Source organism: Haemorhous mexicanus, chromosome 5 (assembly GCF_027477595.1).
Source record: "Haemorhous mexicanus isolate bHaeMex1 chromosome 5, bHaeMex1.pri, whole genome shotgun sequence".
In the NCBI taxonomy this organism is placed as follows: Eukaryota; Metazoa; Chordata; class Aves; order Passeriformes; family Fringillidae; genus Haemorhous; species Haemorhous mexicanus.
Window position 1 is genome coordinate 55,006,604 of NC_082345.1, and position 72,089 is coordinate 55,078,692.

The window sequence follows — 72,089 nt, forward strand, 5'->3', positions numbered from 1 at the left end:
AAGTCCAAAACTAAGGTCAGAGCTTTGGCAAGTGCAGGGGAAAAATCAAGGAAGCAGACTCAACTTGGGGGAGAAAAAATGAGAGACATGGCATGAATAATTAAAAAAAAAAAAAAAATTTTCGCCAGAGCGAAATCCATCAAAAGGCATGGCATGCCATCCAGTGCAGGGACTTGCACCAAAGCTTGCCCAATTTGTCCCCATTGAAATCGCAAGATTCCGTTTCCCTTCCCGAAAGGAAATGAAATTTCCTTTCGGGAAGGGAAACGGAATCTTGCGACCCCTCAAAAGAAGGCCTTCCAAACACTCTGGAAAGGAGACATCATCAAAAGAAATGCAATTGAAAAAAACCCCAAAAAAATGGAAAATTGGGAAAATTAGTGACTACAGGAAAGTGGTCTAGGCAGAAATGATGTGCAGTGCAAAGGACCAAAAAGAGGCCAAAATTAAGCTCAGAGCTGTTGCAAAAGCATGGGAAAATTCAAGGAAGCAGAAACAACTTGGAGAAGAAAAATTGAGAGGCATGGCATGAATAATTAAAAAAAAAAAAAATTCTCAAGTCCAAGCCATCAAAAGGCATGGCATGCCATCCAGTGCAGGGACATGCACCACATACACCAAGGCGTGGAAAAATTGATCCCCACTGAAGGTCAAAAAAGAAAAGAAGGACTCATGAACACTCTGGAATGGAGATACCTTCAAAAGATGAGAAATTGAAGGGAAAAAAAAAAATTCGCGAAATTTAGTGACTACAGGAAAGTGGTCTGGGCTGTAACGATGTGCAGTGCAAAGGACTGACAGGTCCCGAAACTAAGCTCAGAGCTGTTGCAATAGCAGGGGAAAAATCAAGGAAGCAGACACAACTTGGAAAAGAAAAAATGAGAGACATGGCATGAATAATTAAAAAAAAAAAAAATTCTCCAAAGTCAAAGCCATCAAAAAGCATGGCATGCCATCGAGTGCAGGGACATGCACCACATACACCAAGGCTGGAAAATTGATCCCCACTGAAGGTCAAAACAGGAAAGAAGGACTCATGAACACTCTGGAATGGAGATAGCTTCAAAAGAAGAGAAACTGAAAGGAAAAAAAAAAAAAATTGCGAAATTTAGTGACTACAGGAAAGTGGTTTTGGCAGAAAAGAGATGCAGTGCAAAGGACTGACAGGTCCCAAAACTAAGCTCAGAGCTGTTGCAAAAGCAGGGGAAAAATCAAGGAAGCAGACACAACTTGGGGGAGAAAAATGAGAGACATGGCATGAATAATTTAAAAAAAAAAAAAAAATTTCGCCAGAGCGAAATCCATCAAAAGGCATGGCATGCCATCCAGTGCAGGGACTTGCACCAAAGCTTGCCCAATTTGTCCCCATTGAAATCGCAAGATTCCGTTTCCCTTCCCGAAAGGAAATGAAATTTCCTTTCGGGAAGGGAAACGGAATCTTGCGACCCCTCAAAAGAAGGCCTTCCAAACACTCTGGAAAGGAAATATCATCAAAAGAAATGCAATTGAAAAAAACCCCAAAAAAATGGAAAATTGGGAAAATTAGTGACTACAGGAAAGTGGTCTAGGCAGAAATGATGTGCAGTGCAAAGGACCAAAAAGAGGCCAAAATTAAGCTCAGAGCTGTTGCAAAAGCATGGGAAAATTCAAGGAAGCAGAAACAACTTGGAGAAGAAAAATTGAGAGGCATGGCATGAATAATTAAAAAAAAAAAAAATTCTCAAGTCCAAGCCATCAAAAGGCATGGCATGCCATCCAGTGCAGGGACATGCACCACATACACCAAGGCGTGGAAAAATTGATCCCCACTGAAGGTCAAAAAAGAAAAGAAGGACTCATGAACACTCTGGAATGGAGATAGCTTCAAAAGAAGAGAAACTGAAAGGAAAAAAAAAAAAATTGCGAAATTTAGTGACTACAGGAAAGTGGTCTGGGCGGAAATGAGGTGCAGTGCAAAGGACCAAAAAAGTCCAAAACTAAGGTCAGAGCTTTGGCAAGTGCAGGGGAAAAATCAAGGAAGCAGACTCAACTTGGGGGAGAAAAAATGAGAGACATGGCATGAATAATTAAAAAAAAAAAAAAAATTTTCGCCAGAGCGAAATCCATCAAAAGGCATGGCATGCCATCCAGTGCAGGGACTTGCACCAAAGCTTGCCCAATTTGTCGCCATTGAAATCGCAAGATTCCGTTTCCCTTCCCGAAAGGAAATGAAATTTCCTTTCGGGAAGGGAAACGGAATCTTGCGACCCCTCAAAAGAAGGCCTTCCAAACACTCTGGAAAGGAGACATCATCAAAAGAAATGCAATTGGAAAAAACCCCAAAAAAATGGAAAATCGGGAAAATTAGTGACTACAGGAAAGTGGTCTGGGCTGTAACGATGTGCAGTGTAAAGGACCAAAAGAGGCCAAAAGTAAGCTCAGAGCTGTTGCAAAAGCAGGGGAAAAATCAAGGAAGCAGACACAACTTGGAAAAGAAAAAATGAGAGACATGGCATGAATAATTAAAAAAAAAAAAAATTCTCCAAAGTCCAAGCCATCAAAAGGCATGGCATGCCATCCAGTGCAGGGACATGCACCACATACACCAAGGCCTGGAAAAATTGATCCCACTGAAGGTCAAAACAGAAAAGCAGGACTCATGAACACTCTGGAATGGAGATAGCTTCAAAAGAAGAGAAACTGAAAGGAAAAAAAAAAAAATTGCGAAATTTAGTGACTACAGGAAAGTGGTTTTGGCAGAAAAGAGATGCAGTGCAAAGGACTGACAGGTCCCAAAACTAAGCTCAGAGCTGTTGCAAAAGCAGGGGAAAAATCAAGGAAGCAGACACAACTTGGAAAAGAAAAATTGAGAGACAAGGCTTGAATAATTAAAAAAAAAAATAAAATTCTCCAAAGTCCAAGCCATCAAAAGGCATGGCATGCCATCCAGTGCAGGGACATGCACCACATACACCAAGGCGTGCAAAATTGATCCCCACTGAAGGTCAAAACAGAAAAGAAGGACTCATGAACACTCTGGAATGGAGATAGCTTCAAAAGAAGAGAAACTGAAAGGAAAAAAAAAAAAATTGCGAAATTTAGTGACTACAGGAAAGTGGTCTGGGCGGAAATGAGGTGCAGTGCAAAGGACCAAAAAAGTCCAAAACTAAGGTCAGAGCTTTGGCAAGTGCAGGGGAAAAATCAAGGAAGCAGACTCAACTTGGGGGAGAAAAAATGAGAGACATGGCATGAATAATTAAAAAAAAAAAAAAAATTTTCGCCAGAGCGAAATCCATCAAAAGGCATGGCATGCCATCCAGTGCAGGGACTTGCACCAAAGCTTGCCCAATTTGTCCCCATTGAAATCGCAAGATTCCGTTTCCCTTCCCGAAAGGAAATGAAATTTCCTTTCGGGAAGGGAAACGGAATCTTGCGACCCCTCAAAAGAAGGCCTTCCAAACACTCTGGAAAGGAGACATCATCAAAAGAAATGCAATTGAAAAAAACCCCCAAAAAAAGGAAAATCGGGAAAATTAGTGACTACAGGAAAGTGGTCTGGGCTGTAACGATGTGCAGTGTAAAGGACCAAAAGAGGCCAAAAGTAAGCTCAGAGCTGTTGCAAAAGCAGGGGAAAAATCAAGGAAGCAGACACAACTTGGAAAAGAAAAAATGAGAGACATGGCATGAATAATTAAAAAAAAAAAAAATTCTCCAAAGTCAAAGCCATCAAAAAGCATGGCATGCCATCCAGTGCAGGGACATGCACCACATACACCAAGGCGTGCAGAATTGATCCCCACTGAAGGTCAAAACAGAAAAGAAGGACTCATGAACACTCTGGAATGGAGATAGCTTCAAAAGAAGAGAAATTGAAGGGAAAAAAACAAAAATTCGCGAAATTTAGTGACTACAGGAAAGTGGTCTGGGTGGAAAAGAGATGCAGTGCAAAGGACTGACAGGTCCCAAAACTAAGCTCAGAGCTGTTGCAAAAGCAGGGGAAAAATCAAGGAAGCAGACACATATTGGAAAAGAAAAATTGAGAGACATGGCTTGAATAATTAAAAAAAAAAAAAAAAATTTCTCCAAAGTCAAAGCCATCAAAAGGCATGGCATGCCATCCAGTGCAGGGACATGCACCACATACACCAAGGTGTGGCAAAATTGATCCCCACTGAAGGTCAAAACAGGAAAGAAGGACTCATGAACACTCTGGAATGGAGATAGCTTCAAAAGAAGAGAAACTGAAAGGAAAAAAAAAAAAAATTGCGAAATTTAGTGACTACAGGAAAGTGGTTTTGGCAGAAAAGAGATGCAGTGCAAAGGACTGACAGGTCCCAAAACTAAGCTCAGAGCTGTTGCAAAAGCAGGGGAAAAATCAAGGAAGCAGACACAACTTGGGGGAGAAAAATGAGAGACATGGCATGAATAATTTAAAAAAAAAAAAAAAATTTCGCCAGAGCGAAATCCATCAAAAGGCATGGCATGCCATCCAGTGCAGGGACTTGCACCAAAGCTTGCCCAATTTGTCCCCATTGAAATCGCAAGATTCCGTTTCCCTTCCCGAAAGGAAATGAAATTTCCTTTCGGGAAGGGAAACGGAATCTTGCGACCCCTCAAAAGAAGGCCTTCCAAACACTCTGGAAAGGAAATATCATCAAAAGAAATGCAATTGAAAAAAACCCCAAAAAAATGGAAAATTGGGAAAATTAGTGACTACAGGAAAGTGGTCTAGGCAGAAATGATGTGCAGTGCAAAGGACCAAAAAGAGGCCAAAATTAAGCTCAGAGCTGTTGCAAAAGCATGGGAAAATTCAAGGAAGCAGAAACAACTTGGAGAAGAAAAATTGAGAGGCATGGCATGAATAATTAAAAAAAAAAAAAATTCTCAAGTCCAAGCCATCAAAAGGCATGGCATGCCATCCAGTGCAGGGACATGCACCACATACACCAAGGCGTGGAAAAATTGATCCCCACTGAAGGTCAAAAAAGAAAAGAAGGACTCATGAACACTCTGGAATGGAGATACCTTCAAAAGATGAAAAATTGAAGGGAAAAAAAAAAATTCGCGAAATTTAGTGACTACAGGAAAGTGGTTTTGGCAGCAAAGAGATGCAGTGCAAAGGACTGACAGGTCCCGAAACTAAGCTCAGAGCTGTTGCAAAAGCAGGGGAAAAATAGAGGAAGCAGACACAACTTGGAGAAGAAAAATTGAGAGGCATGGCATGAATAATTAAAAAAAAAAAAATTCTCCAAAGTCAAAGCCATCAAAAGGCATGGCATGCCATCCAGTGCAGGGACATGCACCACATACACCAAGGTGTGGAAAAATTGATCCCCACTGAAGGTCAAAAAAGAAAAGAAGGACTCATGAACACTCTGGAATGGAGATACCTTCAAAAGATGAGAAATTGAAGGGAAAAAAAAAAATTCGCGAAATTTAGTGACTACAGGAAAGTGGTTTTTGCAGCAAAGAGATGCAGTGCAAAGGACTGACAGGTCCCAAAACTAAGCTCAGAGCTGTTGCAAAAGCAGGGGAAAAATCAATGAAGCAGACACAACTTGGAAAAGAAAAATTGATAGACAAGGCTTGAATAATTAAAAAAAAAAAAAAAAATTCTCCAAAGTCCAAGCCATCAAAAGGCATGGCATGCCATCCAGTACAGTGACATGCACCACATACACCAAGGCGTGCAAAATTGATCCCCACTGAAGGTCAAAAAAGAAAAGAAGGACTCATGAACACTCTGGAATGGAGATACCTTCAAAAGAAGAGAAAATGAAAGGAAAAAAAAAAAAAAATTGCGAAATTTAGTGACTACAGGAAAGTGGTCTGGGTGGAAAAGAGATGCAGTGCAAAGGACTGACAGGTCTCAAAACTAAGCTCAGAGCTGTTGCAATAGCAGGGGAAAAATCAAGGAAGCAGACACAACTTGGAAAAGAAAAATTGAGAGACAAGGCTTGAATAATTAAAAAAAAAAAAAAAATTCTCCAAAGTCCAAGCCATCAAAAGGCATGGCATGCCATCCAGTGCAGTGACATGCACCACATACACCAAGGCGTGCAAAATTGATCCCCACTGAAGGTCAAAACAGGAAAGAAGGACTCATGAACACTCTGGAATGGAGATAGCTTCAAAAGAAGAGAAACTGAAAGGAAAAAAAAAAAAATTGCGAAATTTAGTGACTACAGGAAAGTGGTCTGGGCGGAAATGAGGTGCAGTGCAAAGGACCAAAAAAGTCCAAAACTAAGGTCAGAGCTTTGGCAAGTGCAGGGGAAAAATCAAGGAAGCAGACTCAACTTGGGGGAGAAAAAATGAGAGACATGGCATGAATAATTAAAAAAAAAAAAAAAATTTTCGCCAGAGCGAAATCCATCAAAAGGCATGGCATGCCATCCAGTGCAGGGACTTGCACCAAAGCTTGCCCAATTTGTCCCCATTGAAATCGCAAGATTCCGTTTCCCTTCCCGAAAGGAAATGAAATTTCCTTTCGGGAAGGGAAACGGAATCTTGCGACCCCTCAAAAGAAGGCCTTCCAAACACTCTGGAAAGGAGACATCATCAAAAGAAATGCAATTGAAAAAAACCCCAAAAAAATGGAAAATCGGGAAAATTAGTGACTACAGGAAAGTGGTCTGGGCTGTAACGATGTGCAGTGTAAAGGACCAAAAGAGGCCAAAAGTAAGCTCAGAGCTGTTGCAAAAGCAGGGGAAAAATCAAGGAAGCAGACACAACTTGGAAAAGAAAAAATGAGAGACATGGCATGAATAATTAAAAAAAAAAAAAATTCTCCAAAGTCCAAGCCATCAAAAGGCATGGCATGCCATCCAGTGCAGGGACATGCACCACATACACCAAGGCCTGGAAAAATTGATCCCACTGAAGGTCAAAACAGAAAAGCAGGACTCATGAACACTCTGGAATGGAGATAGCTTCAAAAGAAGAGAAACTGAAAGGAAAAAAAAAAAAATTGCGAAATTTAGTGACTACAGGAAAGTGGTTTTGGCAGAAAAGAGATGCAGTGCAAAGGACTGACAGGTCCCAAAACTAAGCTCAGAGCTGTTGCAAAAGCAGGGGAAAAATCAAGGAAGCAGACACAACTTGGAAAAGAAAAATTGAGAGACAAGGCTTGAATAATTAAAAAAAAAAATAAAATTCTCCAAAGTCCAAGCCATCAAAAGGCATGGCATGCCATCCAGTGCAGGGACATGCACCACATACACCAAGGCGTGCAAAATTGATCCCCACTGAAGGTCAAAACAGAAAAGAAGGACTCATGAACACTCTGGAATGGAGATAGCTTCAAAAGAAGAGAAACTGAAAGGAAAAAAAAAAAAAATTGCGAAATTTAGTGACTACAGGAAAGTGGTCTGGGCGGAAATGAGGTGCAGTGCAAAGGACCAAAAAAGTCCAAAACTAAGGTCAGAGCTTTGGCAAGTGCAGGGGAAAAATCAAGGAAGCAGACTCAACTTGGGGGAGAAAAAATGAGAGACATGGCATGAATAATTAAAAAAAAAAAAAAAATTTTCGCCAGAGCGAAATCCATCAAAAGGCATGGCATGCCATCCAGTGCAGGGACTTGCACCAAAGCTTGCCCAATTTGTCCCCATTGAAATCGCAAGATTCCGTTTCCCTTCCCGAAAGGAAATGAAATTTCCTTTCGGGAAGGGAAACGGAATCTTGCGACCCCTCAAAAGAAGGCCTTCCAAACACTCTGGAAAGGAGACATCATCAAAAGAAATGCAATTGAAAAAAACCCCAAAAAAATGGAAAATTGGGAAAATTAGTGACTACAGGAAAGTGGTCTAGGCAGAAATGATGTGCAGTGCAAAGGACCAAAAAGAGGCCAAAATTAAGCTCAGAGCTGTTGCAAAAGCATGGGAAAATTCAAGGAAGCAGAAACAACTTGGAGAAGAAAAATTGAGAGGCATGGCATGAATAATTAAAAAAAAAAAAAATTCTCAAGTCCAAGCCATCAAAAGGCATGGCATGCCATCCAGTGCAGGGACATGCACCACATACACCAAGGCGTGGAAAAATTGATCCCCACTGAAGGTCAAAAAAGAAAAGAAGGACTCATGAACACTCTGGAATGGAGATACCTTCAAAAGATGAAAAATTGAAGGGAAAAAAAAAAATTCGCGAAATTTAGTGACTACAGGAAAGTGGTTTTGGCAGAAAAGAGATGCAGTGCAAAGGACTGACAGGTCCCAAAACTAAGCTCAGAGCTGTTGCAAAAGCAGGGGAAAAATCAAGGAAGCAGACACAACTTGGGGGAGAAAAATGAGAGACATGGCATGAATAATTTAAAAAAAAAAAAAAAATTTCGCCAGAGCGAAATCCATCAAAAGGCATGGCATGCCATCCAGTGCAGGGACTTGCACCAAAGCTTGCCCAATTTGTCCCCATTGAAATCGCAAGATTCCGTTTCCCTTCCCGAAAGGAAATGAAATTTCCTTTCGGGAAGGGAAACGGAATCTTGCGACCCCTCAAAAGAAGGCCTTCCAAACACTCTGGAAAGGAAATATCATCAAAAGAAATGCAATTGAAAAAAACCCCAAAAAAATGGAAAATTGGGAAAATTAGTGACTACAGGAAAGTGGTCTAGGCAGAAATGATGTGCAGTGCAAAGGACCAAAAAGAGGCCAAAATTAAGCTCAGAGCTGTTGCAAAAGCATGGGAAAATTCAAGGAAGCAGAAACAACTTGGAGAAGAAAAATTGAGAGGCATGGCATGAATAATTAAAAAAAAAAAAAATTCTCAAGTCCAAGCCATCAAAAGGCATGGCATGCCATCCAGTGCAGGGACATGCACCACATACACCAAGGCGTGGAAAAATTGATCCCCACTGAAGGTCAAAAAAGAAAAGAAGGACTCATGAACACTCTGGAATGGAGATAGCTTCAAAAGAAGAGAAACTGAAAGGAAAAAAAAAAAAATTGCGAAATTTAGTGACTACAGGAAAGTGGTCTGGGCGGAAATGAGGTGCAGTGCAAAGGACCAAAAAAGTCCAAAACTAAGGTCAGAGCTTTGGCAAGTGCAGGGGAAAAATCAAGGAAGCAGACTCAACTTGGGGGAGAAAAAATGAGAGACATGGCATGAATAATTAAAAAAAAAAAAAAAATTTTCGCCAGAGCGAAATCCATCAAAAGGCATGGCATGCCATCCAGTGCAGGGACTTGCACCAAAGCTTGCCCAATTTGTCGCCATTGAAATCGCAAGATTCCGTTTCCCTTCCCGAAAGGAAATGAAATTTCCTTTCGGGAAGGGAAACGGAATCTTGCGACCCCTCAAAAGAAGGCCTTCCAAACACTCTGGAAAGGAGACATCATCAAAAGAAATGCAATTGGAAAAAACCCCAAAAAAATGGAAAATCGGGAAAATTAGTGACTACAGGAAAGTGGTCTGGGCTGTAACGATGTGCAGTGTAAAGGACCAAAAGAGGCCAAAAGTAAGCTCAGAGCTGTTGCAAAAGCAGGGGAAAAATCAAGGAAGCAGACACAACTTGGAAAAGAAAAAATGAGAGACATGGCATGAATAATTAAAAAAAAAAAAAATTCTCCAAAGTCCAAGCCATCAAAAGGCATGGCATGCCATCCAGTGCAGGGACATGCACCACATACACCAAGGCCTGGAAAAATTGATCCCACTGAAGGTCAAAACAGAAAAGCAGGACTCATGAACACTCTGGAATGGAGATAGCTTCAAAAGAAGAGAAACTGAAAGGAAAAAAAAAAAAATTGCGAAATTTAGTGACTACAGGAAAGTGGTTTTGGCAGAAAAGAGATGCAGTGCAAAGGACTGACAGGTCCCAAAACTAAGCTCAGAGCTGTTGCAAAAGCAGGGGAAAAATCAAGGAAGCAGACACAACTTGGAAAAGAAAAATTGAGAGACAAGGCTTGAATAATTAAAAAAAAAAATAAAATTCTCCAAAGTCCAAGCCATCAAAAGGCATGGCATGCCATCCAGTGCAGGGACATGCACCACATACACCAAGGCGTGCAAAATTGATCCCCACTGAAGGTCAAAACAGAAAAGAAGGACTCATGAACACTCTGGAATGGAGATAGCTTCAAAAGAAGAGAAACTGAAAGGAAAAAAAAAAAAATTGCGAAATTTAGTGACTACAGGAAAGTGGTCTGGGCGGAAATGAGGTGCAGTGCAAAGGACCAAAAAAGTCCAAAACTAAGGTCAGAGCTTTGGCAAGTGCAGGGGAAAAATCAAGGAAGCAGACTCAACTTGGGGGAGAAAAAATGAGAGACATGGCATGAATAATTAAAAAAAAAAAAAAAATTTTCGCCAGAGCGAAATCCATCAAAAGGCATGGCATGCCATCCAGTGCAGGGACTTGCACCAAAGCTTGCCCAATTTGTCCCCATTGAAATCGCAAGATTCCGTTTCCCTTCCCGAAAGGAAATGAAATTTCCTTTCGGGAAGGGAAACGGAATCTTGCGACCCCTCAAAAGAAGGCCTTCCAAACACTCTGGAAAGGAGACATCATCAAAAGAAATGCAATTGAAAAAAACCCCCAAAAAAAGGAAAATCGGGAAAATTAGTGACTACAGGAAAGTGGTCTGGGCTGTAACGATGTGCAGTGTAAAGGACCAAAAGAGGCCAAAAGTAAGCTCAGAGCTGTTGCAAAAGCAGGGGAAAAATCAAGGAAGCAGACACAACTTGGAAAAGAAAAAATGAGAGACATGGCATGAATAATTAAAAAAAAAAAAAATTCTCCAAAGTCAAAGCCATCAAAAAGCATGGCATGCCATCCAGTGCAGGGACATGCACCACATACACCAAGGCGTGCAGAATTGATCCCCACTGAAGGTCAAAACAGAAAAGAAGGACTCATGAACACTCTGGAATGGAGATAGCTTCAAAAGAAGAGAAATTGAAGGGAAAAAAACAAAAATTTGCGAAATTTAGTGACTACAGGAAAGTGGTCTGGGTGGAAAAGAGATGCAGTGCAAAGGACTGACAGGTCCCAAAACTAAGCTCAGAGCTGTTGCAAAAGCAGGGGAAAAATCAAGGAAGCAGACACATATTGGAAAAGAAAAATTGAGAGACATGGCTTGAATAATTAAAAAAAAAAAAAAAAATTTCTCCAAAGTCAAAGCCATCAAAAGGCATGGCATGCCATCCAGTGCAGGGACATGCACCACATACACCAAGGCGTGGAAAAATTGATCCCCACTGAAGGTCAAAACAGGAAAGAAGGACTCATGAACACTCTGGAATGGAGATAGCTTCAAAAGAAGAGAAACTGAAAGGAAAAAAAAAAAAAATTGCGAAATTTAGTGACTACAGGAAAGTGGTTTTGGCAGAAAAGAGATGCAGTGCAAAGGACTGACAGGTCCCAAAACTAAGCTCAGAGCTGTTGCAAAAGCAGGGGAAAAATCAAGGAAGCAGACACAACTTGGGGGAGAAAAATGAGAGACATGGCATGAATAATTAAAAAAAAAAAAAAAAATTTCGCCAGAGCGAAATCCATCAAAAGGCATGGCATGCCATCCAGTGCAGGGACTTGCACCAAAGCTTGCCCAATTTGTCCCCATTGAAATCGCAAGATTCCGTTTCCCTTCCCGAAAGGAAATGAAATTTCCTTTCGGGAAGGGAAACGGAATCTTGCGACCCCTCAAAAGAAGGCCTTCCAAACACTCTGGAAAGGAGATATCATCAAAAGAAATGCAATTGAAAAAAACCCCCAAAAAAAGGAAAATTGGGAAAATTAGTGACTACAGGAAAGTGGTCTAGGCAGAAATGATGTGCAGTGCAAAGGACCAAAAAGAGGCCAAAATTAAGCTCAGAGCTGTTGCAAAAGCATGGGAAAATTCAAGGAAGCAGAAACAACTTGGAGAAGAAAAATTGAGAGGCATGGCATGAATAATTAAAAAAAAAAAAAATTCTCCAAAGTCAAAGCCATCAAAAGGCATGGCATGCCATCCAGTGCAGGGACATGCACCACATACACCAAGGCTGGAAAATTGATCCCCATTGAAGGTCAAAACAGAAAAGAAGGACTCATGAACACTCTGGAATGGAGATACCTTCAAAAGATGAGAAATTGAAGGGAAAAAAAAAAAATCGCGAAATTTAGTGACTACAGGAAAGTGGTTTTGGCAGCAAAGAGATGCAGTGCAAAGGACTGACAGGTCCCAAAACTAAGCTCAGAGCTGTTGCAAAAGCAGGGGAAAAATCAAGGAAGCAGACACAACTTGGAGAAGAAAAATTGAGAGGCATGGCATGAATAATTAAAAAAAAAAAAATTCTCCAAAGTCCAAGCCATCAAAAGGCATGGCATGCCATCCAGTGCAGGGACATGCACCACATACACCAAGGCGAGGAAAAATTGATCCCCACTGAAGGTCAAAAAAGAAAAGAAGGACTCATGAACACTCTGGAATGGAGATACCTTCAAAAGATGAGAAATTGAAGGGAAAAAAAAAAATTCGCGAAATTTAGTGACTACAGGAAAGTGGTTTTGGCAGCAAAGAGATGCAGTGCAAAGGACTGACAGGTCCCAAAACTAAGCTCAGAGCTGTTGCAAAAGCAGGGGAAAAATCAAGGAAGCAGACACATCTTGGAAAAGAAAAATTGAGTGACAAGGCTTGAATAAGTAAAAAAAAAAAAAAAATTTCTCCAAAGTCCAAGCCATCAAAAGGCATGGCATGCCATCCAGTGCAGGGACATGCACCACATACACCAAGGTGTGGAAAAATTGATCCCCACTGAAGGTCAAAACAGGAAAGAAGGACTCATGAACACTCTGGAATGGAGATAGCTTCAAAAGAAGAGAAACTGAAAGGAAAAAAAAAAAAATTGCGAAATTTAGTGACTACAGGAAAGTGGTCTGGGCGGAAATGAGGTGCAGTGCAAAGGACCAAAAAAGTCCAAAACTAAGGTCAGAGCTTTGGCAAGTGCAGGGGAAAAATCAAGGAAGCAGACTCAACTTGGGGGAGAAAAAATGAGAGACATGGCATGAATAATTAAAAAAAAAAAAAAAATTTTCGCCAGAGCGAAATCCATCAAAAGGCATGGCATGCCATCCAGTGCAGGGACTTGCACCAAAGCTTGCCCAATTTGTCGCCATTGAAATCGCAAGATTCCGTTTCCCTTCCCGAAAGGAAATGAAATTTCCTTTCGGGAAGGGAAACGGAATCTTGCGACCCCTCAAAAGAAGGCCTTCCAAACACTCTGGAAAGGAGACATCATCAAAAGAAATGCAATTGAAAAAAACCCCAAAAAAATGGAAAATCGGGAAAATTAGTGACTACAGGAAAGTGGTCTGGGCTGTAACGATGTGCAGTGTAAAGGACCAAAAGAGGCCAAAAGTAAGCTCAGAGCTGTTGCAAAAGCAGGGGAAAAATCAAGGAAGCAGAAACAACTTGGAGAAGAAAAATTGAGACGCATCGCATGAATAATTAAAAAAAAAAAAAATTCTCCAAAGTCCAAGCCATCAAAAGGCATGGCATGCCATCCAGTGCAGGGACTTGCACCACATACACCAAGGCGTGGAAAAACTGATCTCTACTGAAGGTCAAAACAGAAAAGCAGGACTCATGAACACTCTGGAATGGAGATACCTTCAAAAGAAGAGAAAATGAAAGGAAAAAAAAAAAAAAATTGCGAAATTTAGTGACTACAGGAAAGTGGTCTGGGTGGAAAAGAGATGCAGTGCAAAGGACTGACAGGTCTCAAAACTAAGCTCAGAGCTGTTGCAAAAGCAGGTGAAAAATCAAGGAAGCAGACACAACTTGGAAAAGAAAAATTGAGAGACATGGCATGAATAATTAAAAAAAAAAAAAAAATTTCTCCAAAGTCAAAGCCATCAAAAGGCATGGCATGCCATCCAGTGCAGTGACATGCACCACATACACCAAGGTGTGGCAAAAATGATCCCCACTGAAGGTCAAAACAGAAAAGAAGGACTCATGAACACTCTGGAATGGAGATACCTGCAAAAGAAGAGAAACTGAAAGGAAAAAAAGAAAAATTGCGAAATTTAGTGACTACAGGAAAGTGCTCTGGGCGGAAATGAGGTGCAGTGCAAAGGACCAAAAAAGTCTAAAAGTTAGGTCAAAGCTGTGGCAATTGCAGGTGAAAAATCAAGGAAGCAGACTCAACTTGGGGGAGAAAAAATGAGAGACATGGCATGAATAATTAAAAAAAAAAAAAAAATTTTCGCCAGAGCGAAATCCATCAAAAGGCATGGCATGCCATCCAGAGCAGGGACTTGCACCAAAGCTTGCCCAATTTGTCCCCATTGAAATCGCAAGATTCCGTTTCCCTTCCCGAAAGTAAATGAAATTTCCTTTCGGGAAGGGAAACGGAATCTTGCGACCCCTCAAAAGAAGGCCTTCCAAACACTCTGGAAAGGAGATATCATCAAAAGAAATGCAATTGAAAAAAACCCCAAAAAAAAGGAAAATTGGGAAAATTAGTGACTACAGGAAAGTGGTCTGGGCTGTAACGATGTGCAGTGTAAAGGACCAAAAGAGGCCAAAAGTAAGCTCAGAGCTGTTGCAAAAGCAGGGGAAAAATCAACGAAGCAGACACAACTTGGAAAAGAAGAAATAAGAGACATGGCATGAATAATTAAAAAAAAAAAAAAAAATTCTCCAAAGTCAAAGCCATCAAAAGGCATGGCATGCCATCCAGTGCAGGGACATGCACCACATACACCAAGGCGTGGAAAAACTGACCCCCACTGAAGGTCAAAAAAGAAAAGAAGGACTCATGTACACTCTGGAATGGAGATAGCTTCAAAAGAAGAGAAACTGAAAGGAAAAAAAAAAAAAATTGCGAAATTAATGACTACAGGAAAGTGCACTGGGCAGAAAAGAGATGCAGTGCAAAGGACTGACAAGTCCCAAAACTAAGCTCAGAGCTGTTGCAAAAGCAGGGGAAAAATCAAGGAAGCAGACACATCTTGGAAAAGAAAAATTGAGAGACATGGCATGAATAATTAAAAAAAAAAAACAAAAAAAATATTCTCCAAAGTCAAAGCCATCAAAAGGCATGGCATGCTATCCAGTGCAGGGACATGCACCACATACACCAAGGTGTGGCAAAATTGATCCCCACTGAAGGTCAAAACAGAAAAGAAGGACTCATGAACACTCTGGAATGGAGATAGCTTCAAAAGAAGAGAAATTGAAGGGAAAAAAAAAAAATTTGCGAACTTTAGTGACTACAGGAAAGTGCTCTGGGTGGAAATGAGGTGCAGTGCAAAGGACCAAAATAGTCCAAAACTAAGGTCAGAGCTGTGGCAAGTGAAGGGGAAAAATCAAGGAAGCAGACCCAACTTGGGGGAGAAAAAATGAGAGACATGGCATGAATAATTAAAAAAAAAAAAAAAATTTTCGCCAGAGCGAAATCCATCAAAAGGCATGGCATGCCATCCAGAGCAGGGACTTGCACCAAAGCTTGCCCAATTTGTCCCCATTGAAATCGCAAGATTCCGTTTCCCTTCCCGAAAGTAAATGAAATTTCCTTTCGGGAAGGGAAACGGAATCTTGCGAACCCTCAAAAGAAGGCCTTCCAAACACTCTGGAAAGGAGATATCATCAAAAGAAATGCAATTGAAAAAAACCCCAAAAAAAAGGAAAATCGGGAAAATTAGTGACTACAGGAAAGTGGTCTGGGCTGTAACGATGTGCAGTGTAAAGGACCAAAAGAGGCCAAAAGTAAGCTCAGAGCTGTTGCAAAAGCAGGGGAAAAATCAACGAAGCAGACACAACTTGGAAAAGAAGAAATAAGAGACATGGCATGAATAATTAAAAAAAAAAAAAAAAATTCTCCAAAGTCAAAGCCATCAAAAGGCATGGCATGCCATCCAGTGCAGGGACATGCACCACATACACCAAGGCGTGGAAAAACTGACCCCCACTGAAGGTCAAAAAAGAAAAGAAGGACTCATGTACACTCTGGAATGGAGATAGCTTCAAAAGAAGAGAAACTGAAAGGAAAAAAAAAAAAAATTGCGAAATTAATGACTACAGGAAAGTGCACTGGGCAGAAAAGAGATGCAGTGCAAAGGACTGACAAGTCCCAAAACTAAGCTCAGAGCTGTTGCAAAAGCAGGGGAAAAATCAAGGAAGCAGACACATCTTGGAAAAGAAAAATTGAGAGACATGGCATGAATAATTAAAAAAAAAAAACAAAAAAAATATTCTCCAAAGTCAAGGCCATCAAAAGGCATGGCATGCTATCCAGTGCAGGGACATGCACCACATACACCAAGGTGTGGCAAAATTGATCCCCACTGAAGGTCAAAACAGAAAAGAAGGACTCATGAACACTCTGGAATGGAGATAGCTTCAAAAGAAGAGAAATTGAAGGGAAAAAAAAAAAATTTGCGAACTTTAGTCACTACAGGAAAGTGCTCTGGGTGGAAATGAGGTGCAGTGCAAAGGACCAAAATAGTCCAAAACTAAGGTCAGAGCTGTGGCAAGTGAAGGGGAAAAATCAAGGAAGCAGACCCAACTTGGGGGAGAAAAAATGAGAGACATGGCATGAATAATTTAAAAAAAAAAAAAAATTTTCACCAGAGCGAAATCCATCAAAAGGCATGGCATGCCATCCAGTGCAGGGACTTGCACCAAAGCTTGCCCAATTTGTCCTCATTGAAATCGCAAGATTCCGTTTCCCTTCCCGAAAGGAAATGAAATTTCCTTTCGGGAAGGGAAACGGAATCTTGCGACCCCTCAAAAGAAGGCCTTCCAAACACTCTGGAAAGGAGATATCATCAAAAGAAATGCAATTGAAAAAAACCCCAAAAAAATGGAAAATCGGGAAAATTAGTGACTACAGGAAAGTGGTCTGGGCAGAAAAGAGATGCATTGTAAAGGACCAAAAAGAGGCCAAAACTAAGCTCAGAGCTGTTGCAAAAGCAGGGGAAAAATCAAGGAAGCAGACACAACTTGGAAAAGAAAAAATGAGAGACATGGCATGAATAATTAAAAAAAAAAAAAAAAATTCTCCAAAGTCAAAGCCATCAAAAGGCATGGCATGCCATCCAGTGCAGGGACATGCACCACATACACCAAGGCGTGGAAAAATTGATCCCCACTGAAGGTCAAAACAGAAAAGGAAGACTCATGAACACTCTGGAATGGAGATGCAATTAAAGCAAATGAAATTGAAAGGAAAAATAAAAAATTGCGACATTTAGTGACTACAGGAAAGTGGTCAGGCGGAAACGAGGTACGGTGCGAAGGACTGAAAGAGGCCAAGACTAAGCTAAGAGCTGTTGCAAAAGCAGGTGAAAAATCAAGGAGGGAGATACAAGTTGGAGCAGAAGACATGCGGAACATTGCATGGATATTTATGGGGGAAAAAAAAAAAAATCTTCTCTACGGTCCAAGCCATCAAAAGGCTTGGCAACCCATCATCTGCAGGGACACTCTCTGCAGCTCTTCTCTGCGGCCACAGGAGGCAATCTGCCCCGACTAGGTGCTCCCGAATGTTCGCTGGAGGAGGCCAGAAATTTTGCCACCTTTGAGTCCCCTTAGTAAATCCCAGGTGTTGGTGCCATCTGTGGCGTGGGTGGCACAGGCGAGAGTGAGGCTACGAGGAATTAAAGGCAAAGTAAACAAAGAGAGGACGCCTTTACGTGTGTCAAGGAGACACCATTCCTCGATGGCTCCAGGGACAAGTGTCAGGGTGGAAGGGGTCGCGGAGGAACTGTTAAAGGGAGCGTGCGTGGAGGGAGGAGACACAAGGCAGCCAATAAGATAAGGACAGGGGAGGGGTGTGCAACATATCTGAACCAATGGGGATCCCACGGAGGAGGGGAGGAGTCCCGGAGGAAAATCATATAACAAGGGAGGGGTGATTGACACTGAAAATTCTCCCAGCAAAGGGGGGTGGTTACAATAACTGACAGGGGGAGTAGGCAGTACCATTGGGAGGGGAGAAGATTTTAAAGGGCAGAGGGGAAGGAGGGGAGGATCACTCAGTTTGATAGGCAGGCTACTGGCGGGAAAGGAAAGTGGTAAACAACTTGGGACAAACCATCGTGAGGGGAGAACATGGGGGGAAACAAGGACGAAACCATTTCTTAATAGAAAACAATTGGCACAACCACCTTTAACAAATCTTTTATAAACACAATGCCACAACGCATGACATACACCAAGGCTTGCCAACATTGATCCCCGCTGAAGGCCAAAACAGAAAAGAAGGACTTACCAACAGTCTGGAATGGAGATACCATCAAAGAAAATGAAATTAAAGGTAAAAAAAAAAGAAAATTGGAAAATTTAGTGACTACAAGAATGTGGTCTGGGCTGAAATGGGGTGCAGTGCAAAGGACCAAAAGAGGCCAAAACTAACTTCACAGCTGTTGCAAAAGCAGGGGAAAAATCAAGGAAGCAGACACAACTTGGAGGGGAAGATATGAGGGAAATAGCATGGATAATTAAAAAAAAAAAAAAGAAAAATCTTCACCAAAATCAAAGCTATCAAAAGGCATGGCATGCCATCCAGTGCAGGGACTTGCACCAAAGCTTGCCCAATTGATCCCCATTGAAATCGCAAGATTTCGTTTCCCGTCCTCAAAGGAAATGAGGAAATTTCCTTTGAGGACGGGAAACGAAATCTTGCGACCCTGAAAAGAAAGGCTTACAAACACTCTTGAAAGGAGATATGATCCAAAGAAATGCAATTGAAAAAAACCTCAAAAAAACGGAAAATCATGAGATTTAGTGACTACAAGAAAGTGGTCTGGGAGGAAATGAGGTACAGTGCAAAGGAAGAAAACATGCCAAAACTAAGCTCCCAGAAGTTGCAAGAGCAGGAGAAAATAATCAAGGAGGAACACACAACTTGGAGGGGAAGATATGAATGCCATGTTGTAGATACTTAAAAAAAAAAGCAAATTCAAAATATTAATATTTGTCAAATTGTAAGGCATCAAAAGGCATGGGATGCCATCACACGCCTGGACATGGAGCAGAGCTTGCCAAAATTGATCCATTGTACTGCAGAGAGAGAAAAGAGTGATTTGCAAACACTCTGAAAAGGTGATATGATCAAATTAAATGCCATTGAAGAAAAAAAAAAAAAATTGGGAGATTTAGTGTCTGCAAGAAAGTGGTCTGGGAGAAAATGAGGTGCAGTGTCAAGGACTAAAACACGTCAAAACTAACCTTTCAGATGTTGCAATCGCAGGGGGAAATAATCAAGGAGGAAGACACAATTTTGAGGGGAAGATATGAGGGACATGGTGTGGAGAGTTAAAAAAACTTAAAAAAAAAAAAAAATCTTTGCCAGAGTGAAAGCCATCCAAAGGCATGGCATGCCATCAATAGCAGGGGCATGGAGCAAATCTTGCCCAATTGATTCCCATTTAAATGGCAAGATTTTTTTTTCCCACCCGAAAGGAAATAACATTTCCACAACTCCTCCTTACTGAGGACTTATTGTCCATGTGCAAAATTTATGGCAGCAGTTGTAGCTTCTGAACTTTTCATTCATACTGTTTTGTATCAAAATTATTTCCTGGAAGATGCCAGGGACATTCTGGCTTTCAAAAGCAGCTGCTGACCAAATTCTTTACTTAGGGAACTTGAGCAGGAAGAACATATACCAAAATGAGACTTGCAAACTTGCAGTGTTTTTAATAAGCAACTTTCTTCCAGAAGAAAAGGATTAGGGAATACAAGAGCTGAAGACAAACAATTATATATGAGGAGCCAAACAGTAATCAGTATTAGGTGGTGGAATAAGATCAAGTATATACTTATGCAAACTAAAGGTGTTCTTAGGCTTACCTCTCTACCTGCTAATTGTTCTCCTATGATATAGTGTTGGCTAGATATGAACATCAAGCTGAAGTTCACACACAAGATAATTTGATCAGAAGAAATCCTGCTTAGGATGTCACAGAACTGCCACTATTAAGCCTATTACTGCTTCCTGCACCTCAGTGCCAGCCCAACTGACTTTAGCTGGGTTTGGATTGGAGATATTGCTCCTTCTGGTACATTTAGGGGGGGTTTAATTATGTAATATTTGTAGTGTTGAGATAGTTCAGACTTCCTTGCTAATGTCATTAAAAAATGTCTTTCTGGATTCATTACTGGAATGCTACAAAATTTGTCTCTTTTTGGACCTCTGTGTTCCTATTTTTCTGCAGGTTTTTCCCTTGTTGCAGATGATATATCATCTTCAGAGTTTTAAACAATCCCGTGTCTTGCATGTTATCCTGTAATACACTGCAGATTGCCACCTGAAAAGCACCAGTGGGATCATTTCAATGGACTTTTTTTTGTTGTCTACCTATTGTAGATATTTTTCTGCTGGTGAATCCCAAGTTAGGGACAGTGTTGTTGTGCTGCCTCAAATATCACACTTGGAACTTGATCCATTTCAAAGGAAAGGAAGATTTCCAATGATTTCAAAATATTCTGTTACTAAGGAGTGTAAATAAATTGAATATTTAGCAGCATAAGGGAACAATGTGACTCTCACAATAATCCATTCTTTGTAGATATTGTCTTAATAAATGTGCATATTCATATAAGAGTTGCACAAAATGCCATTGTTAATAGTGAAAAGTGAGAATTTGGCTCTGGATCTAAGTTAGATCGGTCAGTACACTATTGTAACAAGGCGGGTTTAAATTTGTACCATCACAGTGTTTTGTTAAAGCCTTTATTTAAAGAATATTCCTTCTTTTGATGTTCTTGCTCATCTTCCTGTTCTTGCACTTATCGGTTGTCGCAAGAACTAGGCATCTGAATTTCAGTGCCCAACATGGGTTTGTGAGATATCACAGCATAATCAAGCTGTGCTGCTTTCACCTTTTCAAAATTCAGTAATTTGAACGTCAGAGGCTGTGGTTCTTTCTGGCAGCTGCCAACTTTGCAAGAACAGAGATCAGTCAATCAAAGTCTAGAATAAGTAAAAGGTCAGAGGAGTCAATACATTGCTGTCCTTCACAGGCTGTGTGAGGTTCTAAAAACCCATTCATGTGATATGAAAGGGAGAAAATATTTGTGTGACTCAATTACACAACATGGAACATAAAAGAAATAGGAAATTGCACCAGCAAAGCCATTTACATTTTGCTTTTACCTTGGCAATATTATCCCCCTCTAATGCTGTCTTGGTTTGGAAAGACAGGTGCCTGCTAAAGAAGGCAGAAGTCTCCCCTGAATGGAGAATGCAAACCCTCCCCACCCCTCTGAATTGCTATGAATTTTAAATTAAGGGGCTCTCAGGCAAAAAATATGGGAGCAGGAAATAACAGCTCTTTAATAGGGAAGGAAAAAAAAAAAAAAGGATAAAATAAAACAATGCAATACACTAGAACAACACTGACAGAGTCAGAACTCAACGTGACACCCTGTTGGTCAGGGTGTTGGTAGCAGTCCAGTTGGAAAAGTGGCTGCAGTCCTCCTGAAGTGTCAGGTGTGGTTCTGTTGGAGCAGGAGGGTCCTGTAGAAAAGGATGTATTCTTCCTCTGTAGATCCATGGAAGTAGAAGCAGCTGCTGCTCCTCAGGGGAATCCAGTGGAGAAAGTTGTGCTGGTGTTTCAGAACCTCCAGATTATATCTGGGTAGCAGTGCTTGGCTCCTCCCTCTGGGCAGAGCATCTCACAATGGGATGTTATAGTTCTTATCAGTTATGCAGTGACATTCAATAGCCTCTTATCAGCAGATGTCCCCTGCAGAGGGAGGAGTGATTGTGATCACTCAGAGAGAGAGATAAAGGAGAATTGCCCACTTGACACCAGACAACTGCCATACAGATGGTAATAGAATACATCTTGCCTTGCAATCTGGAACAAATGCTCTAACCGATAACTGGACAGAAAAATGATGTTTCTGGTAATCATAAAAATGGATTGGTATCCAATTATGAAAGTTCTTTTCTTGTTTCCTATTGTTTCTATCAATTTGACTAATTCCTTTAAAAATAGAGCTTCAGGCGTGAAGCTGTACAGAAGTTACACTGACAATGATCGGAGTAGGATTTGTATTAATAAAGTTTCACAGTGATGGGAAACATTTTAAAGTGATTATGAAGGCCATCCATATTTTCTATCTCTAACACCTTTTCTTTAAAAAAATCCCCAAAATCTTTGATTTTCTCACTCCAGTTGTGATTTAGTGATATCATGAGGTATTCCAGATGTCTCAAGTCATGTCATACAGAGAGCTGGTAAGACTTGATCATCTTTCAATGCTTGACTCCCATCTGTTGAAACCTCCTGGGTTCAAAAATTGTTACTATTGATGAGGAAAAATAAAAGCAAGAGCCTTAAATATGGACCTTTTTGGTCACAAGGGGAAACTTCACAACCTTTCTGCTGCCTTCTCCAGATCCTGCTTGGTTCTAAACCCTAAGTATTTAAAATCACCCTCAAATGGGCCAAAGTCATCAACTTTGCTTCTAAGACAGGTGATAGAAAAGTGGGAGAAGTGACTGACAGACAAGAAGGCTGTGCTGTCATTCAGTGACAGCTGTCCAGGATAGGGAATTGGGCAAAAGGAACCTAATAAAGTTCAGCAAGGGGAAGTGTAAGGTCCTGCCCCCACAGAAGAATAACCCCATACACCAGTATGGGTTAGGGGCTGACCTGCTGGAAAGTAGCTCTGCAGAGGGGTTGGGCTAGTTGATCTCCAGAAATCCCTTCCCACCACAACCTTTCTGTGATTCTGTCAATCTGTGATACCTTTTTTACAACAGTTTGAAGTGGAGATTTATCTCTATGAAAAAGGTAGCATGCCCACACTGGAGAAAGCTAGCAGACTGTGTAAAGGGCACTGAAGGTATCATTATCAGAGTTAAAGGACTGGGTAAATAAAAATAAAAGTCAGTAAGTGCTATCTACTACACATAGAGGAGAAAGAATTATTTCAAGGTGTTATATTAATTACAAATGATTGTCCTAAATAATTTTACCATTGAGCCATGGCAGTATTACCTTCTCTGCTCTCAGTCTATTATATTTTAATTCTGAGCTCATGTTCAGGGTCTCTTCAGATGGCAATGCACCTGCTGCCTGAATACATCATAAATGAAGCACTTCATCTGAAAATAAGCTGAGCTCATTTGATGAGACTTCCTAGGCAACTGCAATGAGCATTTCATTGTAAAATCTTCTGAAGTTTAATTTTCTACCTTTATTTAGTGGCACAAATCTGAGATTGCCATTTATAAGACTGCAGATTTTGAAAAACTGTCAGTGTGGTTGCTTCTTCTCACAATTGCACAGAAAAATGCACACAAGTGCTTTAGGAGCAAAATCTATCCATGTTTTTTGAGAAAGAGCCATCACATTGATGAGCTTCACTGGAGGTTTGGGAGTATTTTTCTGCTGAATTAGAAACTTGTCATCTACATGGTGGATATGTGGAATATACTGTTGAATTATTCAGGGGCTTATTGGATCTTGTATTGGCTTTTGCCATAAACAACTTATTTTAATGTAGGTAGACATGAGGCTCCTACTGAAATTTACATGATTTTAAATGGAAAGCCATTAGCATAAATTTATAGGAGACTGAAAAAAAATTGTCTATAAGCTTAAACCTGAAAACAAAAACTTTAAATAGAGCTAGGAAGTCTTTTCATGCAGCCATCCTACTATATACTTAGTAGTCATTGTCATAACTGGGACAGTGAAACAAGTGAATGATTACTTCGTTCTACAATTACAAATTTATATTATTTTTCTATTTTGAAACTGCTGTGTAGGTCAGTCTTTAAAAAAAATAAAGCTGAGGTAATGTCTTCAGTGTTACAATGTCTTCAGTGTTACAGCCACTGCTAAGACAATGGTGAGGTTCCTGTTCTCATAATATTGCTGAACAACTACTTAGAGTGATAACCTCTATTTCTAGAATTGTGGATAAAAACTGGGTTGGAAAGGACCTCTGGAGCTTATTTATTCCAATACCCTACTCACTTTGCCTAAATTTAGGTGAGGTTGTTCAGAGTCCTAGCAACTTTTGAAAACTACAGGTGGGCATTACAGATTGAGGGACCGATCTTATTTTTCACTAATATCATTTGCCCCTCAGGTAACTTGCATTTGTAGAATCATGGAATCATAGAAAGGTTCAGGTTGGAAGGCACCTGCAAGATCACCTAGTTCCAATTTCCCTGCCATGTTAAGGAACACTGGTCCAGGTTGCTCAGCACCTCATCTGTTCTGACCTTCTAAACAATTCTACTGACAGGATAACCATAACTTATCTGGGCAACCTCTTCCAGTATCTCACCACCCTCACAGTCAAAAATTTGTTCCTAATGTCTGATCTAAACCTGCTCTTTCTCAGCTCAAGGCCATTCCCCCTTGTCCTATCACTACATGCCCTTGCTAAAAGGTCCCTCTCCAGCTCTCTTGAAGGGTCCCTTCAGTTGCTGGAAGGCTCCAAGGTCTTCCCAGGGCCTTCTCTTCTCCAGGATGAACAACCCCAACTCTCAGCCTGTCTTCATAGGAGAGGGGCTCCAGCCTCATGGCAAAAGGTCTTCCTTCGAAAGGACTGCTCTCTGGAAGATAAGTGTTCAAATAGCTCTTGTGTATGTTAACAAAAATCAGAGGAACAAGCTGGGGAGTTCAGAGGTAGGTACATGTCAAAAGATCCCAAGGAATGAGGTTCAGATGAGGGGAGAACAAATGAGGAAGCTATCAGGGAAAAAAAGAATTACTAAAATTTTCCCTCTGTGTTCTGCATGTCCCTATAATTTGCACGCTGCTGAATCACTGGATTTTTACTATGGGCAGACTTCTGGAGATATATACCAAAATACAGGTTTCTGAATAATCAAGGCAGACCTTTGTCTGTTGAACTGTGCTACATGGTTGGGCTATATAAAAGTGACTGAGATCAAGAACACCTCTCCCCTCAGTTCCCATCCCTGGTTCCTTTCCCATTCTCTCTTTCAGTGTGAGTTTACACAGCCCAGAGGATCTGGGAATTACTGAGGTGGGTTGTGATCCTCACTGAAGAAGAAGTAAAGAAGGCACTTGTATTCGTGATTTGAACATAGAGAGGGTTGTGATCTGCCAGCACAGGGAGCAGCTGCTGCTGCTGTGGCTCATGGGGGGAGAAGGTACAGTGACTGCAGCAAAGGAAGGGATTGTCGCACATAAAACCTGTCTGTCCAGAGTATGGAGCTGGGAACCATGACTGTAAAGGACAGCAGTCCTGGAACTAGAGATGTTATAAGCTTTAATAGAAACATTTAAAAGGTCCCCTTTAAGAAAATAATTTTGAAGCTTAAAGGGAACTGGCTGGTACAGTATTTCAGACAGGAGTCACATGAGATTGCACACGGAAAGAAAGAATTATTATCATTTGGTTAAGCAAATTCCGGGAGCTGACCCTAACTAAAATTCTGAGTGCTTCCATACTTGACCATCATTTGATCACTCTGTATAAATAATCTTATTTGAATTTATAAAAGGCAGAAAATTCAGTCTGCAACTCCATCCTTAACAGCTGTCTCCTGCTGAGTCTTTTTATTTCCTCCCACATGGTACTTTGGATCAAAACACTTTGGAAAAGATGAGCAATAATATCTGGGCACAATGATAAAGAAAGGGATGCCTGTTCCCAAAGTGACAATCAGGACTGTGTGGTTTTGTTCAAACAAAAGACATATTGGCTACTGTGAGATTCAAGAAGGCTCTCAGTGGTCTGCAGGGGCTTTTGAAGAGTGTATAAACATGGAAAAAAAAAAAAAAGCAGTGACTTTGTTTGGTGAGCTAGAAATAATTTAACAGTGCCGATGAATCATGTTGCTTTGGCTGTAAGAGGAGCAGAGGGGGTCTTACTAAAGAAAAATAAAATCTAAAGTCTTCCACACTGGATTATGCTAAGCTGAAACAATAATATTATTTCAAAACAGGTAGAAAACAAGTTTATACACCACTTTTGCCATGGCATTGTATTCTCCTGTGTCCAGAAAACTCCACAGCAGTGCTTGCTTGCACATTTGGGTAATTCAGAGCTCAGTTTAGCAGTACTCAGTAATTTTCTCCTCAAGTCAATGATTTTTACCCCAAAAGGTTTTCTTGTTAAATAAATGGTAGATAATACACACAGAATTATCTCATTTTAATATTTTACTTAGTACAACAAACTTTGCTTTCATATTTCCTTATTTCAGCTGTTTCAAAGGCAATTATTGTTTCCAGTTCTTCCCTTTAAAAATAGTTATATATAAAACTAGCATATTACCATTTCTATGGGAAATAGAAGATAAGACATTTGAGTTAATAAGAAGGTTCTTTGAGATTTGCCATTGCACATAACACTCAGCTGACCCTTATGATGGAATAAACTCACATAGCTTTATCCTTTTAAAAGGATATTTATATGTTACTTGTGTCTTCTCCGTCTGGACTCACTGGATAAACAGGGGTGATTCCAGAAGAAAATTTATCTAAATTAATCTGAACCATTTTAAACTTTTATCATACAGTGGTACCTCTGAGAATAGAGGGATTTGATATTTCAGCCTTTCAAAGATACAAAACTAAGTGAGGCAAATCTCTTCTTAGGGCCTAAGAGGGCTTTTTATTTTCTTATTCTACCTACTTTCGTATTTTATGCTTCAACTTTTCTGCTCATAATAATTTAAAGTGTAAAAAAACCCATGGATCTATGATAACATGATTTTTACAGACACAGTCATAATAGTCCAATGTATCTACCCTCTCCTTTCAAGAGTTATTTAGGTCATACAATAATCTGCAAGGGAACATGAAACCAACAGCCTCAGAACTTGCCACTAAAAATATTTGCATGAATAAAGCATACACTTTGGTGTGCATTAACTCTGTAACACTTGCCTTGAAGAAATAATTCTTTATTTTTCTTTTACACGTATTTTTCAGTATTATTTCCGTCCTCACAGTCAATAGGTAAGGTAGAAGAGATTACTAAGAGGTAACTACTGTTTTTCTTGCTGCTGCAATGGTATTTTTGAATAGCTGGGAACACTTGTGTACCAATTTCAGTGTCTGATGGCAGGGTTAGTGTTAGCTGTTGCAAGCTCATCCATCTTGCTGCCCTGCTCTTGCACAACAATGGGGGTTTCATACCATTTTCCCTTTTCCTGAGTTTGACTATTCATCATGAAGGTGGAAATAATGGCCCTAATGGCTATCAAGTCCCTCCCCTGCTTCCCCTCCTTGTTGCTCAGCGTGACCCTTTCATTCTCTTGGCCACACAGATGCAGAATTGTCCCAACGGCAAAGAACTGTCTGCTCCTAAGCACACTTTGCATTGATTCCCTCCCTTTTCTTCTTTCATCCTTGCCTTAAAGGGGGAAAACTGCAATCAAAAAAAACCAGCATCTATGTCCAGTAAGTTTCCATTGTCCAGGATGCTCTTGACCCAGGCAATTCCCCTCCCCCACCCTTATTATTCATTTCATTTGGATTATTAAATTAAGCAGAAAAGGCTATTTTCTTGGAAAAGAGCCTGTATTAGTTGCATGAAAGCTGTCACTGTTCTGTTTTGGCTTAGTCTCCTCTCTTGCTCCCAGTAGCTAGCTGCCATTCCCCTTTCACTGAATTTCTAGCTTCAGGCATCTCTCTAGTCTCCAAAATCTGTATTTTTTTTTCCTTTTCAAAAGTAACCATGACATTGCTGAATCTGGAGCTATTCCCTTGGCTGTGAAGCCTTCACAGTTGTTTTGATATTGATGAATACTGCTTGCTTTCTACAGCTTCCCTTCTGGTCTGCTATGGCATTAGAGGAGCCTGAGGCTGGAGGGATCTTGTAGGTACCACACCTCACACTGGCACTTCATGCATGTGAAAGAGTAATTGTTCTAGTCCAGAGAAATGGATTTTCTTGTCTTCAAGCAGTGAGACCATATGAATTGTTTGGCTGACCACCACTCTCTGTCTTCTTGCACAGCTCCTTTGGTTTGCAGCTGTCCTTGTGTGCTCCGCAGGCTCTGTTGAGCAGAGACGGCTTCTTTGTGTAGACAGTTATTGATCAAATCCTGGGCTCTTTAAAACAAATCCATTAGGGAGTGTAAAGACATTACCTGAGAAGCTTTTCCTTTTAATACTGGACCTTTTTAAACAGCAAAATATCAAAATAGAATACTTTAGATTTGCTTTAACATATTTTAACTCTCTTAGAACAGAACAGGACAGAACAGAACTCATAGAGCAAAAGAGCCTGATATTTCTTAGTTTGTCAAAGCTTGTGAAATTTTGGAATTTTTGAAATTATATTTCAGAGAAAAAAAAGTAACCTGCCTCTTTGGTTCCACTGAAGTGACAATGATGTCATTAGAAAGTAATAGCAAAAATAACTTTCAGAGGTATTTTAACAAAATTAAAGTACTTCCTGTGTTTGATGTTGGCTGGTGGTGCCAATCTAACTGGATTTTTTGTAATTTAAAATCGCAGGTTATTTAAGAAGTAGGTAGCATAGAAAAAACATATATACTTTATCATCTCCAAAATTTTGATGGAAGAAGCAGAACATAAATGCCATAGTAGGAACAACAATAACATGGATAAATTTAATTGTTCCAGGATACTAGTTTTGCTTTCTCTATACTCTTGTTTCAGGGTGAAGGAAAGCTGCATTGTCTTGACTATCCTGAAAAACATCCTCCTTCATTAGGGTGAACTGATTAATTGCTCCTAAGAAGTACAGCTTTATGGAAGAACACTGCTGTTGTTGGATTTTTCTACTGCTTTGCAGCATAATCTTTGTTTTGTTATAATTCCCCTTTTACAAAATGTTGATCTGTGACATCCTTTCAACATACCGAGTTTTTAAAACATGAATATTGACATCTCTGGGTTCACTAGTATATGTAATGGACTGCAGATATTGCCTTATTATATGAAGGAAGGCAAAGACCATTCCACAGCTTTCTCAAGTGGTTGATCTATCGCCTCTGGCCACACAGCTCTTTGCAGTGCCAACATACAATCTATAGTTGGATCAATCAAGCATGCTAATATGCAGTGTTCCCACACAGAGTAGCTGCACTTAGAGAATAATAGGTTTTGATGATGTTGTACATCTGACACATTCTGACCTTGTTTACCATCCCCTTTGTCAGAGGGAAATGTCTGCTCAGCTGCTGTGTGGCAGCACCTCTACACTGTGGCAGAGGTGTTCTGGGGTTTGGCACAAGCTGTGAAGACTGAGAGGAGGGAGTTGCCCAGCCACACTTCTGCTGCCCAAGGGGAGGGCAAAGGAGCACGGCAAGAGAGCAGAGCCTTGTGGACCCACACGTCTCTTTTTGTTTTGGAGGCAGCCATGAGCCAAATCACAATCTTCATTTTTTTAAACCACAGCAGACCTGACTTGAGGAAGAAGCTGAGCAAACTGAGTTAACTGATGTCTTGCCATGGATTTGTGGTTTCATGTATTTTCAAAGGGAAAAAAAAATTAAATACTCTCCAAGACTTTTGACAGAGGAAAAAAACAAGAGATGAAAATGCAATTTTTATCTTGCGCAGAACTTCCAGCCTAAAGATTTAAATATTAATTTCTCAAATAAAATGACATTTCCATTAAATTCCAAACAGTCTGTTCAAAATATTTTAGTCTAGTTTTCTTACGGCAAATTCAAGAGAATGGATACAAATTTTAATTAATTCAAATATGTCATTTTGAAAACAATTTTTGAATCAACACATTTTGTTTTCTATACTGAGGAAGCATTTATCAGTCAAACAAAAATTGTGGCTTATTGACTCTTACATTGTATTTTTTGTGCCAATTAAATTTTTATTACAAGATTTCTTGGATAAATTCAACATAGTCAAAGATTAACTATTCTTAGTTCTCTTAATATAGTTTGGAAATAAAAAGATTTGATGTTTGCTTCTGGTATTTTTAAATTTGATTTTATCTGACATTGATCGTCTGAGTAAATAAAACTGGCTGTTCAAAGGAGTTTGCTTGCACCTTCCAATAGTTGTGTTTTGAAATTTTCTCTTGTTTTTTTCTTTTCAGTTTTCATAGTTTTCACAGTCTATGAATGTTGAGCTGAAGTGCAATGTCAGATTTCATTTATTAAGGGCATGACAGAGATTAATAAAATGCTGGACAAGCTACAAGTGATAAGAATTTTGAAAGCTCCACTGTAAAATTGAATGAAGTGGAGATAGAAATTGGAGACATGGAGATAACAATTGATGGACAGTCCCTATTCCGACTGAGAATACCAAAGAAGACTGTAGAACGCTGTGAAATTGAATTGATCACCTGGAAAATAAGGTTAGAGTAAGGAATATCAGGTGTGAGGGCTGGAGAAGCTGAGCTAATCTTTTCTGAGAGGATTATGAGGGCCTGAAAGGAGATATCTTTCAGGTTTTTAAATGTATGGCATACATGGCCTCTCATGGCCTTGGTGCCATCAGTTAGCCAACGCACAAGCACGGTATTTGTACAGAGTGCCTCTTTCAGCCTCCAGGAGACAAACTAGACACTAAAATACATATAGGAAAATGAAATTAGGAATGACATAGCTCTAAACAATTCAGAATGATGAAAAAATTGCAAATTAAGTGAGACCTTTTGGCTGAACCAGAATCCAAGTAACAGAGCTCTAATGGAACATTTACAACCACTTCACTCAGAAAAACCCATATCTGACTCTAAGAAAGTCAGAATAAGAATAATTCCCCACCTTATATCTTTCTATGCTGTGTCAAAGTTTAATCTCTTAAGGTTAACTTGCAAAGGTATTAGATTCAGGTATTTTTGCTGCCTCCAAGAACACAATCCTTATAGATAAGATAACTACACAGACTGTAAAAAGTGGCTTTGATTCAGCTGCTGAAGGCTTTATTTTCAATAATGTAGATTGTCATTGCCTTTTCTCTCAGTTCTTAACTGCTGTTGCCACAGAGCTCATTTAGCTGAATTTATGTGATGTGATAAGTTAGTATTACATTTATTATCATAATTATCATGTCTGATTAATCTTGCTTATTCTGGAAAGTCATGCAAGTTTCTTACTGGAGGGCATAATTTCAAGTTTTAATATTCATGTATAAGGCAGCTGACCTGAAGATTGAAAAGAATTAATCTGGAATAAGGGAGTCTGTGGCAAATTAAAGACAGGTATGCTGGGATGGTTCCAATATCCAGTGTTGACTGAAGCAGGATGAAGATGGATGTGATGTCAAGTCAGAGGGCATGGTGATTGCTAGAGCTGCACCCATCAATCCAACACCACACAGTAAGATTTTAAGCACTTTATTTTCAAATTTGTCTGAGATGATATAACACTTTCTTTGGTCTATCCCCGTGATTCCAATAGGTACCTCTGAAGATGTCATTTGTTCTGGCCATGCATAGGATCTTCAGATAAAAACCTGCTGAAATTAGCTCAGTGCAGGATTTGACTGCATTCAGTCATTTTCTAAAATTTAGTAGTATAGACGATGGTGTTTCCACCAGGTGGTCACAATTATTTCCTCTGGTCATCCCAAATTAATCTATGTGTTAAAATATTTAACCTGTCAATATTCTTTGATGTCAATATCTTTTTCTTTTCCATTTGGCGCTTCTTTGCAGAAATGAGTGAAAGACAGTTTCTTCTTCTTCTGTCTGTATTATTATTTATGAAGTGGGTAATTACTAATTGTGCAGGCTGTTTTAATTTTATTTTCACTGACAGGAGGGGCAAAAAAAACAAACCCTAGAGAGCTGTAGTCTACACTCTACAAAGCACTGGAACATTCCCCAGTGCAAGTAACATTGTTTGAAGGATAAAACGTATACAACATGGACTGTTTATGAAACCTGATTTTTTCATTTAATTTTAGCAATCTTATCTATTTGGACAACACTAGCTTCTTAACTGTTGTAGACACACTCTAAGCCTATATGTAGAATCTCCTGGCTGAAATTTACTCAGAAAAATGCAAACAGACAGAAATTTACCAGAAAGAAGAAACTGGGACGGAATTGCTCCATAAATATGTGTTTATCTCCTTTCGAATGTATTGCTTGCTGACAAATCTACCTAGACTAGCAGAGAGGAGAAAAAATGATAAATAGTAAAAAGAAGGAAATCAGAACCACAGGCTAATTATGAAGAGGCTTTGGCACATTTTCTTCATGTTTGAACGGAGTGAGTTACTCAAGTATTGCAATGTTTGACTTTACACTGCTTCTGCTCTGTGTGTTTTGAACATATTTCAATCTTTTTTGTGGGTATCTCTTGGCAAATAGAATGAAACTGCTTACCATCCCATTGATATTTATTTCATTTTTATGATGGGAATTTTTTGACAATTAGTTATTGACAATTAGCTATTAGTTAGACAAGTATATATTTCTCCATTTAGTTTTGGTTAGTTTCTTCTGCTGTTTGCTTGTGAAAATTACAATTCATGCTCAAATAGTTGACTTACAAAATTTTCTCAAATTGCAAAATTCACCATTACCAAAAAAAAAAGAAAACATTTTGAACTCTTATGCCTCAGAGAATGGTTTCTATGTGTTTTTCTGCCCCTTGTTTTAAAGTATCCGGCTATATGGTTTTACTGAATTACTTAAGTGATGGTTTTATCTGTATTTGTTTTCTGTGTATATTAAAGATTAAAAATGTCTCCAGGGGATGATTTTGTAGGCTAAGATTTTCAGATTAAATGGGGTAGCAGATTTCAAGATCCTCACTCAGATAACTCACTCTTCTTGCTACAAAAAAATGCAATTTTCTTTTTGAGGGTATTGCAGGAGATCTCACACATATACTATCACAGACAAAATGTAAAGTTTTAATTGAAAAGAATATTTTGAGCAAAGAGCTCTAAAACCATACTTTTTGTGCCCAGTGGAAAATTGTCTCCAGGGACATTGTACCTCCTTCCCATCTGCCCAGTACAGGAGTACCTAAGATGGTTACTCAATAAGACTTTCTGTGAAGGGAAGATACTGTGCATCAGCAAACATGGGGAATATTCTTGCTCACAAAGACAGGACAATGGAGAACATCTCAAGGACTGCTTGTAAGCCTGGTTTGTGAAGGTATATTGAACTTGGAGATTTCACTGGCATTGCAAAACTAATAGTGGAAGTTCATTTAAAATATATATGTGCAGTATTTTGTGAATATTTTTCACAGAAACACTGAAATAATTCTTGTAAAATTGAACTGGGATTAGAAACCTGTCATTTATAAAAATACTGTTATTTTAACTGCAGTTCATAAAGCCTGCATGCCTTTTGGGTGAGGTCTGAAGCAGAAATGGAGAGCATTAAATGGCACCCTTCCTCATGAAAATCATGAAACTTTCAATAATGAATCATGATTTTCAAAATTTTTCCAGGCCATTTGTAGAGAGTGGAGATATGAACACCATTTTGGACAGCCATCCCCTGCTCTGCTGTCTGAATTTCTAAACCTTTGGTGATTAAGCTATTACTAGCTCAAACCAGTCATAGTCAATCAGTCCTGAAGGCTGACAGAAGTTGACATCACTGTTTCAAGGAAGGGATGCTATGCAAAGAAATGAATATATCAAACTCGCTTTACATCACATATATTCTTAGTATTCACTATTACACATCTTTCCCTCGAAGGCCAAAGAGAAAGAGCTAATAAAAGTAGCACAAAGTTGCAGAACAAAATTATAATGCACTAGATTAGTTCATAACAGTCCATTTACCTTCAGATTTTATTGCAAGATGGCAGTATTTTAGCAGAATGCTTTTAGCTGAATGCTGGAATTCTGTGCTGTGAACTGTTAAACATTCATTTTAAATATTTATTGCTCCAGTGAAAAAAAAGTTGGTAAATGTTTTTGAGAAGTTGTCAGTTCAAATAATCAGCTTTACCAAGGAGTGCACTTTTGCAAAAGTGAAAATATCTGCTGTGTAACTGCCATGATGCTGAATGCAGTGCTTGTGTGGGGTGGAAGCCTGTTTTCACACTTGGGCACTGTCAGGTCCTAAACCCTTAATTCATTTTGATTTGCCACTGTGAGAGATTTGCCACAGCATTTTCTGAATGAGAAGGCAGACACTGCTATTGGGTTGTGTCCTACCCCTTGTAATATCTGCGTCAGCACTTTGTTCAACTGAGAGAAATGATATGCCTTGCATTGTGCCAGGGGTTATGCCAAATCCTTCATTCAAACAGCTTTTAGTGCAAGAGCCTTTGGCAGTAATGTGAACTTTGCAGAAAATTCAGATCTCTGCAGTTACCCCAGTAAGCTCCAGGGTTTGTGGTCTCTCCTGTGGCACTGGGCATTGTGCTGGCTCCTGCCTCTGAAAGATGCCATGGGCTGGGAGGACACCCACGTACAGGAGGAGAGGAACTCTGGGGTTGCTGCTGTTCTGTAGGTGGGTGGTTTTGGCTGGGGTAGAGTTAATTTTCTTCACAGTGCCTAGTGTGGGGCTGTGTTTTGAATTTGTGTTGAAAATAGGGTTAATAATACAGTGAAGCTTTTGTTATTGCTGAACATGGCTTGTGAAGAACCAAGGTCTTTTCTGCCATGTTGGCAGAGGGCCTGGGGATGCATGGGAAGTTGGGGGACACAGCTGGGGCAGATCCCCAAGTGAACCAAGGGATATTCCAGACCATATGGCATCATGCTCAGTGTATAAAGTGAATGGAAGAATGAGGAAGGGGGAAATGTTTCAAGTGATGGCATTTGTCTTCATGAGTCACTGTTACCTGTGACAGGGCCCTGCTCTCCTGGGCATGGCTGAACACCTGTCTGCCAATGGAAAGTGGTGAAAGAATTCCTAGTTTTGCTTTGCTTGTGTGCACAGCTCTTGCTTTATCTATTAAACTGTCTTTATCTCAACCCATGAGTTTTATAGCTCTTACTTTTCCAATTTCCTCCCCAGTCCTGTGGTGGGTGAGTGATTGAGCAGCTGTGCGGTACCTGGTGGCTGGCTGGGGTTAAACCACACCAATAGGAAGCTCCATCTGTCCCAGTGCATCTCTTTGGGGAATACCCTGGGTCTGTGGACTGTGGGGAGAGTGTGGTTAGATTGGGGTATGCTCTGACAAACCCTACCAATGTGAGAAACTGCAGGTTACCACTTCTGAGACTATGCCTCAGGCAAAACTTCTGTGGTTGCTTCTCAGCTGAAAAGCTAAGAGAAAACCACATTTTTAACTCAGCCCCATGCATACCAGACTGAGCTATTGGTGCCCTTCTTGTGCCAATTGTCCTGTATACAGTTTCCCATCACCTTCCTGAAACCAAATTCTATTTGGAATGTAATGCATTCATAAGACAAATAAATCATGAACATTAGATATGCATGAGTTTTTTGCAGTTATTTAGTGCATTTTTGCAACATAATGTTTGTGATATCCTTCTTTTAATCTATATGAGTTAGTAGCTACTAAGAACCTATCAAGAGCATAAACCAAATGACCCATAGTTAAAAAGCATTATCTAAGCCATTCCTTATGAAAACAATAACAATAACCATCTCTGTGAGTAAATTATAAAACCTCTTGTGTATTTATGGGTTCTTGGTTTGATAAGTGGCAAATGAATCTAATTAAACATAAAGAAAATTCATGTTTTACACCTGGAACTCTGTTGATCAAAAAGGTGAGAAATTTGTGCCGACGATAAACACAATAGCTAAGGGAAAATATAGAAAAAAAACTATTAATAGATGAAATGGAGTTTATAAAATCCAATAGCTGTGCATAACCCAGCCTAAAGGTTTATTGAGTTGATGTGTTTTCTTTGCCTGCCTTTCTTCCTTCCTAGCTTCCTTCTTTTTTAAATGCTACATGTTATTGAAAAAAGGTAATAAATAATGAATGAGTAACTTTCATACTGAAGGACTTCAAATATATTTTTAGGTGTAAAACTGAAATATGAGAAATTCAGTTAAATCACATGGATAAAGGCTCATTTCACAGAATCAAAAAATCACAGAATTTTTAAGATTGGAAGATCTGGAGATCATCTAAGATGATCTAGCCCACCCCTCTGCCAAGACAGAGTCACCTGGAGCAGGTGACACAGGAATGAGTCCATGTGGATTTTGAATGTCTCCAGAGAGGGAAACTCCCACTCCCTCGCAGCCTGTTCTAGTGCTCTGCCACCCCCAATGTAAAGAAATTCTTCCCCATGCTGAGGTGGAGCTTCTTGTGTTTTCAGCTTATAGCCATTACTCCTTTCGTTTCTGCAATGTAATAAAATACTTAAGGGATACAGAAAGAGCTTCTAGGCATACTATAAAGTATGTCAATAAAGTAGCTTCCATTTTTAATTTATTTATTTGCCTATTTGTATTTTCAGTGCAAATACACACACTCTCCAATCTTTTCCTGTGTGTCTACAGATTACTCTCATCTTTAATCTCAACATTTCAGAAAAATATTTCTCTTATTTCTGTCTGTATGAGGTGGTATGCATGCATGCAGATGGCATCAAAAAAGAGATATTTATCAATTCTGTCAATTTCAGGCACATATTTTTTGTTTGGCATAATTCATTGTCATTTTAGGCTTTACTGCTGATGAAGTTTTTTACCTCACCAGGGCTGTTGCTTATGTGGTTTTGGGTTATTTGTTTTGTTTGTTTGATTTGTTTGGGTTTTTTTCAATGAGGTGTTTGGTACAGCTGAGTATACATTGTGATTTCATTTGGTGTGTGTTTCTGTACGTAGGTTGTAAGAAAAATGTCAGCAGCCATCCTGAATCCCAGAGTTGGAGCATTCAATCTGAAATCTGTGGTATTAAAAACAGAAAAAAACGTTACAGTCCTGCATTGGGATATTCATCTTCAATACTTCTTGTTTTCTTATTCTGAGGAGCAGAATGTTCTGCCTTCATTGACACCACAAAAGAGGAACAAATGCCTGTGAGGGCACAGGAAAGGAGAACTTACTGGGCATAACAATAAGTGTTTTGGAGGAAAAAACCCCATGAAAGAATCAGTTCACCTTTCTTGTTAAAACTCTAAACATGGGATTTAAACTTTAGTTTCCTATTTCTCTGTCTTGAATCAGCTTGAATTCCTTTTCTTTCCCCTATGTTGAGTTTTGGTGGCCTTAGCAACTAAAAGCCATTGCTCATAACGGAGAAATTGAGGAATATTATTGCAATTTGACTGATTTTCAGTAATTCTGCTGGTAGCAGAGTAAAATCTATAAAAATCTCTCTGCTTGCAAAATTGTAACTAGATTGTCAAGGATTTTTATTCCTTTAGTTCAGAGCAAAGGGCTGCAGCATATCTTTTGTCAAATAATACCAGAATACTATGCTCCATCCTCATTATGACACTCTAAACAAACCTTGGAAGCATAGCAAAATGGACAATCTGATGCCAAAAAGAGCCACTGAAAAAAGCTAACTGAAAAATACATGAGTACCCCTTCACAGTGCCATAGTAAACACCTCCTCCACTACCAGCAGAAGAGTAAATCAAGAATAAATTTTATAGTAAAATTTACTCAAAGAGTAAAAAAAAAATACCTGACTATGATGGGCATGAAGCAGATAGCTTATGCATTAGAAATATTAAAGGTTCTGATGACATCTATATTTTAAATTCACTGGATGTTTCTGGAGTTATTACCATGTGAACTAAGGTTCAATAAAATTTATTTTGCATTAAACAGAGACTGGATTCTGGAAAATTATGCTAAGCACAATACTACTTGTATTGGTAAGCTAGAGTAATATCCCTGTGGGCCACTGAGAGGATACATCACAGGGCATGTATTTAAGCCTGTGCATGGGATGTAAGCTGGAGCACTCTAAATTGTGGACTAACACCAAGTCTAGAGATCATCTACTGAGAAATGAGTCAATTCTAGCTCTATCAGGGATTATTAATACTTGCCTTGGCTAAAATCTTAATCACACAAATCACAGGAAAAAAAATATCTTATATATTCACAAGTTTTTGGGAAGTGAGTGAGACAAATGGGGATCAAAACCCCTACAGCACTGAGATTGATGGTGAAGACCTTCTTCTGATTATTGCTGTAGAATTAGAAAAGGATCAGAATAACCTGTTCCTTTTGGTGGCTTCTGCAGCAGCAGACAATAAAAATGGTTCTTGTACAGTTCTTATGTTTGGCTTTGATCTGAAGACTGAGATAGCTTCTTCTGTGCAGTCCCTGGAGAGCTATAGTTATCTCTGCATTCAATTTATTCGAAAGTAAACCTGAAAAAAGCCAATGCTGTCTTACACAGAATTTGTGTGTTAGCTCAGATAAAGTGAAAGGGCTCTAAGGTGTACAGTCATGTGGAAAAACCTCCTAAGTGAGGATGTTTAGCCTGATACTGCATCTCTAACAGACAGAATAATATCTAAAGCTGGATAAACTTTGTGATGGACTCTATACAATAATGAGAAATTAAGTGATATATGGATTTAAAATCAATCATTTTTTTTAATAGGGGCCTCTGCTGAAACTGTCAGGTGAAGCAGAGTTCACTGTGCTTCTGTCAAAAGAATCAGGAATCAAATTGGGTAGCTGGCACTGTAGGAGAAAAAAAAGTCATCAAATGGATATACAGTAAAGAAAAACATACAGACTTTTTCTTCTCAAACATATCTGAGAACAGTTTGTGTCATTTGTAATAAAATCATGAAAGAATAGCGACAGCAAAAGCTCTGAAGAAATCTGGATGGGAAAAAACCCCAAAAATTGTGATGTTCAACTAGATGAACTCTGGGGACTTGTAAATAGTTAAACTTAAATTGGACTGAGACATTTCTCATTAACCTTAAACTTTATCCTGCTTTTCTTACAGTGAACTTTCTTCATGGTGAATTTTCATGTCACTAAAGCCTGCTTTAGTTCCAACACATAATAAAGGCTTCCTTGTTCATATTGGATCACATTTCTGGCAATTTTATAGGTTGCATAATACTTATTACAAATAATAGAAATAATTTCTCATGGAAAACATTAGCCCAAGAAGTATAGGTTGTTGCAGTTAGATTTATCTGTAAAATCTTTCCTCCCTCCCTGTGAACTAAGAACTTTTTGGCTTACTACAAAAACTCTGAAATCTACCATGCTGTAAGGAAAGAGCTTGATCAAGAAGACAGCTGTAAACCATAGACAATGTATTAAAATGATGAAAAAATCTTTCCAAACAGTAGGATTGTTACTTTCTGAGTCTGTAACAAATTCTTTCAATCTCTAGGAAATGAGATCCAGCTTTAGCAGGACTGCTGCAGCATGCAATTAGAAAAGACCCAAGGAAATCAGAGCTCCACAGAAGGGCTGTCACACAAAATGACACTCATGGAGCAGAATCAGCTGCTTCAAACAGGCAGCATCAGTGGGGAAGAGGCTGCAGCACAAACAAACATGACCTTTAGCTCCATTAGCTTCTGAGGGGGAAAAAATCAAATACACAATTTAGGAAAGCTCTCATTTCCAGCCTAGCAAATCAGTAACTGAGTATTGCAATTAAGGAAGAACATTTCCTTGACAAGGATTGACTATGAATCTTAAAATCGTTTTAAAAAATTGGAAGTAAGGAAACAGCAGCTGTGGAGAGCAACAGTTGTTTCCTTTTAGCTGGAGTCACAGATTTGCTTTCTACTTGGCATTCATACTCAGCTCACCACTCTGCTGTGCTGCAGTAGTTCTTTCCCCTCTAGCTGAAGAAATCTATGCAATAAAATGAATTCTGAGTGACTTGATTTTCCCCAAAGAGTTCACAAATCCTTTAAAGGTATATGAATCTTCTTTCACATTTCTCATAGGATAAAATTACTGACTGAAACAAAGTTGGATGGGAAATGATTTTGCAATACCTACTCCAATGGCTGAAGAAAATCCAAAGAACACAGTAACAGAAGAATATTCAGAGTAATCTTCATTTTTGCCCTGTTTCATTGCCAAAGGAGTCTTATCCACTGTCCATTGAGGTCATAGAACTTCAGATCCTCATTTTTTAGTAACTTCATGTAATTAATTGATTTCACTAGAAATTTTCAGTGGAAAAGGAAGAGCAATAAGTGTCCCTATAGATTTGGCAAATCAGGCTGCCAGATATAGCCATGAATTGCAAATACAAAACTGTTATCCATGTAATAAGACGCCAAACTAAATATTTTTTCTCTCAGCCAGAGCTGTTCTGTTCTGCTTTGGTTCTGTTTTGGGGTTTTTTTTTTGAGTATTTTCTTTGTTTGACAGATACTAAACAAACACTGAATAGAACAGCCTTGAGTTCACCATTTGTGATGTTCTGCCTTTCTGTTTCCTTCACATTCTCTAGCTGTTGAATGTGAAGGCAATGTTGCTGGACAAGGAAGAAACATGTAATGCAACTCACAGAAGTGTCTAGCTTGGTGGAGGGGTGGAAAATTAAACACAGCTGAGACTAGGATATTTTTCATTCCATAGGTAGAGTCAGGTAGGAAACCATTTGAACTTCAACAAATTTTTTTTTCATTAGCTTTTGCCCTGTGTGGTATACTTTAAATGAAAACTATTTCTGAAGTTGATATTAAAATGTTCCCAGCTGCATCTATAGATCATAGAAAGTGGTTATTGAAAAATCCAGCCTGGCTATTGATTATTACCATTGTTTTAGAAGCTATGTGATTGCTTAGCCATGGAATTAAATGTTTCAAGTACATACATTTTAAGGTGCTGTGGTTGATGAGAAAGACATGCTTGGCTATTTCAAAAAGCTACTTACTACAGGGAAGTCTCTTGAAGCTTTTTCACAGAAAACACCAGAACATATACAGTATTTTTGTTTGCAAGCATGAAGGCCATATGACATGATCTCTGTATGTATATGCATATACAGACACAATGTATATATGTATAAAGATAGGTTTATATAATACATAAAAATAGATATGTACCCATATGTTCACATAAGGATGTACACTGTATATCCATACATCCATATACAAGATTCTCTCAAAAGTTATTTCTGTTTCCAACAAGGAAAAAGACTTGTAGAAAAGCAGCATCCACCATGCCCTAACAGTAACAGATGCACCACCTGTTTATTGAGGTATTTTTCCTCACTTGAATCTTATTTTGTACACAGGCCCAGGCAGTACTTCCTTTCTGGCATGCATTTTCATGACAAGTAATTAGCATGATCTAGCAGGACACAAGTCAGATTCATAGTCTAAAGGCCAGATTCCTCTATCCCCTCCACAGCTCATCATGAAGTTTCCTTTTCCCTCTTTTTGTTTATGTTCACTCAAAACTAAGCAGTGCTCAGAAAGGAAGGAGAGATGCTTTTGCCATCACTTCATGGGCAGGACAAGAGGAGGATTTGTCAAGGGCAGAAGGCAGGACCCCTCCCGGTGGACAAAGGGCAGCAGCAGGAGCAGATGCAGCTGGGTGTGAGCACACAGGGAGTGGATGCTGAACGGCAGGACTTGGCTGTGTGAGATGGGGCAGGGCAGGGAGCAGACATCACCCTCAGCAGGGGAGGAGGAGGGTCATCCTTCCAAATCAAGCAGGAGAATTAAATTGCACCTTAAAGTCTCCTTGGGGTGCTCACATGCAGGGAATCGGAGGGAGGCAGGCAGGGCACCTGCCAGTGTCACCACTCTATTCTGGCATCTGTGTCTTATGTGATGGATATGACATGATAAGATATGACCCATCACTGGGTAAAGAGCTGAACCAACAGACACAGTGCTTCCCTACCGATAAAATACTCCTTTGTAGGTGTGTGCTGTTTTTCTTCAAAGCTCTTTTAGTTTTCTCAAACTGTTTCTATCCTTTCAGATACTTTTACTTAAGTAACTGAAACTTAGATTTGGCATTTTTCATGAAAATGTATCTTCATGCTTCAAAACATTTCCTTTAGCAAGACAAAAAAAATTTTAGTGAGCTTCCTTGGATTCACTTCTTTACATAGACTGGAAATTTTTTTTTGCCAACAAAAGCAGTTTCATTTTGCCAGTAACCCTGTAAGGCTGCTACTGAGACAGCATAAAGTGAATATTAAACATTCACCAAGAAAAGATCTCACATTTAAAACAGAGATTTATAATCTGATAATTAAAATTTGCAGAGAGTGTGTATTCAGGGGGTGACCCTGTTTCTGTTATTTTTAACTCCTCTCCAGCCTTAATTTCACAAGTGCATTCTCTTTTTTTTGCATTTTAGCATAATAAAATAACACAGCATGGTTATAATTACAGTGGCTTCCCAAGGCAATTATCCAGAAAAAAAGGACACTTAATACGTGATCTGGTCTTGGACCATCCAGTCAACCATGGCAGAACACTTTTGAAAACAGCAATTGTTCAACAATGAAAGACTTCAGATGACAACTAACCAGCAACACATCAAAGGTGTGCAACAGCAGTGACACAACGTGCATTTTAAAAAGGGAGCTACAATTCTCACTCCTTTCTCGCATTTTCTGTGTGTTGAAATATTTAGGAGAGCAGAAATCAAAAATAAAATTTCTAGCCTGAGATGAAAAAGCTTTTCATAATAAACTTCTGCTTCTTTTGTAGCCAGTACCTACTTAGTCTTTTGAAATGTCCATCTGTGCACAGAAACTATTTGGTTTTAGGTTAAGTCAACAAAAGCTTTCTGAGATAGGATTTTGGACTTCAATAGAACAGAACCATCAGATTTTTGCAGGTAACAATTTTTAAAACCGGATTCAAAGTAAAATATAAATATGTTCAAATTCATTTTTCCTATACTCCTAAAATATTTTTTTAGTCTCTAAAAGACCCCTATATCAAAGAAAAAAAACCACTGACCATTAGAAAGCTCTTCTGGAGAGTATTTCAGTGTATCTATAGCCAGAGGTACCTATAGCTGATGAAAGGCATAAGGAGGAGTTAGGAAAATCAACTCTTATTGAGCTCCACAATTTCTAAGAAACAGTAGTATTCCCTTATAGAAGGCTTTGGTTTAGGAGTCTATGCTAAGCCAATTGTGGTATAGTTTGGTGGGATGCTATTATGACCATAGAACAATAAAATGCTGTTAAATTACAGCTTTTAAATATTAAAACTAATTTAAGAGATTTTATTTATTAAATTTATGACTAACATAAGGATAAGGTTTATTTATATCTCAAGGTTACTTTTAACTGCGGATTTGCTGTTTTGCATATGTAATCATTTACGTCTGTAAAAAACCAGGAATGTCTATTTCCGTAGTGATTTTGTCAATCCATGCCAAACGTATTGTCCAGCCCCAACATAAGCTTTGCCAGGAGTCAGCAATCTCAGCAGCTAATAGCCAGAAAATATTTAGTGCACTTAGAATATAAAACCAAAATTGTTGTGCATCACCCCATTTAGGAAGAGCTTTTTTAAAGACCTTTTATGATAGATAATAGCTGGCTTAAGCAGACTGAGGACAAGGAGAGGAAGACCTGGTTTCAGAGGGCCAAGGATTAAATCAGCATTTAAAAAAAACCCTTTTGCAGCATGACTGCTTTAAAGCCTGCATTTCACATCTTAGGATTATTGGACACTCCAAAACTCCAAGCTGCGATTGTGGTACTTTCCTCCCTTTTCCCCATGCAACCCCTTAATTCTCCATTCTCATAACAACTGGATGGCTCTTACCAAGATGAAATCATGACATTATGTGCAAGTTTTTTGATTGATTTGTACAGCAATGGGACATCACCAGGGTGGCTCAGCAAACCCCTCAAAAAGCAAGATGGGGAAATTAAACCTCTTTTTCATAAAACTGTGTGGTAGCTTTTATTAAATTCAAGCATTTGCACTACTTACTGTCCTGCAGCACCCATCCTTAGCATCCAACACTGATGTGTTGGTTTCTATAAAAAAAGGCAACACTTTCAGAGTGTAAAATCTCAGTATGCAGCAGTGAATTTAAATGAGCATGCAGCAATTGGAAAGAAGTTAATATTTTAAGATTTGCTGTGTGATGAGACTGGATAGCACTCATTCAGTATGTGCTGCTATTCCTTAGTACCAAATTTAAAAATTCATACGCAGCAGATGCTAAAAGGCTATGGTCATATTTCTACAACTGAAATATTGTATGTTAGGTACATTTCAGTGTGATTCAATTCCAGCTTCAGGCTTCTTACATTCAGGAGTGACAAAGCACATATCATTTTCAAAACATATATAATCCATCTACCCTGTTTTCTCCTGAAGAATTTTGCTGGAAAAGCAAGCATCTCATGTGAGTGCACCAGGACTGAAACTGCAGTAAACAGCACAGATACATGCACCTACAACTTCTTGACATAAGCTACTTGTCACATGTATTCGTAAGAAGTTTAAAATGTATGTTTTTTATTGCCTTTTACAGGGTTAATTTAAAAAAACAACTTAAAAAATTCTTTTCAAGAGCAGTAAGGTGGCACAGTGAAAAGTATTTTTTTACAAACCTTTGATTTATGAGGAACTGTAGAGGTAATGCAGAAATAAGAGGGACAAGCTGTCTAAAGAGAAGCCATGGTCTTTTAGTAAGGGCATCAAAATGTTGCCGTGAAGATCTAGGCCCTCTTTCTGTCTGTCCCTCAGAACACACCAAGAAACACTGGACTCCTTTGAAAAGTGATTACTTAAGAGGCAGCATCATAAATCAAAGTGACAGAAGGGTGGGATTGTAACTGTAGAGGGAATTGTCATTCCTATATGCCTACATTGCTGATCTCTTCCAGGGCACAGCTATAAAGAAAATTCCTGAAGGTAGACACAGTATTTCTTCTCAAATGCTCTTTCTTCTGCTGTCAGGAGTACATACTGTTTCATTACACATCAAGCAGGTGTAAGTCAATTAAAGACCTATAGAAGGTAACTGGGTCTAGAGTGGTGAATTACCTATGCAAATGCTAATTTATTGGCCACAGTGGAAGCCTAGATAGCCATTTTTGGCTGAGGATAGAATTAAGTTGGAGATCAAGTTTTTTAAATGTAGATGACTCCTTGTCCATTAGGGGTTCAGTCTCTTCTCAATGTAAGTTAGCAAAGTGGCACAGAATCACAGAATGGCTCAGGTGGAAGGGACCCCAGTGGGTCACCTGGTCCAACCTCCCTCCTCAAGCAGGGTCATCCCAGTGCACATTGCATGAGATTGTGTTTGGACACTTGAACATCTCCAGTGACGGAGACTCCACAGCCCCTCTGGACAACCTGTTCCAGTGCTCAGTCGCTGCACAGTACTGAAGTTCTTCCTAATATTCAGGTGGAGCTTCCTGTGCATCAGGTCCTGCCCGTTGTCTCTTGTCCTGTTGCTCAGCACCACCAAGCAGAGCCTGGCTCCATCCCCTTGACACCTTCCCTTGAGATGCTCACAGAGAGTGCCAGGGTCCCCTCTCAGCTGTCTCTTCTTGAGGTTGAAACCTCAGCCCAGCCCTCTCAGCCTTTCCTTCTGCAGACATGCTCCAGTCCCTTAATTATCTTTGTAGCCCTCTGCTGCACCCACCAGGGCCAGGTGAAAAGCCCTGAGTGATACCTGTCAGATTTGAGTATGTTATACTCTCTAATGCTGCCAGATACTTCAATCATCCAAACAGTGTCTCAAAATCCTGCTCATAATGACGATTACTCACAATAATTTCCACAGATTATCTACAAGGTGTAGCAAATTCTGGACCTTTAGCTGTAAATTTATTTCAGTTTGGGATAGTTTGGATAAGATTCAGTCTTTCCTTTATCAAGATATACTGTCACCAAAACTTGGAAAATACTTATTTTTCTGTCTAAAATAGAATAATATTATAGAATAATATACTATTATTCTAACAATAATGAATAGTTTAAAGCATACTATTAGAAATTATGTAAACAAAGAAGGAAAAATTATTATCACAAAACACCATTTAATCCATGCCTTAGGGTGAAACAGCAGTTGAAGAGTACATTAGACTAAAGCAAATAATCTGATTGTTTCTTTCCATAGCTATTATATATATAATAAAAATCCCTGAAAATAAGTTATTTAAAATAAATTAAATGTAAGAATACGAATTATTCTAAATATAAATTATTAAAAGATTTTAAATATTTTTAGGTATTTCTATTATTACTGTATGATACAGCCCTTTTTTCATGGAACAAAAGTAATAATTCTCTTGTGCTCTGTAAGCCAAACATTTAATTGTGATGGAAAAAAGCTGCCCGTATGGCAAAATGAGTGTGACTTGCAAAGATTTTTACCCTTTTGATGCCAGCTCAGATCCTGTCTAAGGCCTTCTAATTCCTCTATGTATGGACAAGTCCTGCTAAAGCCAGGAGGAATTGTCTTCACAGAAGTTACTCATTTTTGGATCTCAGCTCTAGTTTTTTTGACAAATAAGAGCATTATGACTGTGAAGCGAGTTCTTACTCAACAATGAACATCATTTGCCTATTGATTCACCCCAATAAATATAAAAATCCTTGAGGACAGTCCCAATGCTTTAGGCATTTGTGTGTTGAAAAACAGACCTTGTTTCCAGACTTTACAGTGAGAGACAAAAGGTGAGAAAGTAAATAAATTATGGAGTACTTTATTCAAAGACTTCTATGGAAAATGATGCAGTTGAGAAGTTCAGTAGTTTATTGATTGGATGGCGACATCCAAGGAGTTGCAGTTGATTCCTTGGTGTCCAGGTGGAAACCAGTAACAAGGGCTGTCCCTCAAGGGTGTGTATGGGAACCAATGCTATTTATTGTTTTGATCAGTGACATAGACAGCGGGATCAACTGCACCTGCAGCAAGGATACTGATTATATCCAGCTGAATGCTGTAGTCACCACACTGGAGAGCAGGGATATCATCCGAGGGACCTTGACAGGCTTGAGAGTTGGACCCATGTGAACCTCATGAAGTTCAATAAAACCAAGTACAAGGTGCTGGACATCAGTGGGGATCACCTCCATTATCAACAAAGAATTAGGATTGAATGGATTTAGAAGTCCTGAGGAGAAGGACTTGGGAATTCTGGTGGATGAAAAATTGAGTGTTACCCAGCAATATGTGCTTGCTGCTCAGAATGCCAGCTGTACCCTGGGCTGCCTGAAAAGAGTCATGGCCAGCAAGGGGATGGTGGTGATTCTACCCCTCTACTCTGCTTTGGTGAGCCCCACCTGGAGTACTGCACAAAGCTCTGGTGTTCCCAGCACAGGAAATTCATGGACCTGATAGAACAGGTCCAGAGAAGGGTCAAAAAATTATCAGAGTGGTGTAACACCTCTCATAAAGGGAAGTCTAAAAGAGTTGGGGTTGTTCAGCTTGGAAGAGAACTTATTGTGATGTCTCAGTTCTTAAAAGGAGATTCTAGATATTGTAGTGTAGTGAAATGACAAGGGGCAATGGTTTTAACCTGAAAGAGGGTGTATTTAAAAAGGACACAAGGAAGAAGTTTTAATGATGAAAGTGATGAGACACTGGAACAGGTTGCTCAGAGTATAGTTGTGTAGTGTAACACAGTAGATACCTCTCCCTGGAATTGTTCAAGGGCAGGTTGCACGGGGTTTTGAGCAACTTGCTCTAGTGAAAGATGTCTGTGTACGGGGAGTGGAACTATGTGATATTTAAAGATCCTTTCTAACCCAAATAATTCTAGGACTCTATGGAAGAAAGTCCTGACATGCCATATAGCCTGAATGTTTACTGACCACCTCATTAGATAGTCCAAAATTAGAGTGGACAAGTCTTTTAATTCTTATGAGTCAAGGAAAGGAGTGTCTTTCTGTGAAGCAAATACACTATGTCCACACTTGGGAAGCAAACTACTGCAATTGTGGGAGACAGCAGCAAAAAAAAAGACAAAGTAGTTAATGTGCCCATTAACCATTCAGGTGCAACTTATAAGAGTCCTTACAATTTCCAACGGTATATAAACTTATTTCCCTCCCTTTTGTATTTTTCTTTTGGTGAGACTTGAATAAAAAATATAATTCCATACTAATTTCACCATGTAACCTCTGTTTAGCCTGAATTATTCTATGTACAGTCGGTGTTGGAAACAGAGGGGGGGAAAAACCCCCCAAACTTGAAATCAATTTTGGAAACTCTCCTGGTTGGATTGAGTCATCATTTTCTCCTTGGAATATGTTTTCCATTTATACAAAGGCAAGAAAAACTGGTTTGAATGCAATTTTTAAAAAAAGTATTTAAAAAACGTGTCCATCCAAGACTCCAACATGTGTCTCCAAGCCAATAACTGATTCTGACTATTGGTTTCTTTCAGAGGAATTAATCCCACCTAGCTTTCAGTATCTACAGTGCTGATGTCTACTTTTGAGCTGCCATCAAGGCTCAAGTTGTAGTCTGAAGCAGCAAGTTGCCAGGAGGACGCTTGTCCTCCCCCTTTCGCCCGGCAAGCAACCTCGCAGCAGAGGCACTCTCGGGTCTCACCCGAAACAGCGCCTACGGAAACAGCCCCATGCTATCGTGAAGGCAGCTCCCTGCTTCGGATGGGGCTCGCAGCAACAGCCAACAGAAAGAAAGAGAGATGACTCCAGCCGAGGGTATAATCAGACTTTTAGGGCTCTAATAAATTTTCCCCCTTAAAGCCCCGATCGCAGAAATGCAGCCGCTTTTAAGGGGGCAGGGGAAACAGGGGAGGAAACCACCTCTGGATGAATGGGAATCCAGAGGGGAGTGGGATGCAGGGATTGACATTAGGGACAAACCAACGGGAATACATCGAGGGAGGGGTCCTGGTCCCTGATCCAATCACTCGACGCTCCAGCTAGAAGTTTCTAGAGGGAAGGGAGGGAGAGCCAAGTGACAGACAGGGCACCAGGGAGGGATCAAAGGAAAGATTCATAAGGCTGCGGGGGGAGCAGGGATGACAGGCAGTGGGGAGGAGGGCAGAGTGAGCCAGGCTTGAACCATTGCAACTAAGGGGGGGAAACAGAACAATCCAACATACAAACTGAGAGGGGAACAGAACAACTCAACACAACAGTAGTCAATGAGAAGAAGTCAGCATTTTTAGGGGATGATTCATTCACCATATTTTAGGAATATGTAGGATGAGATGCAATTCTCCCTAAGTCTGATCACATAAATCTTAATACCCTACTGAAGACAGCTAAGAGACTTATTAGAAATTAATCACTAATTAACTATAAACAGAAAGTAAACAGTGCCAATAGTTCAGTGGTTGCAGCAATAATATAGTTGTGTTTGGAAGGGGTAGTGAAAACTGGTAAGAGATTAAAAAAGGCCTCTATTAAGGATTAGAAGTGCAGAAAAACCCCTCTAGAGTGGTAGTCTAGAGAAATTCTTTCTATGCAGTTTTGCAGGAGAAAGTTTAAAATTTGTCTTGTTTGCAAAAGAGAAATAAAATTGCAAGACCTTCCTTTCAGACAGGGTACTATATAAAAAATAGGATCCTCTGTCTAGAGCTAAAATCAATTCAGCTCAAGAAAGCCTGCATTTTAAATCAGTTTATTTTTGAGGATAATTAATAAAATGACTAGTACTAGGAAGAGTATAAAATGTGTCTTTTTAATACCTGTCTGTATTTTTACTGGATAAAGTCCTAAAATTCAAACTTCTTAATAAAGAAAAAGTCAGTAATTTGAAATTTTATTTTATTTTCTTTTAGTATAACATTAAATCAGCATTTCTAGTGAAGCCAGTTCAAAATATGATGACTTTAAATGTGTCTGCCTGAAGCTTCTCTCTTACCTGAATCAAAATCACGCCACTCTACAGTGTTTAGTGAAGTAGGTTTTTTTTCATCTAAGAGTGCTTCTTTTGGGAGAATGATTCATCAACATTTTTTTGCAAATCAGGTTTAGTGATTTACCACAGGAACAGCTTACTAATGGTGCAATTGATTCTTCATCACTTTAAATCTTTTAATCTGTTTAGGATATGTTTCTGAAATATTCATCATAGGGTAATCAAAAGTTATGGGTTTGTTGTAGGGACGATTAGGTGAAACTGCAGAATCTGAGTTATTCAAAAGGTCAGACTAGATAATCATAACGGCTCTCTGTGACCTCACAGGCTATTAATCTTGTGCATTAGGTCTTCTGCATTTGATTTTAAATATGCTTGGCTTCCCTAGATAGCAATGGAGATCATTAAATATATGTCCAGGATTTAAAATTCCATTCTCTATGCTATTACTATTGCTGATCATTTCAGGCAATGTTACCTCATCTAAAATTTCCCCAGAGAGGCTAGTCTAGAAGTAAAGCATTGGTAAAGGGAAGATTCATAACAAGAATCAAGGTTTTTATAGGTTTTCTTTTTTTTAATAACAAGGGTCTGCCCTGGTGGTGATAGGGGTTCCTATGCAACTTTGTCCCAGGAATCAGGATTCCCGTTGAATGATCTTTCTCTCACCTATCCCTTGTCAGTCATTGGTAAATGGTGTCATATCTAGTAGTTGTTAGGAGAGAGGGAGTAAACTAGCCCTAGGATGTAAAGATGCTTTGAGCTACAATTACAAGTGTTAGCTGCCCAATGGGTCAGATGTACCCCACATGAACAAAAACCATTTTTCCCTACCCACCACTCACCATTTTTGGCTCTCAGTCAAGAGCAATTCAAATACAGAACTGTCAAACAGGGAGAATCAATTCAGAATCCAACTTGGGCAAAAAGAGGGAAATAAGCATGAATGTGAGCTACAGGCTAATTTGGCCCATTATCCTCCCTTGCATACTGCCTGTTATTCACCTTACACACATTTACCTTGAGTCCCCTCACAAAAAGTAGCCTCTGCAGCCTTGATTTCAAGTTCCTGTCCCTGCCATTTGGTAACATTCTCCATGTTGCACTATGATTGCATTTCAGTTTCTTCCCCCACATGCTACTCATCAACCCAATTTATTGACTCATAGAGTTACTAAGGAGATGCTTATCAAGCAGAATAAACACCCCTCTGCTTGCCAACTGGTACTGTGTAAATTGGCTTTGCTTCAGTGTCCAGCCATATTTTAACAAACCCTTGACAATGCCTCAAAATGCTTTGCTTTGTGTTTGGATTTGCCAGCAGAGCACATTTCTAGTGGCACAAAGGAGGTCTGTATTTTAAAACCTTTTTTTTCAGGCCTAATTTCAATACTTTCAATGTGTTTTCATTCTTTATCTCCAACCTAGCTCTTTGTAGTCTCTAGGAAAACATTTAGCACAACTTCTTATTATCGTGCTATCCAACATCATTAAATTTGTTCACTGATGCACATATGTAAATGTATTTTGTCACAACGACTGTTACTGTATTGACCTGGCAACTAAATGTTGCATTAAAGCTGAACAATTCTGAGTTATTGAAGTATACAGGCAGCTTAGGGAACCTTTTAACTCTAATATGTTGATGGCCCGTTGCTGCGAAGTTTCAGTAGAAGCATTGCATACGTTGATTGTTTTGATGCATATTTCATTATCAAACTTGTAAACTCTGAGGTAAAAATGAGTCAAATGAGTTATTCCAATGAGCAGTGCACTCTGCCATAGTCTGTATGTACTTTGGGGACCCAACAAGGTTTTTCTGAATAGCTCAGTGCCTAAGTTCTGCCATGCAACAAGACATCCCATCATAATATTGAGGGTCCTCTAATGCTTGCATTGTTCCAATACTTTCATGTTCTGTTAAAACACAGTCACTGAATTCTTTACAACTCAGAGCCCACAAAGTTCACTGGCACCATTAGGCTGTAGCAAGCCCTTTCCTCTCTTCCTTTTTCTTTCGTTCTTGTAACACAGCTGTTTATACAGAAGAGAGACAATGCTGAGTTTGTTAACAGCTGGCAGTTGGCAGTAACTTATTATGGAATGGGCCTTGAAATGGCCCCATCTCCTTGACGATGAAAGGCCAAAAGGCTATGTTGCTTTCAAAATCTTGTTTTGGGACTAGAAGTAGAGCTTGAGGCTGTGCCAATTCCAGACTCATGAAAGCTGCATACAGAGAAGGGGGCCAATTCCTTAGCTTCCGCTTAAAGCAAAATTAGCTTTATGAGACAGGATTTTTTTCCACCTATTAACATCAGTATGTTGTACTCTACCAGCACCCATTAAAATATCAGTCTTACTGGGGCTCAGCAGATCTCTTCTCCTGTGCTTTGAAACAATGGAATTGACTTGGCTTCCCCTGTTATTCTAGACTTCCACACTTTTCATTTCATTTATTTTTTGTTATTTTGATGAAGGGATACAGGAGGAAAGATACTAATAATGAATGGTGGAAATCATCTCAGGGATTCTATGGAGAAAATATGGAAAAGTTTCCTTAGAGATTTTGCGCAAGGGTTCGGGGAGAAAAGGGGAATAAAGACAGTAAACAATAGGGGTAAAGCTATTCAAGCACAGATACATTGTCACAGAATGAGAGGTTAGCCAACTGAGCAATAACCTCTCTTCAAATCTTAAGTGACTTGATGGATGGGTGGATGGATAGAATTTTGCATTTTGGAAATGTTTGGGGTTTTGCCTGAAACAATTTCCTGGTGCTACGGGGCACAGGTTGGTGGCGTAAAATCAGCAAGGTGCTATGCCAGCACATCAGATAACACTACAGCATTCTCCATTTCCCAGCTGTGGAGTTGAGAAGTGCCAGGGGGCTTGGGAGAGCGTTCCTGACGTGGTAGCCAGTGTGGGGAGATGGCCGTGATCCCTCAGTCACAGCCAGTGTGGGGGGATGGCCCTGATCCCTCAGTCACAGCACGGGCAGCACACAGACAGCAGCTCCACACGTTCATCCCCACCGTGGTGTCAGGACGGGCACGTGTTCTGCCAGGAGGAATACACAGAGGGAAGCAACTGAGCAGGTTTCAGAGGAAACTGCTGTCAGTCACAGAGAGGATAGGAGTAGTACATTTGAGCAACCGAAATTGCAAGATAATATAAGGATCAGGACTCACACAAGGGTTATTGGGCTATAATCTACATTTCAATTGGAAAATTTTTGAGCAAAAAAGGGGTACTGAAATTGTATAAAGATGCAACGAAATTTCCTTAAAAATACATTCTATACCTTGGGTCATGGGAGCATCATTCAAACAATGTTATAGAATGACAGGAATATAGATACTAAGAAATATGTATTTAAACTTCTTTAATGACCAATTTGATACTTATTCATGTTTTTCCCACTAATTTGTTGTGAGAAATGCAGATTTCTAAAGGTAGAGATAGCTTTACTGGATCAGACCCCCAGTCATTCTGCATCCCAGACCCCTAGTCATTCTGCACTCCCCAGTCTCTATATAGCAGAATAGTATGTTACTTGGGTAATTTTAATATTCATTCTGGCAGCTAAGAGCTTCCAGTGCAGAACAAACTTATGAGGAAAACCAAGGGAAACTTCTGTCATCCCACTCATTCTCACACTCTTCCCACCTCCTCTTCTGTTCACTCAGTGGCAAAGACAGCAGAGGCTGGTCACTCAGAAGGTGCATTATGGCACCATGATGCAGTCATGGCCCACACATCACCCAGTGCAAAGACCCTTCCCCATAACACAACGAGCTTGAAGGCACTCTCTAGGGGCTCTCAGAGCTGCATCTGCACATGCCACCGGCTTTGTGAGCGTTCTTCTCTTTGAGATTCAAACCCCTCAGACACTGAAGGGAGCTCTCATGACATTCATCCATTTCTCTCTCTGCTCTCAGTTCTTCTTTACCACAGTACATTTGTTCCTGTGAAATGCTACTGTCTCTCTGTGTTTAACATTTGAACTGATCTCTTCATGGCTGCACAACTTTCCACAAATCCATTTGCTATTCGGAAATAATAAATGCATCAATCAATCAGTAATCAATAATTTTTGTTAATCTAGTAAGTTTGGTGCTTTATTTAGACCTCTAGGTACTTATTTACTTTCCAATGCAATGAAATAAAAAAGGTAAATTAAACTCAAACAGTTCAAAGCAGTTCTTGTCAGAGAACAAATCTGGTCTTGTCAAGGTCAGCAAGGGTTCCAGTGCTGGAAAAGGAGAAGGAGTGGGGGCTGTGTGATATTAACAGCTGGGAAGAGCAATGGGATTTTACAGTCATGTTCTCCAGTATCTTAACAAGGAACTGTATCCTTTACTGAATAAGTTAAGTGATAGGCTGGCTAGCATTTCTTCACTCCACCAGAAAAACACAGACTTGGCTTTTTTGTCCTTTGCCATATTATGACTCCTTGATGCTTTATTTCATGAATCCTCAAATTTTATTGTCCAAATCACTTATCACCTTTCAAAAAGGTAGCTTTAGATCTTGTTCTGTTTACAAAGGTGCTGGTTTTACCCCTGTGTCTATCAGTGGTACAGGAATTCAGTGATGCTCACTTTACACTGGAATGAACAGAGAGGCTCAGGCCTAGAGGCCACAAAATGTCTGGCAAAGTATCCATTCATGAAAGCAATTTGTTATAATATCATACAGAATAAATCATGGCTGACATATCTGCTGAAGCTATTTTTAAAGGAAATAATTCATAAAGTGATAGGTCTGAAGCAGTGAACATAATCTACATTGACTGGGGGAAAAAAATGCTGTACCTTAGAGGAGACAGAAACAAGGGGTTAGCAACAATCTCAGAGACCATTGTTCTGGTGAGGATAAAGATCTGTCTGAAGGGCTTTGTGCTGGTGGTATCACTGCTGTGGGAGGAAACAGCTCAGCAAGATGATAAATGGAGAATTATACAGCTTTATTTTTCTCCCCACTTACAAATGACTCAATCATGCTGACAGGATCTCCACTAATTTCCACCATATACAGAGCACCTTCTACAGGAGCCAAGCAAGTGTCACCCTAATAGCTCAGCTTTTCCCATCCACTTTATTCTTGTGTGTCAGTGGTATAGATTGCTGTGCAAAGCATTTGGCAATTTGGAATCATTGTATTTTGAAAAATAAAACAAAAATACGCCCACAAAGAAAAAGAGTAATTTTGAAATTTGGATAGATTTTAGGCCTGAAGGCCAAATGCAGCAGGTAGGGCTTGATGTTCTCTGTAAATACATCAGGGACATGTGGTGGGTTGGAGGAGCAATTAAAATTCAGATGGCAAAAGAGCAGTTTCAGCCATCATTTAACTCAGCATGAGCAGCACCTAGAGAGGTGAGGGTGGAAACGGATCACTGGACCAGAATCTCTTTTCACTCCCACTCCTGGAGATCAAGAAAAATCTGGTTTTACTTTGTTCTAAATTTGGTAACAGAAGAAATACACTCAGTGAGGAACTGTCTGGGTGTTACTTGAGTGTCACAGAGATCAAAGGCAAATTGATGCAGAATGCTGCTCATACAACAGGAGGAAGAACAGAAATGAAAAGAAATTACTTCTCATCAAAGGTTGTAAGTCAACATTCTGAATTATATGTTCCTCTAGGGAAAAAATCCCAAACTCAGACACATTGTTGTGCCTAGATAGGGCCAACTGAGTGTCACAGGGACTCTGCAAAGGCAGAAGAGGGCACAAAGAAATATGCAGAAATTATGACAGGGCTCAAAGGGATGAATCAAAAACAGAAGCTGGAACAACTGTCACTACAAGATATTCATGCATTGTGTCATGGCCTAATGTCAGAAAATAATAAGGAAAAAATTATAAAATAACAATTAAGCACTGCAAATGAGCTAAACAATTCAGAAAATGGTTTAAAAGCTCTTATACTACTAGTAAAAATACCTTAACAGATGAACAAATGCATCTTGGGATGAATGCATTTTGCTTTATAGATTCAGGGCTGCCATTATAACCCTCATAATCACTTCGGTCATGTGTTGTACATCTGTGACTTCTTGGCAAGATATTTCAGTGAGAGGAACTTGCAATTCTAGCTAACCTTTTCTTTTTGGAAAGCTTGGCTGCCGGCTTTGCTCTTTCCATGCTTCAGAACCTCTGCAATGCAACCTTTTCAATAGCATATGCTGCAAAATGCTTTTGAAAAAATGTTTTAGTACCTAAATTACAATATTGAGACCATAACTGAAAAAAGAAGACAGCTCTATGATCTTATTTCAAACATAAGCATAAAACCCAGCATTACTAATGGCATAAGAATCATAATCTGATGAAACACAGAACACAAAAGAACTTCCAGCACTTCTGAGAAGTTTCTTCTGCTTTTAAAGAATGCCTGAATGTCCTGGGTAGAAACTGGCATCTCCCTCTGGCAACACTGCTAATCCTGTTCTGTGAGGACACAAGACAACACAAGTGATTGCTAATATACATAGGACAAGCTTCCACATCCCATTTAAAGCTGAGCTTTGAGATGTCAGTAGAAATGAGTAAAGGCACACAGAATTAGTGGAAAACATGTTTGCAGGCATGTGACCATGAGTCCTGCACTGCAGCCAAAAGCATTGCTAGCAAAAATCAGGCATCTGTTGTGACAGCACTGGGAGAAAAGACTACAGAGAATAAGACGATTTATCTGTCCATGGTCTCATGGGAGATTTGATAGTTTACCTTCTCACAACCAGCATTCTCAACAACATAGCATGTTCTAGCATTTCCAACACTGCAGTGTAGGGACCTCCTGGTATATGGCTTGGATATAGTGATACAGCACTTTTTATTGATCCATTTTAATAGCATCCAATCAAGCTAAAGAGGATATGAAACATACTTTTTTTTAATGATAGTATTTCCCATATTGCTTCTGATGTCTGATTAATCCATCATTACCTGGGTTTAGGGATAAGCAAAATGTAGAAATCAATCACAGTGAGCAAGCTAATATATTTGTGTAAGAGTCAGAAAGAAGAGGTTCATCGCATAATTAAACAAATTTCAAAAGACAAACACTGCTCAAAAGACAAATACTGTTCAATTTTAAAACAGTTAAGATGAACAGCTACCCATCTTGCCTCATTTTTGGAGAAAATTAGTAGGTTAATAGAGATTTAATTAATGTATTCTCATGGAAAATACATTAATTCTGGTGCTATGTGAACTAGCAGTGTCTTGACATGCTTGGTAAATTTAAACAGAAGGTGGAATTCATTTCACCTAACGTGCAATGTCAGCTGTAAGCTGGCCATTTAAGGTGTTCTTTATAGTCAATGGGGGGAAAAAAAGCAATTTTGGGACATGACTGATGTGATGGCTTTAAAGCATCTGCTTTCAGAGGCAATGAACTGAACCATAGAAATATTCATTATCTGTGAACAGGACCCAGACACTAAACCAGAAGTAAACTACTTTAGAAACAAGTTTCCTGTCCTTCCTGCCTCACATGAGACAAGAATATCTCATAAAGTTCCAAGGCACTCAATAAGTTCCACTTCTGAATAGCGTATCCATAAAATAACAAGTCAATAATAATATTAGATATATCTCAAATTGTTTTTGGAGCAGGTAAATATACTTACTCCATTTTTACGAAAGAAGTGTGACAAAATCCAGCTAGGGAGGTCAGTGCCAGAGGCAGAAACAGAAGCCAGGTCTCCTGCCTTCCCATGTGCTTTTTGAGTTCAATACCCCTGCCCTTAATCTCTGTCTTCTACTTATGAGATTTAACTTTATAGCCCTAGTTAATCTATCTGAACTTTCCTGAATGTCTCCATAGGCAGTCTCTGAGGGAGCATTATCTGCCTTTCCTGCTGATGTTTAGAGCTGTGAATGCAATTGCATCACCTCTTCTTTTCACCTTGGAAGGTGTCACCGTCTCCCACATGTCTGCTCTTGGGGCCATTCTGAGAGTCATCCCCACCTACTCCTCTCTGCAGCAGAGGCTCAGCTAGAGTCTGCCAAGAACATCAACATCCACAGGGCTGCTTACATCATCAGTCCCTGGTCTTCTTTTGAAACACAAAACTGGACACTAGAGACCATCTGAAATACGGAAGATTAAAAAAAAAAGAAGTAAAAATGACTGAATGATGAAGTTCTTTCTGGCCAAGACGTAGAATGACAAGTTTCAGAAAACTTTCAAAGGTTTTTCAAGGTTGCTGACTTGTAAAGCTCTATTCACAAACAGGGGATTTAGGCAAAAAACCCTCCAGAAACAGAATACATCATTTTATCTGAAATTTATACAGTTTTGTGATTATACAAGGCTTTTACAGTCAGAAGCCTTGACACAGATCTGAAACAGGTTTCTGAGACATGCAGCTCTGTGAGCTGAGCCAAAGAGATTCTGGGGATTTACAGGATATACCAATTTTAACAAAGTATGTTTTGCTGCATAGATATGTAAACTCCACTAAATTCAGCAGTGTTCCAACAAAGGTGTGCGGGAGGCACACACAGACAGGTAAGATATTTTAATTATTTAATAAAGCCATTTACTGATCGGGGGGCTGGGTCAGTAGTGTCAAGACAAGCAGCTAGTGTAAACCTCAGTGCCCAAAGACAGGGGGATTGCAGTAGGAAAATCACAGAATGACAGAAGGCTCTGAGTTAGAAGGGTTGATGACCCTTAAGGATTATCAAGGTCCAACTTTTAAGTGAATGGCCCATACAGGGATCAAACCCACAACCCTGGTGTGATTATGCTCTGACCAACTGAGCCAATCTCAGTTAAAATTAATCCACTGGATACTCCTCCTCTCCTGGGGCAGTGGCTGTAGGCTTGCAGGGCACCCTGCAGCATCTCACCTGGCACAAGGGGGCTGTGTTTGGGTGACTGCATCCCCTGTGAGAGGCATTCCACTGATCTGAGTGGGCGTTGCATGACATCTGTCACACACATAGTGCCCACATGCAAAGTAAAAAGAGAGGTTGGGATGAAGGAAGAATGGATGTTTTAAAAATATACAATGAAGGTGAGGGGTAGAACCTGTTCTTCTCTAGAAAAGGGGTTTTTCACAGATTTCTAAATACAGGAAAAGGTTTTTGCCATTATCATTTCAAATTAACAAGACAGAGGCAAACCAAAACATGCTCCCAATCTTTACTGATGATTTAGAAACAAAATGTAATTCCAGTTATGGGCTTGTGAATTTTTCCCTTCAGATTTGTCAAGAATGTTACTACATCCAGTCCTGGACACAGTCAGCTCAAGTGGTTTTGTAAAACAAACAAAAACCAAATTCAGTTCAGCACCCTGTCAGTTTGACACACATAATTACCAGTTCCAGCAGGGCTTAATTACAGTTAGGTGGTATGATGCTGAATCTGACTGATCCTTTCTTAAACCAGCTAATCGATCCTGTCAATTGTTTCTGTCTTTAAAAATGTGCTTGATTGCTGTGAAAGGGACATAAGCCTCAGTTACTCTGTTTCTATAAATAAACATTATACCTAAGGTGGTAAGAAGTAGACCTGTTTCTCCTGCACAGTCCAGATCTTTTAGAGAAACTTCACACATTGAAGATCTATAAGGAAGGACACTGCTGTTAGCTCTTACATCCTGCATAAACAATCCAGTCAGTTTGAACATTTGATTTGAGCAAGCTGAGCAACAACATTCTCTTGAACTAGTTTTTTCTTGATTCTTAGGTTTGATTCCCTTCCTTCCCCTTCAAAATAACTGAAACACAGACACAAAAATCAAATAGCAAAACCTGTGAAATAACACTACTTTTCAGGAAAATAAGAAAGCAAAGGAAAGCAACATTTCCAGAAACACTTTCTTGACACCATACATACAATACTGCAACTGTTTGAGTGTGGTTTTTTTATATCAATCCTCCTATATGGAATTATTGAAAAATTGTGGATTACAGTACAGGATGGCACTTAATTTAAAGATTGAAAGATGACAAAGCTACAGCATTCCTTTTCAGCCTCTTACAAATATTTATTAAACCACTGTATCAAACATTACATCTGATGATATATGAAAATATGTTTCTTCTGTGGAACTTCATGTGCAAAACCAATCTTAAAAAAAATTGCAGTGAGAACTTTGAAGTCCCCATTCTACAAAATGCCAGGCTTGTTTGCCAAGATGGAAAATACATTTTGCTACTTTTAATGCTCATGGGGAATCGCATCAATTGCTAATTCATCAGAACAGACTCTTAAGAATGTCTGATGTAATTCTCCCCTTAAAAAGTTATGATGATGACTTAACAAAATGCAAAAGCTTTTGCAAACTACACCATTCTAAAACTTGGGGTCATATCTTGGATCCTGAGGCTGGATTAGGTGGGTCACTGACTTCCATACTCATCTGCTACAACAGTCTTTAAAAGAAGGGGTCACAATCCATTCTTCTCTACCATCCAATGTCTTCTCTAAAAATCATAGTAAGAAATCAATATGTAGATTTTACCTACTTTACAGCTTTTGGGAACCATTCAAAGTTATTTGAATAATAATTTTTGTTGCTGTGTAGCCTAAGTCACATAAGAGTCACATGAGTGCAGAAAGAGCCCTGGTTGAAATTAAATGTTCTAGCACACGGCTAGACAAGAGCATGAAACACACGTGTAGTTCACATGACAGATAGCATGTGACACTGAATCTTCTTTATTTTGTTCTTTAATTTTTAATTTCTTCATTTCCTAAGATTAAAAAAAAAAAAAATCTGTGTTTAAAAATGCTTCTCCGGAACTTAAACCTTGCACACCCATACTTATATTTATTTCAGTTTAGACCATAGTTCTTTATAATAGCACTTTATATGCTACAATTAAACTGAACTTACAGTAAAAGTTTTCTTATCAGCTTCCCTATCAGGAGTGCCATAACAAAATTTCTAAACAGAATCCATCAAAGTTTTAGCATTAAAAATCAATTGAAGAATTACTTGTGTGATAGCTGAACTGTGGTCAAGGATACTGTCAGGTGCAGTGCTACTCCTAAGCAAGTTTATCTGAAATTTCTGAACACTATATTGGATAAGCTCATTCCTAAATATGAATGATCAAATATAGAAACAAAAACCAATTCAGTATAATGACTTTATACAAAACAATAAAATATGTCAGGAGAAAAACAGACAAAATAATAAGAGCTAAAAATGACTATTTATGTATTACATATACCCACATCTGTCTTTTTGAAAATTAATGGAATGTGTGACAAATAGATCAAATGTAAAACTTAAGTCTGAAAAACATGGTGAACCTATCTGTGTCTGTGATAATAAACTGGTGATACATCCAAATATGTAGAGTGGGAAAGATGGGGAGTTTCTCTCCATATCAGCCAAAGGGATTTGACCCAAACCCTGCTCAGAAGAGTGCCTTAGCCACCTGCTGAAATCTGAAGTATGTTAAGGGATCACTTTGCTTTTTCTTGGAGCTGAATTACAGCACAGAAATTTTGTGGCCACAGAGATAAGCAGTGAGCAGTAGCAGTGAAAGCAGCTCTGTGATATCTGTAGGCCCTATACAGAAGGGAGTTCCAGAATCTGCTTTCAAAAATGTTCAGGCAAGTTATATTCAGTAGTTGCCCAAGCACAGAAGTTGTCCTGGAAGCAGAATCCAGACTCCTCTTTCTGCTTGCTGTCTGGCTCCTTGAGTCTTGCATTTATAACAGAATTTGTGAGTTCCCTCTTCATGCATTATAATTTAGTGATTACAGGTCACAGACCTGCACTATGAAGAAATGTCTGAAATATGGTTTTCCTTTTTCAGTGAAGTGCTGTCTCTAGTTAGACAGTATTACATGAAAAGCAAAAAGCTGACCCACTAACTCCAGTCTGGGGGTTTTTTTTGGGGGGGTGTTTGTTTGGTTTTTGTTGTTGTTGTTGTTGTTGTTGTTGTTGTTGTTGTTGTTGTTGTTGTTGTTGTTGTTGTTGTTTTTTCATAAAAATCAATGCACCAACAGGGAAAAAAATTAAAAGAGAGATAAAGTTTCCAAATGGAAATATGACTATTTACAACTCTGATTTGTGTATACAGGTTCTGGAGAGCAGCTTGAGGTCAGATAGAGACTTAGGGGTTTTCTCCATTCCCCCTCAAACTGGCTTCTGAATCCTGCTTCATAACTGATGCTTAACTCACAGATGTATAAATCCTTTGTTTTCTCAACCCAAATGCATTAATAACCATAATTAGATGAAGAAGTAAGGGCCGGCTCTACACTGTTCTGATTCTTATAATGATTATTTCATTTTATGAAAGAGAAAGGGTAGAAGTGAAGGAAGGCAAGGAAATTATGCTTCTAGTGCAAGCAGCATTTTAGAGTTAATTTAGTTTAAGAGTGTTTTATATTCTCAGGCACAAAAGATGATCTAAGGGGCACACAGTGTACAGTCTGGGATGTCTGAAGAAAGGAACCCTAAAGGGCAGACAAAAAATGCAACAGTGACCTAAGGAAGCACAAGGACTTGGCAAAGCAGCTGCCTCAGGCCAGCTCTCATTTGTGAGGGGCACTGCTTGGACACTGCCTCATTAGCAAGGCAATAGGAAACAGACAGAAAGAACGACCACATACACAATGACTGCAGTGAAGGAACCCCAAATTTCATTTGCTTCAGACTGACCATATATCTTCTGCTCAGCTGCAATGAGTAACTTTGGCAGTCATGGAAATGGGAAAGGGAAGAGACAGGACAATAACAAGAATATAACAAGAGAGGAAGCAGATGCCACTCCCTCCTTTGCAGTTTATGACCAATTAGAGGATTTCCATAGACTCTGTGAGGCAATTAAAGAGTTATGCTTCAGTGCCCAATTAATATTCACTTGACATCATCAGTTTACCAACATCTCAGAGAAACAGCCTTGTTGTCCCAAGTCTGAAGTAATTGCATTACAATGTGGCAGTTAAAAAAAAAAACACAGAAAACACCCAAAACCAAACAAATCCCCCAAAACAAAAACAGTCAAAAACCCCAGAAAACCAAAACAGAACTGAAAATCAGAGCTTTCTTGATTTAGAGAGATATTTTCCTCAGTATCTTTAAATATATTGAGACACTGGAAAGCATAAAGTCTCTGCTTAGTAGTGGACATTAGGAATAGTTCTATAATGTATTTTGAAAACAAAACAAAAACATTTTAAACAGCAGGGGAAAACTTCAATTGACTCACAGTAGCCCAGCTACAGTTATATTAAATATATATACATATACATATATATGCACATATATATACTTGTGTATACATATGTAGTTGTGTGTGTGTATATATATATATATATATATACACACACTTATATATATAGAAATATATAAAGCTTCTAGATATATTGGTACATTATGGAGGGGAGCAGATCTGGGAGGGGAAAATTCTACATAAATCACACTATAATTTGTTTAAGAATTTATTGATTTACGCTTTATTAAGAGAAGATAATGACACTAAACATTAGTCCATGCTCAACAAGCTTCCTTGTAAATTACATGGAACATTTCCTCCTAATACTGGGAAATGAAACAAAAGCAGCAAAGACAATGGATTAATTAGACTATAATTCTAAATGGTTTCCCATTTGAAAGCATCCCCGTGTCCACCTGGTCATGTCTATCTCTGTGCTGAGTCCGGAGGGGCTAAGCTTAAGAAAGACTCCTGCAGTAGGCACCTCCTCCAGCCATGGAGTGATGGACAGAGCCAATCTGGGATGCAGGGCTCAGAGAGAGAATTTGCAGGGCATTTTTGTGTGGGCAAGACAGAACAGCATCTATTCCCACCTTGTCTCACTCTGGATGAATCTCCTAACAGACAAGCCCTCAGTCCCACATTCACTAAAATCTGAAGTTTAGCACCCAGTACATGAAGTTTTTTATTTATTCAAGCCATGATTAACCACTCTTGGATTCCTGAGAGGGCTAGAGCTGCTTATTATTTACTGATTAGCGGGCTACCAATGTTCTCAGGTTGCCTGGGTTACAGTTAGGCTATTGTTAATGCAAGGTACTGCCAGATTGCTGTTATTGCCAAGAACAGTCCCCTGTTTGAAAAAACAGAGCCTCTCAGTGCCTACCTCCCATTCAGCCCAGTAAGGCTGTATGAATGAGTCAACCACATGTCAGCTCAAGAGGGAAAAAACACTGAGAGGTCTAACTCAGTGCAAAACCCAGGCAAATTCAGGTTCTCTCTTTAGCATTTCTTTAGTATGGTTGACTTAGGGTACCTTTCAGCTGATGCTCACAGCTGAGTGCTGCAATCATAGGTGTACAGGCAGGGCCGGGTTGTGTCCCTTAACAATGCCTATTAAAACAGGGCATCATAAAATGTAAAAAATTAGGAGGGTCAAAGTGAGGGAACATAAGAGTGGTGCAACTGGGAGAACAAAACCTAAAACAAGGTGGTTCGTGGCAGAGGTGACTACAGTCCACTCCTTTGATTTACATTTCATCTGATGAACGTCTAATAGAAAATGCATAATGCATCCAAGAAAAGTGGGATTCTGGGATGGGTTTTGAGGGGGAGCTAGTGATTAAGCCACAGATATATGCCTTCCTCGCTCTTGAGCAATTTTTTTGGCCCCCAAAAATTTTCATTATCTCCTGTGAAGTGTCAGGGGTTTCATATGAGCTGTGGAAGTCAGCTCCTCACTCTGCCTTTCTCTCCTCTCTCTCTCCTCCACTTCTATGTGGTTTAAAACCCTGTTGCTGTAGGGCACTGTTCTGGGAAAGAAGGGACACAGGTGATGGTGTGGACATTTAAATAAAAACTGAGTACCTCTTCTGTTGAAAAATTTATAAGGGAAGGATGAAGCAGTTATCTCTACCTAAAGGCTGAAGGAGGAATCTTTATAAAAGCTTTCAGTGACATCATGTTGCAGGGCTATTACTAAATTAATGAGAGAGGTAAGATTTCAGTTTAGCATTTCTTGCATTCAATATATTTGGGTAGTCTATGAAAGTCTGAGCATGTTAGAGAAAAGGAAGACTTAAGAGAAGAGAGTTCTCCATAATGTATTTCCAAAAGGAAAAAAAGTCTATATTCTTGGCTCTCTCCTTGTGACTTTGTTTGTAAAGCACAGGAGTTATAGAGGAAAAGACAAAAAAAAAGCTTTACCTGACAACCTTGCTTCCTTTCTGGTAAGGCATTGTAGTGGATGCTGTGTTGTACACAGAAGTGTTACACAGCAGCAGATATTTTTGTTATGTGTTTTATAGAAGATGAAAAACCAAACTACTCCAGGAACCATGGAAAATAGCACAGAAAACGTAGATGCAGAGGGCTGACCTAGTGAGGGACCAAGCACCTAAGTCCTTGCATGTCATTTGCTATGCATACAAGATCTTGACCCTCTCTCCTCAGTGCTTACAAGTTTCCAGAGTAAGCCACCAAATTAGCTAATGAAGCATCAGGTGAAAGATGCAAACTTTCCTTTTCATGAAGATGGGAAGCTAGGGAGATTTTGGAGAGAACATTTAAGACATGTTTTCATTCCAGTTTTTGGAATTCTAAGAAATTGAGAAATAGGGAAGGGTTGTGTGTAGTGGGAAAGGGGAAACAGAAAATTTTTCAAGAAGCATGTCTTCTATGGAAATGAAAAAAGGAAGAGATTTCTTGGGAGTCTTAGCTTATTTAAATTGGGTGCTGGTTTTGACTGGTTAATTTTCTTCACAGAAGCTAGGATGGGGCTGTTTTTTGGATTTGTGCTGAAAACAAGGATGCTAACAAAAGTGTAAAAGGGTGCTTTTCTTAATGCTGAGCAGTGCTTACAGACAGTCAAAACCCTTTTTACCTTACCGTCCACCCCATCAGCAGCAAGGCAGGGCGTGCACAAGGAGTTGGGAGGGGACACAGCCAGGACAGCATAAAGGAGCCTTGCTTTCCTGGGGATGGCTGAACACCTTTTTGCCCATGGGAAGAGGAGTTTTCCTTTGCTTGTGTGCGTGACTTTTGCTTTACCTGTTAAAGTGCCTTGATCTCAACCCATGAGTTTTCTCACTCTAACTCTTCTGATTCCCTACCCCATTCTTCTGGCAGGGGACTGAGTGAGTGGCTGCATGGGGCTTGGTTGCTGGCTGGGGTTAAACTACAACAATTGTCATCTGTTTCAAGGGAATTATATTGGTTAACATGAGGCTCAGAGTTTGCCTCACTCATATTTATTTGAAGAGATTATATGTAAATAAGCATTAACACAGTATGTTTGTTTGTTTGGTTGGTTTGGTTTTTTTCTATTTGGTGTCCAGATTATTTCATTGTTTTCTTTTTCACAAAGGAAGAATTCTAAGCTAAGTTATTCCTCCTTGAACAATAGCTCAATAGCAAGAGGAGGAACAAACTGGCAGCATTTGTCTGTGCTTTAATGTTCCTTTATTATCTCTTGGGACCCTGTTTTCTGTGGTATCTTCCATTTTGCTTTTTGGGGAATGCTCTGAGTTTTCAAAAGAACCATTGATTATGACAACAGCACCAGAGACTGGTGAGAAAAGCCATGCATGTATGAGTCTTGATTTTAGGCTGAATTTCCTAAACTTTGTGAGATAGTTCTGGGTGATGCCAAGGCAACAACTCATAAAAAGTTCTTCAATATCTCATCACCTCCAACTTTGAAGCAAAAAGTTAAAAAAGTTGAATGTTAGTGACCTTCTAAGCTTTTATTCCTATCAGAAAGTATTGGTGTCACGCAACAGATGTTTTACTGTGCTGAAACATGAAGTAGAGCCCTACATAATTCTTTCAATGAATTGCAACTTTTAAAGGTTTTAATATTCAACACTTCAAAAAGACTGTTGACCTCAAGTCATCTATTTAGGAAGTCTACACAACATTTCTTTGAGTTCCCTAGAGTTCCTTTTCAGCAGATTTTTCAGGGGAAAAAAGTATTTATTAAATCCATTACCTGAACCTTAGCCTATGCTTTGTCTGACAAACTGAGCACAGTTTTTTAACATGTAGCTGTGAATGTAATGATGCTCTCTGCTCTCTTGCTTTCCAAGAGGAAATCAGTATTAAACAAGTCACAATGCAGTGTGCCATCATTTAAATCTTCTTAAAAACTGTAAACTGCTTACCTACTTTGGTTTAAACCATTGGCTGGCCATGTATAATTGATGTAATGAATGGATGAAGAGCATCGTGCATGGAGGAAACACTTAAAATAAATTAAAACTCATGCTAAATCAGAAAAGAAGATCAGTAACTATTAGCATAATTACATTAAATGTATAGTGTGAAATTCACAGCTGTAGACAGTGACTCACTGACAAATCACTTGTGTACTTAATCAAACTGAAAGAAATATCACAGATAAAAGCATGCAAACAAGTGCACAGTGAGGTGTCAATAGTTTATATTGCTGCAAAACCACACTTGAGCATTTTAAGTATGCAAAATAATTTGTTTACTTCTAGACCATTTCTCCCTGTGCATGTAAAAACAACTAACATTGTTTACAGATCTTTCCATTGTGTATGAGGATATTTTTAGAAAGGTAAATGCCAGGATGAGAAAACACAGAGAAAGAACAACTGAAAATTGCTTGGGATACCCAGCTCTCCTTGAAAATGTCAAGCATCTCAGTTTCCAGCATGTACTGGTAAGCCACCAGTTTAACTCAGAATCCCTCTGTAAACAACAGGCTCAAAGTGGTCCTTTCTGAGGGCAGTTCATGCTGTCCTACAGCTTGTGCCATAATTTGGTGGAGGGAAGGAAAAGCTAGACTGTGGATGTTTGGGGGGAAAGGCTTGCTAGTCTTGAGAAGTGCAGCAGCAAAAGGTAAGTAGGAGACAAAAATATCAGAGGATGTGTAGAGGATGTGTGGCAGATTATAGGTGTGAGAAGAATGTGGGTTGAGGGGAAGGATGAGATCAGAGGATGTGAATGGAGATGGCAGAGGGTGGTTTCTTGATGGAGAGCTTTTACATCAAAGAGAAGGCAGGAGTCAAAGGCAAGATATTTTATAGAACGATGAAGACTAAATTATTTTAAATATATGTAAATATATAAATCTTCCTTTCTTGGAATATTCTCAGCTTTGTTGAGAAAAGTCTTTGTCACAAAATGGTGTGAATGTTGATAATAAAATCTGATAGAAATTTCCTACACATTTGCGAGGTTCCCTCCCTACTGCTTAAATGGAGGAATAAAATGTGCATGGGTTAGGGCAAGGGAATTTGGAATAACTCTGAGATGAAGACTTACCTAAGTGACTCTGTTTTCACACGTTACCAGAATAAGTCTTTGGATGTTTTTCCACAAAATTTAGAATTATGGCCCCACTGGTTTCATTGGCACATTAAAGGACTTTTACAAGTGTACTGTGTTGCCTTCTGTGATGTTTTCCATCTCACACACCTCCTCTTTCCACATTACTTTTCTTGTTCTTTCCTGGTGCTGAATGGTGGTGAAAAAACACTGGCTATAACCCCCAGCAGTCACTCTGTAACCACTGCTTCCCTCAGAAGGGCCATATATTTAATCCCTGGTGCACAAGTTCTCCTGGTTTAAATGCAGTAATAGACATATCATCTGTTTTTAGCACTTCCAGCTTGGAGGAAGTTGGCCAGGAACATGGGACTGTTGAAGAGCAAAAAAGGAATCGATGCTAAATTGCTAATTACCTGTCACTCTCTTTGTGTTCAGCCTAGAAAAAAAATGGTGGTATTCCCAAATAATTCATAATGCCTTAGGCGAACAAGCTAGCCCTACAATCCTTTGGATAATTGAAACTGATGAAGTGGAAGACTAGAGATGTGTATTTTGAAACAACAGTGTTAAAGTAAAATGCCAAAAGACAGAGGAATCTTGAAAGGAGTGAAGAGAAGAAAAGCACAGTACAGAATAATAAGAGTAATATACACTGTAGCAAAAAAATTGATTTTTTTTTAAATTACTCTTTAAAAAGAAGTTAAACAACCAAGGATCCTGCAATTGTTGTTTCCTAGCCTGGATGCATATTTAGCTGTCATAAATTCCTTTAAATAATTGTGCTTTGCACTGGAAGGCATTACTTAGCTAGGTCTAAGTCAGCCTCAAAACATCAAAACTCAGCAGGGCAAATTCTGTCCTCAGGTATATGCCTGAACATCTTTTCAGCAGAGATTTTTTTTTTTTTTTTGTAATAAAAAGCTTCAGAATGATAAATTTTTTCTTATTTCTTTCCCAGTGAGTCTAAGAAAAATGTATCTTCCTTTTCATATGCTGCAGAGATGCTGATGGGAGCTATACAATACACATCACAAGACTGAATTTTGTTCCTTGTCAAAGTGTCTGTGTTATAATTTTTTTAAAGAGGTGTTCTTTTCCCAGAATGTGAACTCTGTGTCAAGAGTATTTTCATGAAATGTCCCCTGAACAGGACCTTGTGTGCCTTCAACATCTTGAGGGAATAAGGGCAAAAGCAAACCACAGACATTCCTTTGCAGCACCTTGGTTTATTATTTTTATTTCTTTTCATTGTGATGACAATGGCTGGGGCAAGGTCAGTCTGGGTCAGGAATATGGAGAGAGCACCATGAAGGGGCTGGGATGACAACCTGCAGCTGTGCCATGGGTTTGCTGGCAGGTACCAGGTAACTGGCCACTGTTACTGAGAACTCAATCAGCTTGCAAATGCTTCGGGTGCAGTATAGAGTTATGCTGTCCGGTGTTTCATTTACTTTCCTTCTCCATTCTGTCTTTCAGTCAATCAGCAGTGACCTAGGTGCACAGAGTTTTCATAACATTCCTTACAAAACTGTGGGTCACTGACCAATTTTCTGCAGGCAATCACACTAAAGGTATCATTGTCCCAGCGCTAGGATTCCACCTCACTTTTGTGTAATGTTGCTTTCTGCTACTCTACATCATACAAAGGTGAGCTTCCACTAATAATGTAGGCTGAAAGAGAGCAAACAGTACTCTGCATATCCCTTTTGGATAGCTCATAGCAAAGAGCAAAAAGGGGAGGACATGACAGGACCCCTTCATTGTGAGGGGGTACTGCAATGAGAAAAGAGGAGGGAGGGAAATGGTCTCTCTTCCCATTGTCCCTGCATTTATCAGATGACAAGAACAAGTTACAGGGCTGCACTTCTACCCCATAGCTTACCTCTGGGGTAAGCTTGAGTCACTGCTGGAATCAAATATGGAGGATTTATTGGTTTTCCTTAAAAATAGTCATATATCTAAAATTAAACTGGAGCCAGAGGGCAAGAGAAGGGAAAGCATGAGAGACTTCTGCAAATTATTTCAAAGGGGTGTGGGAGGAACTCCCTAATCATCTAGCTTTCTACTTCCCTGTCTGATTTCTTTGACAAGAACAGAAGCCCAAACTTCTTTGTGTTGTGTACTACCATCTTGTTTTAAGGGGAATGACATTCAGTAAAACTGGGCTCATTCTAACCCAAAATATTTAAGTGGTTTTATATATGACTTTAATGGTCAGGCTTAAAGAAACACACAAAAGGAGCATTGGCCAAACTCACAGGCTCCATTCAACCATACCAGTATTTCAGCATTTCAATGGGAGTTTCCTGCATGATTTAATGAATGCTCTAATCTTGAGATTTAACAAAGGAAAAATTCTTCCATAATCTGCTCACATGGGAAATGGTGAGAGGTAATTTGCTGGATCAGCATTGAAAGTGACAAATTTTCTAGCACAGAACAGAATCCTTTCCTTTTGTGTGTGTGTGTGTGTGTGTCAGCGATGTGTGGTTAGTAAATAATACATAAAGAAGAATCAGAGTTATGGTTAAAATTGCCCCTTGTTATAAAAATAGAGCTGTCAAGCTGGAATGCTGAGGCTGGCAGGGGGAGGGCATTAGCAGAAGAGAAGTAGATGATTTTTGAACAGCTGGAAGATGTTTTATGAGGAAAAAGTGAAAATGTAGCAGTTGTGTGGAAGAGCAACGGTGGTGTGAAATAAATTTGTTAGATTCACTACAGTTACAAGCTCTGGTACAGTCATTACATTCATCTGTGACAAATGAGGACAATGCTACAGTTGAGACCTTGGTGTTTTCTTGTAACTGAAGCTGGGTATTGGCATGAATTATTGGCCCCAAAAGTGTATTTTTGGTATATAATTTCCTGAGCTGTAGTCAAAGCCTCAGCAATAAGTAAATAATTATTCCATCAGAATAATGACAAATTGCATTGCTAATACACTCCAAAACCATTCACCTCTATGACTGTTTTTAGTCCTGCTAAAGTTGATATTGCCTGGAAAAAAAGAGCAAGAGCAATTCTTTCTTTGGTGTACGTGACTGTTTTTGTAGTGAGAAAGGCTGAAAGGCACCCCGTGGGCTGCTGGCAGAGGATGAAGAGGGCTGTCTCATGCACAGCTAGGTGGATGTGCCAATATTCTTGCCCTGAAGACACTGCCTTTTGGTGAGCATTGGGAAAGCTGCAACTACCGGCTACTCCTGCATTACCTGTTGTGCCACTAAAGAAAGCAATTCATACTCAAGGGCTCCAAACCATTGAGATCCATGGTCACAAATGTTTTGGGGGACTGTTGCAGAGTCAGACAGTACTTCAAACCTCCTTCTTCCTCAAAGTAAAAGTTAGTGTTTTTTTCAGGAGGGAAGATCTGTTTAACTGATAGTTCTCATCCACCCTCTTGGCTGTGTGAAATTCCTTTGGGTGATCTCCTTCCCCAAAGCTCAGAGCTAATGAAATAAATCTAAAGTTCTTGAATGTTTCACTCATGCTTCTTAAACAAATTAAAAATAAACTACTAATTTGAAACTCATGTTGGAAGATAAAGTATTCTGAATTGTTCCTGAGGCAGATAGCATCCTAATTGACCCACTGGTGAGATTTTATGGACTTTTGAGGTGGGCTGCAGACTTCCTTTTCCCCCACTTCCCACTTCTCCAGCATTTTCCCAAACTAAAAATAATGAGACTAGTATCTCAGTTCATGAAAAAAATATTCAGTCCAATGTATAAAATTTCCACGAACATGATTATAGTTTCTCTTTAAAGCTGAAACATCCCAAGTGGATTTAATTGAGACCAGAAAGAAAGCTGTCTTTCTCCTTTTATGTCAAGTTTCTCCAAGTTTTCCACAAAACTTCTGGTCTGTTCTTACTTATAAATAAAATTGTAGTAAACTTCTGAGTAAACTGAACGAGGAAATAGCAGAATATAGCAACTTTTTTTTGGAAGTTACAAGTCAGATAAGCACAAGGATTGGTCCAAACACAAAAATGATTTAATGACCTTTGGTGAATTACAGCTTCCATTCTCTGCCTGGGACGGTGTGTGGCACGATTTTTCCAAAGAATTTTTGAGTGGTCAGTGAACCAGAGCTTGCAAAAAGTGCTCCAGATTCATCACTGTCCCAGTGTTTAAAACATGGGCAATTTCTAAGGTGCTAAAAAAACAGATATAGTGTATTACACTGAAAAGAGAATCTCCTGCTAAGACTATCACTTTTCACTTTTGATTATTCATGCTGCAAAACAAACTTCAAGAGAAATGAATGAGCAAAAAGTTGAGGTCACTTTACATCAGTTGCAAATACCTGACTCCTGAGAGAAATCCACTGTGAAGGAGCTCTATGGTTTGAAAACACAATCAACTTTT